Source organism: Balaenoptera musculus, chromosome 15 (genome assembly GCF_009873245.2).
Source record: "Balaenoptera musculus isolate JJ_BM4_2016_0621 chromosome 15, mBalMus1.pri.v3, whole genome shotgun sequence".
NCBI classification, from domain to species: domain Eukaryota; kingdom Metazoa; phylum Chordata; class Mammalia; order Artiodactyla; family Balaenopteridae; genus Balaenoptera; species Balaenoptera musculus.
Genome location: NC_045799.1, coordinates 29,530,482 through 29,592,650, shown reverse-complemented (window position 1 = coordinate 29,592,650; position 62,169 = coordinate 29,530,482). Strand labels below are relative to the sequence as shown.

Below are 62,169 nucleotides of genomic sequence, written 5' to 3'. Positions count from 1 at the left end.
AGGGAGATCAGCTCAGTGCTTTGTGATCACCTAGAGGGATGGGATGCGGGGGTGTGGGGGGAGATGCAGAGTGGGGAGATGTGGGGATGTATGTGTGTGTATGGCTGAATCACTTTGTTGTAGAGCAGAAACTGTCACACCATTGTGGAGCAATTGTACTCCAAAAAAGATGTTAAAAAAAAAAAATCTGTGCAACTCAAAAAAAAAAAAAGAAATCAATTACTGTAGCCCATTACATCAATAGGCTAAAGAAGAAAAATCACATGTCATATCAATAGATGCAGAAAAGGCATTTGACAAAATGTAACACTCATTCCAAACCTTCAGTAAACCAGGAATAGAGGGGAACTTTTCAATTTGATAAAGAATATCTACAAAAAGCCGATAGCTAGCATCACACTAGAAGGTTTCTCACTAAGAACAGGAACAAGGCAAGGATGTCTCCTCTCACCACTTCTTTTCAATATTGGATGTTCTAGCTAATGCAATAAGAAAAGGAAATGAAAGGTGTACAGATTGGGAAGGAAGAAATAAAGCTATCTTTGTTCATAAATGACATTATTATTTATGCAGAAAATCTGAAAGAATCAGCCACAACAGCAGCAAACTCCTGGGACTAAGAAGCTATTATAGCAAGGTTGCAGGATTTAAGGCTAATGTAAAAAAATCAATCATTTTCCTATATACCAACACTGAAAAGTGGAATTTGAAATTAAAAAAACCATAATATTATTTAATTTAGCACCCTCCAAAATAAAATAGATTAAATGTTAAGAAAATACATACAAGATCTATACAAGGAAAAGTACAAAACTCTAATGAAGAAATCAAAGTACTAAATATAGGACAGATATTCCATGTTTATGGATAAGAAGACTTAATATTGACAAGATGTCAGTTCTTCCTAACTTGATCTGTAGATTCAAAGCAATCCGAATTAAAATCTCATTGAGTTATTTTGTGGATATCAACAAAATGATTCTAAAGTTTATATGGAGAGGCAAAAGACCCAGAATAGCCAGCACAGCATTGAAGGAGAAGAACAACATCAAAGGACTGACACTACTCAGCTTCAAGACTTGGTATAAACCTACAGTTATCAACACAATGCGGTATTGGTGAAAGAATAGACAAATAGATCAGTGGAATGGAATAGAGAGCCCAGAAATAGAACCACATAAATATAGTCAACTGATCTTTGACAAAGGAGCAAAGACAATACAATGGAGAAAAGATAATCTTTTCAACAAAGGATTCTGAAACAACTGGACATCTACATGCAAAAAAAATGAACCTAGACACAGACTTTATACCATTCACAAAAATTAACTCAAAATGAAGTCACAGACCTAAATGTAAGATGCAAAACTCTAAAACTCCTAGAAGATAACATAAGGGAAAATCTAGATGACCCTGGGTTTGGCAATGAATTTATTTATTTTTACTTAAAAGAATTTTTTTTTGGCTGCACTGAGCGGGATGCAGGATCTTAGTTCCCCCACCAGGGATTGAACCCAGGCCCCCTGCAGTGCTGCAGTGGAAGCACGGAGTCCTAACCACTGGACTGCCAGGGAAGTCCCTGGCAATGACTTTTTATTTATTTATTTTTTTTTTTTTTTTTTTTTTTTAGAAATTTCATGTAATGCCTGAAACATTTATATTAACATATTTCCATACAAATAACCCAATGAAAGTTTAGTATTAGTTGTTTTGTTTGTTTTTTTATACTGCAGGTTCTTATTAGGCATCAGTTTCATACACATCAGTGTATACATGTCAATCCCAATTGCCCAATCCAGCACACCACCATCCCCACCTCACCGTAGTTTTCCCCCCTTGGTGTCCATATGACCATTCTCTACATTTGTGTCTCAACTTCTGCCCTGCAAACTGGCTCATCTGTACCATTTTTCTAGGTTCCGCATACATGCATTAATATACGATATTTGTTTTTCTCTTTCTGACTTACTTCACTCTGTATGACAGTCTCTAGATCCATCCATGTCTCAACAAATGACTCAATTTCGTTCCTTTTTATGGCTGAGTAATATTCCATTGTATATATGTACCACAACTTCTTTGTCCATTCGTCTGTTGATGGGCATTTAGGTTGCTTCCATGACCTGGCTATTGTAAATAGTGCTGCAATGAACATTGGGGTGCATGTGTCTTTTTTTTTTTTTTTCATGTGTCTTTTTGAATTATGGTTTCCTCTGGGTATATGCCCAGTAGTGGGATTGCTGGGTCATATGGTAATTCTATTTTTAGTTTTTTAAGGAACCTCCATACTGTTCTCCATAGTGGCTGTATCAATTTACATTCCCACCAACAGTGCAAGAGGGTTCCCTTTTCTCCACACCCTCTCCAGCATTTGTTGTTTGTAGATTTTCTGATGATGCCCATTCTAACAGGAGTGAGGTGATACCTCATTGTAGTTTTGATTTGCATTTCTCTAATAATTAGTGATGTTGAGCATCTTTTCATGTGCTTCGTGGCCATCTGTATGTCTTCTTTGGAGAAATGTCTATTTAGGTCTTCTGCCCATTTTTGGATTGGGGTGTTTGTTTCTTTGATATTGAGCTGAATGAGCTGTTTATATATTTTGGAGATTAATCCTTTGTCCGTTGATTCATTTGCAAATATTTTCTCCCATTCTGAGGGTTGTCTTTTCGTCTTGTTTATGGTTTCCTTTGCTGTGCAAAAGCTTTGAAGTTTCATTAGGTCCCATTTGTTTATTTTTGTTTTTATTTCCATTACTCTAGGAGGTGGATCAAAAAAGATCTTGCTGTGATTTATGTCAAAGAGTGTTCTTCCTATGTTTTCCTCTAAGAGTTTTATAGTGTCCAGTCTTATATTTAGGTCTCTAATCCATTTTGAGTTTATTTTTGTGTATGGTGTTAGGGAGTATTCTAATTTCATTCTTTTACATGTAGCTGTCCAGTTTTCCCAGCACCACTTATTGAAGAGACTGTCTTTTCTCCATTGTATATCTTTGCCTCCTTTGTCATAGATTAGTTGACCATAGGTGCGTGGGTTAATCTCTGGGCTTTCTATCTTGTTCCATTGATCTATGTTTCTGTTTTTGTGCCAGTACCATACTGTCTTGATTACTGTAGCTTTGTAGTATAGTCTGAAGTCTGGGAGTCTGATTCCTCCAGCTCCATTTTTTTCCCTCAAGACTGCTTTGGCTATTCGGGGTCTTTTGTGTCTCCATACAAATTTTAAGATGATTTGTTCTAGCTCCGTAAAAAATGCCATTGGTAATTTGATAGGGATTGCATTGAATCTGTAGATTGCTTTGGGTAGTATACTCATTTTCACAATGTTGATTCTTCCAATCCAAGAACATGGTATATCTCTCCATCTGTTGGTATCATCTTTAATTTCTTTCATCAGTGTCTTATAGTTTTCTGCATACAGGTCTTTCGTCTCCCTAGGTAGGTTTATTCCTAGGTATTTTATTCTTTTTGTTGCAATGGTAAATGGGAGTGTTTCCATAATTTCTCTTTCAGATTTTTCATCATTAGTGTATAGGAATGCAAGAGATTTCTGTGCATTAATTTTGTATCCTGCAACTTTACCATATTCATTAATCAGCTCTAGCAGTTTTCTGGTGGCAGTTTTAGGATTCTCTATGTATAGTATCATGTCATCCGCAAACAGTGACAGTTTTACTTCTTCTTTTCCAATTTGTATTCCTTTTATTTCTTTTTCTTCTCTGATTGCCGTGGCTAGGACTTCCAGAACTATGTTGAATAATAGTGGTGAGAGTGGACATCCTTGTCTCGTTCCTGATCTTAGAGGAAATGCTTTCAGTTTTTCACCATTGAGAATGATGTTTGCTGTGGGTTTGTCATATATGGCCTTTATTATGTTGAGGTAGGTTCCCTCTATGCCCACTTTCTGGAGAGTTTTTATCAGAAATGGGTGTTGAATTTTGTCAAAAGCTTTTTCTGCGTCTATTGAGATGATCATATGGTTTTTATTCTTCAATTTGTTAATATGGTGTATCACATTGATTGATTTGCGTATATTGAAGAATCCTTGCATCCCTGGGATAAATCCCACTTGATCGTGGTGTATGATCCTTTTAATGTGTTGCTGGATTCTGTTTGCTAGTATTTTGTTGAGGATTTTTGCATCTATATTCATCAGTGATATTGGTCTGTAATTTTCTTTTTTTGTAGTGTCTTTGTCTGGTTTTGGTATCAGGGTGATGGTGGCCTCATAGAATGAGTTTGGGAGTGTTCCTTCCTCTGCAATTTTTTGGAAGAGTTTGAGAAGGATGGGTGTTAGCTCTTCTCTAAATGTTTGATAGAATTCACCTGTGAAGCCATCTGGTCCTGGACTTTTGTTTGTTGGAAGATTTTTAATCACAGTTTCAATTTCATTACTTGTGATTGGTCTGTTCATATTTTCTGTTTCTTCCTGATTCAGTCTGGGAAGGTTATACCTTTCTAAGAATTTGTCCATTTCTTCCAGGTTGTCCATTTTATTGGCATAAAGTTGCTTGTAGTAGTCTCTTAGGATGCTTTGTATTTCTGTGGTGTCTGTTGTAACTTCTCCTTTTTCATTTCTGATTTTATTGATTTGAGTCCTCTCCCTCTTTTTCTTGATGAGTCTGGCTAATGGCTTATCAATTTTGTTTATCTTCTCAAAGAACCAACTTTTAGTTTTATTGATCTTTGCTATTGTTTTCTTTGTTTCTATTTCATTTATTTCTGCTCTGATCTTTATGATTTCTTTCCTTCTGCTAACTTTGGGTTTTGTTTGTTCTTCTTTCTCTAGTTTCTTTAGGTGTAAGGTTAGATTGTTTACTTGAGATTTTTCTTGTTTCTTTAGGTAGGCTTGTATAGCTATAAACTTCCCTCTTAGAACCGCTTTTGCTGCATCCCATAGGTTTTGGGTCGTCGTGTTTTCATTGTCATTTGTCTCTAGGTATTTTTTGATTTCCTCTTTGATTTCTTCAGTGATCTCTTGGTTATTTAGTAACGTATTGTTTAGCCTCCATGTGTTTGTCCTTTTTACGTTTTTTTCCCTGTAATTCATTTCTAATCTCATAGCGTTGTGGTCAGAAAAGATGCTTGATATGATTTCAATTTTCTTAAATTTACTGAGGCTTGATTTGTGACCCAAGATGTGATCTATCCTGGAGAATGTTCCGTGTGCACTTGAGAAGAACGTGTAATCTGCTGTTTTTGGATGGAATGTCCTATATATATCAATTAAATCTATCTGGTCTATTGTGTCATTTAAAGCTTCTGTTTCCTTATTTATTTTCATTTTGGATGATCTGTCCATTGGTGTAAGTGAGGTGTTAAAGTCCCCCACTATTATTGTGTTACTGTCGATTTCCTCTTTTATAGCTGTTAGCAGTTGCCTTATGTATTGAGGTGCTCCTATGTTGGGTGCATATATATTTATAATTGTTATATCTTCTTCTTGGATTGATCCCTGGATCATTATGTAGTGTCCTTCCTTGTCTCTTGTAACATTCTTTATTTTAAAGTCTATTTTATCTGATATGAGTATAGCTACTCCAGCTTTCTTTTGATTTCCATTTGCATGGAATATCTTTTTCCATCCCCTCACTTTCAGTCTGTATGTGTCCCTAGGTCTAAAGTGGGTCTCTTGTAGACAGCATATATATGGGTCTTGTTTTTGTATCCATTCAGCCAGTCTATGTCTTTTGGTTGGGGCATTTAATCCATTCACGTTTAAGGTAATTACCGATATGTATGTTCCTATGACCATTTTCTTAATTGTTTTGGATTTGTCTTTGTAGGTCCTTTTCTTCTCTTGTGTTTCCCACTTAGAGAAGTTCCTTTAGCATTTGTTGTAGAGCTGGTTTGGTGGTGCTGAATTCTCTTAGCTTTTGCTTGTCTGCAAAGCTTTTGATTTCTCCATCAAATCTAAATGAGATCCTTGCCGGGTAGAGTAATCTTGGTTGTAGGTTCTTCCCTTTCATCACTTTAAGTATATCATGCCACTCCCTTCTGGCTTGCAGAGTTTCTGCTGAGAAATCAGCTGTTAACCTTATGGGAGTTCCCTTGTATGTTATTTGTCGTTTTTCCCTTGCTGCTTTCAATAATTTTTCTTTGTCTTTAATTTTTGCCACTTTGATTACTATGTGTCTCGGCGTGTTTCTCCTTGGGTTTATTCTGTATGGGACTCTCTGCGCTTCCTGGACTTGGGTGGCTATTTCCTTTCCCATGTTAGGGAAGTTTTCGACTATAATCTCTTCAAATATTTTCTCTGGTCCTTTCTCTCTCTCTTCTCCTTCTGGGACCCCTATAATGCGAATGTTGTTGCGTTTAATGTTGTCCCAGAGGTCTCTTAGGCTGTCTTCATTTCTTTTCATTCTTTTTTCTTTAGTCTGTTCTGCAGCAGTGAATTCCACCATTCTGTCTTCCAGGTCACTTATCCGTTCTTCTGCCTCAGTTATTCTGCTATTGATTCCTTCTAGTGTAGTTTTCATTTCAGTTATTGTATTGGTGATCTCTGTTTGTTTGTTCTTTAATTCTTCTAGGTCTTTGTTAATCATTTCTTGCATCTTCTCAATCTTTGCCTCCATTCTTATTCCGAGGTCCTGGATCATCTTCACTATCATTATTCTGAATTCTTTTTCTGGAAGGTTGCCTATCTCCACTTCATTTAGTTGTTTTTCTGGGGTTTTTTCTTGTTCCTTCATCTGGTGCATAGCCCTCTGCCTTTTCATCTTCTCTATCTTTCTGTAACTGTGGTTTTTGGTCCACAGGCTGCAGGATCGTAGTTTTTCTTGCTTCTGTTGTCTGCCCTCTGGTGGTTGAGGCTATCTAAGAGGCTTGATGGGAGGCTCTGGTGGTGGGTAGAGCTGACTGTTGCTGTGGCGGTCAGAGCTCAGTAAAACCTTAATCCACTTGACTGTTGATGGGTGGGGCTGGGTTCCCTCCCTGTTGCTGTGGCGGTCAGAGCTCAGTAAAACCTTAATCCACTTGACTGTTGATGGGTGGGGCTGGGTTCCCTCCCTGTTGGTTGTTTTGCCTGAGGCAACCCAACACTGGAGCCTACCGGTGCTCTTTGGTGGGGTCAATGGCAGACTCTGGGAGGGCTCACGCCAAGGAGAACTTCCCAGAGCCTCTGCTGCCAGTGTCCTTATCCCCACGGTGAAACAGAGCCACCACTCGCCTCTGCAGGAGACCCCCCAACACCAGCAGGTAGGTCCGGTTCAGTCTCCCCCAGGGTCACTGCTCCTTCCCCTGGGTCCCGATGCACACATTACTTTGTGTGTGCCCTCCAAGAGTGGGGTCTCTGTTTCCCCCAGTCCTGTCAAAGTCCTGCAATCAATTCCCTCTAGGCTTCAAAGTCTGATTCTCTAGGAATTCCTCCTCCCGTTGCCGGACCCCCAGGTTGGGAAGCCTGACGTGGGGCTCAGAACCTTCACTCCAGTGGGTGGAATTCTGTGGTATAAGTGTTCGCCAGTCTGTGAGTCACCCACCCAGCAGTTATGGGATTTGATTTTACTCTGATTGCGCCCCTCCTACCATCTCACTGTGGCTTCTCCTCTGTCCTTGGACGCGGGGTATCCTCCTTGGTGAAGTCCAGGGTCTTCCTGTCAATGATTGTCCAGCAGCCAGTGGTGATTCTGGTGCTCTCGCAAGAGGGAGTGAGAGCACGTCCTTCTACTCCGCCATCTTGGTTAATCTCCTCCTGTATTCTGTTTTGTTATTCAGTTCCAGTGTCACGGTTTTTACATTCCCTCTATAAGTGATACCTTATGAGAAATGTCCTTTTCTGTGACGGCAATGACTTTTTAAATACAACACCAAAGGCATGATCCATGAAAGAATTAATAAGCTGGACTTCATCAAAATTACTAATTTCTCACCTACAAAAGACACTGTCAAGAGAATGAGAAGACAGCCACAGACTAGTAGAAAATATTTGCAAATGACATATCTAATAAAGGACTGTTATCCAAAATATACAAAGAACTCTTGAAGCCCAACAATAAGAAAACAAATAACCTGATTAAAATAAAGGCTAAAGACATTTAGCAGACACCTCACTAGAGAAGATATATAGATGACAAATATGCATATGAAAAGATACTCGACTTCATATGTCATCAGGGAAATGCAAATTAAAACAATGAGATACCATTACATATCTATCAGAATGGCCAAAATCCAGAACACTACCAATACCAAATGCTGATGTGGATGTGGAACAATAGGAACTCTCATTCATTGCTGGTGGAAATGCATAATGCTACTTTGGAAGAGAATTTGGCAGTCTCTTATAAAACTAAGTATACTGTTATTACATGATCCAGCAATTGGGCTCCTTGCTATCTGCTCAAAGGAGTTGAAAACTTATGTCCACACAAAACTCTGCCCATGGATGTTTATAGAAACTACTGATAATTGCCATAATTTGGAAGCATCCAAGATGTCCTTCAGTGGGTGAATGGATAAACAAACTGTGGCACATCTAGACAAAGGAATATTATTCAGAAATAAACTATCAAGTCATGAAAAGACATAGAGGAAACTTAAATGCATATTACTAAGTGAAAGAAGCCTGGCTGACAAAACTACTTACTGTATGATTTCAACTATGTGGCATTCTGGAAAAGGCAAAACTATGGAGACAGGAAGAGGATCAGTGGTTGCCAGGTGTTAGAGGAGAAGGAGGGTACTATAATGGTGGATACATGTTATTATAAAGTTATCCAAACCCATAGAATGTACAACACCAAGAGTGAACCCTAATGGAAAACTATGAACCTTGGGTGATAATGATGTGTCAATATAGGGTCATCAATTGTAACAAATGTACTATAGGCTCATCAATTGTAACAAGTATACTATTCTAGTAGGGATATTGATAATGGGGGAGGCTATGCGTATGTGGGGGCAGGGGATATATGAGAAATATCTGTGCCTTCTGTTCAATTTTGCCGTGAATCTAAAACTACTCTAAGGAATAAACTCCATTTAAAAAGAAAGTTAAAAGGACAAAAATAAGAATAACAATGATTATCACTCAAGAATGCTATATAGGATTCAGTAAGATAATGGACATGAAACATTGAGCACAATATCTGGCACATAGTAGGCATTCAATAAAATTTAAAAAATCCTTAGAACAGTGACTTACAGATTTTACACTCTCAATGAATGTTAGATATTATAATTTTTTAGTACTTCCAATTAGTCACTTCATTCATTCATTTGTTTGTTCAACTACAATCTCATTCACCTCTTTGGTCTTTAATGAATATCTATGGGTACTTAATCTACACCAGACACTGCTAAGTGTGGAGGGCTAAAGGAAACCTGGTTCTTGCCCATGACAAGTACATAGTCTAAGATGGGGAGAGGGATGTACAAAGGCCCAGATGACTTTAAGCCAAAGTGGTCTAAAAAGACGTGTGCACAGTGAAGGGAATTGTAGATGAAGGAGGGGTCAACTGTGTATGGGTGCAGCAAGGCGGGGAGGGATACGGAGAAGGTTTCTCAGAAGACGGGACATTTCACTGGAAAGGGCAAGGATGTATGCATGGAAATGGAGAAAACTGGTTCCTTTGCTGTATAACAAACCACAGGAAAACATAGCGACAACAACCACCCGCTCTGTGGCTTGTTAGGCTCCTGGACAGTTTCTGCTGGTCTTCACTCCAAATTCAATTTCTTTAACAGATATGGGGAATATCTACTTTTCTTGAATGAATTTTGATAGTCTGTGTCTTTGAAGGAATTCATTTTATCTAAGTTGCCTGATTTATTGGCATAACATTGTTCATAATATTCCTTTACTTCCTTTAAAATAGCTGCAGGTGCTTTCATTACTGATATTTGTAATTTGTGTATTTTTTATTTTTTTCCCAATCAGTTTGGCTAGAGATATATCAGTGTTTTTCATTTCAAACAACCCACTTTTAGATTCATTGGCCAACGGGATGTTTGCAGAAGTGAAATGCATAATTTCAACTTCTGACTTTCAGATTGGGAAGGAGGGTGCCCATCTATTCCCCTTTTCTTCCTTCCTGCTGGATGGCCTGTGGGCTTTTGCCTTGAGCTGGAAGAACCACCTGGAATTGATAGGTGGAAGCTATGTGTGGAGGACGACAGCATTGTAAGACAAGAAAACCTGCATCCCTGAGCTGCTTCCCTTGGCTCTTATATGAGAGAAATTAATGCCCATTCTGTTTAGGACCCTGGCAGTTTGGGTTTCCCTGCTATGGCTGCTGAGCATATATCCTAAACCAATAGAGCAAGGTCACCTAATTCTGGGGTTCAGCTAGCAGGCCGACTGCATCTCACACGTTGCTACAACCTCTAACTTCTGTTCTACCAGAAATAAATGGGGCGCTGTGGCCTCTGCCTGCTATTCCTTTGTTTTATTGATAAAATCCTTCAGAACCCAAGTGGGGGGGAGGGGTGTTTAGACATAGCTCTAAGACACATGTGCTTGGGGTTGGTTACAAACTCCCCATGGATTTTTAATGACACACCTTAGGAGACTCCTTTGAGGATGGAAACCCAAAGGCAGGGATCACGCTCTTGTTGGTTTTTAATCTCTCTGGACAGAGCCTGGCAGAAAGCAGGCACTCAGGAGATGCTTGCTGACAGGGCTGATGCTTGAGGGATTTAAGGTCTGGGGCAGGCCTCATGTGGATGGGAGGAAATGGAAACTTCTGGATTTCCTTTTTTCTAATAGAAACCAGAGCAGAAGTCTGCCTATTTCACCCTGCCCCTTCTCACTGGGGACTGGTACCTATCTCCAGGCCAAATCAAGGGGCATTTGAGAGAGTGGCAAGGCTCCAAGAGGAGAGACGAGCTTCCCCCTCCGCAGCTGGGGGCCTGCTGTCCTGCAGAGACTGGGAGGCCCAGCTGCGTTCAGACACCAGAACTGGGCCCTGGTGAGAGTTCCTTGACACCAGGAGAAAATATGGACACAGGTTCTGGTGCTGACTGCCCACCTGGGGCACTTGGAGGTGGGAAGCTGACGCTGGACCAGCTTGAGATGTAGAAGGGGGAGAGGAGGCGGCTGCGGCAGGGCAGTGGAGCCCATGAAAGGGAACTGGGCTCAAGCCATCACGATAGGACCACTACTTCCAGGGCGGTTAGCGGTAGGGGAGAACCTCCAGAGGCCGAGTCTGAGGGGCACGTTGACCATGTTGGAGACACTCAACGCAGAAAGCCTGCATTTACACGCCAGCCACGCGGCGGGCTTCCGTGGCCAGGCTGCATCAACACCAGTGAAGTAGAACTTTGTCATTTTTCTCCTAATTTCCTCTCTCCCTTCTCCAACTCTGATGGATCAAGCAATAAGAGGGGAAGGAGGAAGGAAGAGGGCGCATGCACAGTGCCTCCTTCTGCAAGCCCAGGTCAGGCCTGAGCTGAGCATAGGGCAGAAGCTTTGAGCTGGATGTGAGGCTGAAGCTTCTGTGTAGATTGGACTGGTTCCTTATATCCGAACAGGGAGGTGTGATTGCCAAAATGGGGTTAGTCAGCACCAGTGACGGAAAGCTCTGGGATCTGCTTGGGGTTATTTCAAGGGGCAAAGACTGAGGAACCCTGAGAGCATGTGTGAAGGCAGAGACGGTTCCGGTGGAGTTAGCAGGGCTCTGGCTGCAAGAGGAGGAGTGTGGCACAAGTTGGGGCGAGTCCAGGGTGAGCAGAGGTTGGGCCACCACCCACACCTGCTCTGTGAAAGAGTTCCAGTGAAGATTTTGAAGTCCCTTCTCACTCTGACGCCTGTAGAGACCCTGGAAGAGTTTGCCTGGCTACACAGAGAGTGCCCAAAGCCTGCCTGGGCAAGGCGCTCCCTCCAAGGTGCTCCCTGCCTGCTCCAAGGCAGCCAATCTATTTTTGGACATCATCTTAGAGAGGTTTCCTAAACTGATTTGAAACGTCTCCCTAGTTTTGCATTTGGAGCCACACGGAACAACCCCACTCCTCTTGGACACTGGAACATAGAGACCACGGCCTCCCCAAGGCCATCTGTCCTCCAGAAGGACATGGCCCCAGCCCCCCTCTCTCCTTCTCCACCACCTTAGTTGAAGCAGCAGTCCTGTAAATTCAGTGCTGTGTGATAGCGCTCTTTTTAACATTTATTTTGAGGGTGCGGTTGTGAGTGTTACAACAGATGGCTAACTGTCATCCCCCCACCTCCACAGTGGCCTAAGAGAGAAGCAGGAATGTGCCAACTGCAGGCTGGGGATCAGCAAACAGTCCAGACCATCTTCTCCCCCCATAGCCATTTGGAGAGCCGCTGGGTCAGGTGCCACTCCGTGCCCACAGCATTGAGGGTATAAGGGCTGAGCAGGGTCATGGAGCTCACAGAGTGGGCAGTGTTGAGGAGAAGCTTGAGGAACATGCAAAAGTGATCAAGTCGTGGGCCAGGGTGAAACCAGCCCAGCCTGGGAACACGGGAGGGGTGTGTGCTGGAGGCTGGAAGTCCGAGTCCAGGCTGCCTTGGGGGACGGAGTGAGTTTCCCAGGCTGGACAGTGTGTGTGGGCAGGGGACTCACTCCACAGGTGAGCCCTGCCCGCTCCGTGTTCCCAAGTTTGTATGGGGCCCCCTGGGCCCTTCACTTGTTCACTTTGACGGACAGCATGCCCTTGATCGCGGGGAACTTGTTGCAGGAGAAGTTGGCGAGGAGCTGCTTGGTGCCACTCCGGGTGGGCAGGATCTCAAAATCCACATGGGACTGCTGCCTGGGTTGCAGGGTTGGCATGCTGATGGGGAAAGGCAGGAGTCAGCATAAGGCCTCAAGTCCTGCTCTGGTCAAGGTCACTGCTCCTTCAACTCCCTCTAGCTGCCACCCTGGGTCATCAAGCCCCTTCAGCTCTGGGACCCCTCAGCAGGGGAAGGCACGGTGGGTGGATCCCATGATCTCCCAAATATGAGGACCAGTTCCAAGCTCTGGTGACCTGGACTTCCCTTGAGTTCAAGTTTGGTGAACCCCCAAGCCAAATGCAAACGTATATCCTTATGGGCAGATTCCCAAGTTCAGAGGCTAGAGGAGTTGTGTCTGCCCTGCCCCGGGCTCTGGGGAGGGCTCCTCTGCCCCCCTCCCACCATCCCACACTGGGCCCTCAGCCTGGGACTCACTCGATCTTGAGGCTGTCCAGCAGCAGGCCGCTCCCCTCCACCATCAGCTTGCAGTCCGTCACCAGCTCATCCAGCGGGTTGGAGAAGAGTACCTTCACGGTCACAGGCTTTTGCACCTGGGCCTGGTCCAGCACCTGTGGGGAGAGGGGTTGACAGAGTCAGGGCTGGGCTGTTCATTTCATCTGCCCTTGATGAGAGCCGACGGGGCTGTGCCGGAGACTTGGTGATGGGGAGGATGTTGCTGAGGACAAAGGAAGGCAGGATAACGATCCTTAGGAGGTTTAGTCCTCCTAAGTTCCAGCGACATCCATGCAGGGGGTTCCTAGGAAATTGCTGTCATCCCCAGGATACAGACAGGACACCCAGGCGTGGAGGAGAGGCAGCACATCACAGCGGCTGAGAGGGCTTAAATTCCCAGCTGGGTTCACGGGCCCTTTCTCAGTTCATCTCGGGAAGGGCAGTCCCCATTTCCGAGGACATGCCACATGTGGTCTGCACAGGGTCCTTGATCAGGGCCTGGAGAAACCTAGGTTTCTGGTCAGAGAAGCACCCTGGACTATTTGTTTGCTCCCAAAGATGAAAGCTTGTGCTCCTGCTGAAAAGCCGCCAAGCCTGGGCAGATATGTCATCTCCCTGGGCCTTGACTCCCTCCCTGATAAAGAGGGCTGATCCCTCCCCGCCTCCCTCCCTGGGCTACAAGGGGCCAAATGAGATCATGGATGCAGAAGAAAGCGCTTTGGAAACAGAAACCGGAACTGGGTGACTGGTGGATTTCTTTTCTTCTGTTGAGGATCCTTAGAGGCCGCTGCTTTTTGTTCATTTTGTTTTTTGTTTTTTTTTTCTTGCCACCAATTCTCACTGCAACCATTTTACATCTTCTTGCTAGACCCTGCAATGCCTGACAATAATTTGTGCATAATTGAAACATTTTAGAGACCATGATCTATACCATAATTTCTCCCATGGAACTCATTTAAGAGTATGACATGATTTGAAGAGTGAAGCATAACTTTATACCATTGGGACACAAGAGTACATAAACGGTGCCATATTTTTCACACTGATATTCAATTTGAGATTTTCGTGTATTTGTTTTCCTTTCTTTATTGCTGCTTACCACCCTGTCCTATTGACCTAAATCTGTGCATGCACCCAAAGAAGACGATAAGAGCCACCAGAGGACTGTGTCTGATTGTCAGTAGGTCATGGGCCAATGTGAAGGACATCACCCTTTGGAACAAAGTTCAGATTGTATGGTCTGGTTCTAAAGTCCTCAATGCCTACTCCCAATCAGCATCAAGTAAGATAATAGAATTTTACCCAAATTATTATCTTTTCATACAGATCACCCACGTACCCTGCTCTGAGTGAGCTATGCATTGAGTCATTCAATCAAGATGAGATTGTCTTGATTCTCTGAAGGCTGAAGTAAGGGGAGGTTGCGTTAAGAGCGAATTCACACAAAGATGCCCAAAAGAAGAAAGAGCAGATGTCCTTTAAAAAGATTAAATAAGAAAGTTTTTGATGGAATATTTCCAGGCTGTGTGTGTTCTGATTTCCTTTTAAAAGATGTTACACTCTCTTGAAAGACAAAGTTGATTTGATATGGAAGTCTAAAAGATGTAGAGTAAAAGTATTGAATTAAAGAGAAAGCTATAAGCAGGTTTGAGGATATTGGATAAGGGAATATAATGGGGGAAAAACTATCTTCATTTAAACACTGATAATTTTTATGCAGAATGTTTCATTTCGCAGCCTGAGGAGTGGGAAATGACACTTGCTGCCTGTCATTCTACAGGGATGGGGTGCATTTCTTGGAAACGTCCTGGGAAGCAGGAGAAGCTCAGGGGACAATCATGGATTGAGGATGAAAACTCGGTGGGCAGGAAAGAAGGCGAGCCTGGAGCCCAGAAGCTCTGTTCTAGTCCTTCCCAATGGGGGGGCTGTTTCTGTTTCACAACCACAGTGATGGGCCCACAACAGGGGTGGCACCCCCTCCCTAGCCCTGGAGGTGATGGACCACCCCCCTCCCCCCATTCTGAAGCACAGTCTAGACTAACCAGGACAATGAAAGAGCTGAATTGCAGGCTAGCTGCATGGAGCAGGTGCCTTGGGTCCCCCTGCCCTCTGTCTGACATCAGGAACCTCTGAAGCTGGGGTGTAGCTTAGGGAGGGTGGGACTAGGGCAGCCACAAGTACTCTAGATATCTGGGGCTAGGGGGGCTAGGGAGGCTAGTGGCACCGCGATGGAAAAAAAAAAGGCAATCTCTGTCTAGACCGCTGGCACAGATGGTACAGCAGACTCGGGAGGAGCCTGACCCATGAAGCTCTCTATGGGATCCCATGGGAAGATCCCATCTTCCTGACCCATTTGTCTGCCTGTCCTTCCCTGCCAGGCTCTCACCCCTCAGGTTTGTGCTGTCTGGCTCTGGCAGTCTCCACACTGGGCTGGGGTTGGCGTGGGTAGGGACAGGCTTGGAGTCAGCCAAATACTTCCAGCCCCAGTGCTAAGGAAGGAACAGAGTGGCCCCAAGTGCCTCCCGCCGACCTGCAAGCCCCCACATGCCTGGGCTCCTGAGAGGGAGCCTGGGAGCAGAGCCTGCAGCCAAAAAATGAGGTATCCTCATTCTCAACCACTGGGAAGATGCTGTTGCTGGCTCTGGATGTGCTGGATGCCCTGGAAAGGGCCTGAGGTCTAGCCCTGGCTCTGGCAGTAACTGGAAATTCCCTTCTCCTCTCTGGGCCTCAGTTTACTGATATGTGAAATGGCAGGACATGGGAGCTCGAGACTCGGTCTCTAAGAGTCCACAATTCTGTAACTCTGGGGTCTAGAGTCGGGAGATGCACGTGAGTTATGCCCATTTCTGATTTGCTCTACAAATGTGTCCGGGGGCTGAACTGTGGGTTTCCTGCAGTCAGGACCCACCCCTTGTGGCCCCCTGTGATTCCCAAGCCTGGCACAGCCCAGGACACAGCAGATGTCCAGCAGTGAGCTGAAGAGCCCCTCTGGCCACTTCTCAGCTGGCATTGCCAGTGGGTCTAGAGCTGCAACCAAAGAAGCCACAGGGCAACGTGCCTGTGGATATTGCCAGACAGGGAGCAAGGATGCTGCTTTTTTTTTGCCTCGTCACACAGCTTGCAGGATCTTAGTTCCCTGACCAGGAATTGAACCCGCGCCCCCTGCAGCAAAAGCTCTGAGTCCTAACCACTGGACCGCTAGGGAAGTCCCAAGGACGCTACTCTGAGTGGAACTCTTGGCTGATCCATTTGGCAGAGGCTGGAGCTGAGCTGGGCCCGGTCCTCGGCCTGACAGCAGGGAAGGGCCTTCTTTGTGGTCTGGGAGGGCTGGGCTGGCTGGAGAAGCACCCCTTCAGCACCCCTTTACCTCCAGGGTCAGGGTGGGGTTGTCCAGGATGATGTCCCTCTCCACCACCAGCTCAGTCTCGTCGGTGACCTGGCACATGGCTGTGGCCCGGATCACGTTGTCTGCCTTCAGGTACTTCTCATACAGAGCATATGCGATCTTTACAGGATGCTGTATTTCTGGAAGGAGAAGTCAGGCAGCAGAGTGAGAGGGAGTGGGATCGAAACCTTAAAAGCTGATGCCAAGCCAAGTCGATGTGGGCTGGCTGGGAACATCTGGAGCCCAGGCTTGCCTGAGCCCTCCCTGCCAGGCCCTGTGGGAAACATCTGTCTGCTCTGTGCAGGCTGCAGAGCAGGGGCCAGGGGGAGCCCAGGGCTCTGGCTGGATGGGCTCATAGGGGCTGAAGCCTCCTCCCTGTCCTGGAAAATATCGGAGGGCAAGTTTCCTTCTAAGGGGCAGGGGAAGAATACGAGGACTAACTCACTGCCCAATGATGAAACCAGTAATGATGACAACACAATAATAACTAACGAGGGAAGCCAGGGCTAAATAAGCGCTTGGGTCCTCCCCTGTCATCCAGTAGCCTGGGATTCTATGGCAACAGCATCTGAACCATCTCCCCACTTCTGGTCTCCCCTGCTTCCAATACATCCCCACACACCAGAAGATAGGCTTTAGAAGCACTTTCCCCCCCAAATCATGTCACTCTTCTTCCATGTCACTTCAAAAATCTTCCATGGCCCCTCGCTGCCTCAGGAATAAAGTTCAGACCCCTCAGTATGGCCCTTCGTGACTCTCTCCCTCAAAAGAACGTTCTCTCCCATGCTTCTCATTGTCCTTTTGACAAAATAGGTACCTTATCACTTCCAAGCTTTGACTCACAAGGTCCCCTCAGATGCAAAGGCCTTCCCCAGCTTTCCTCCCTTTATCTGGCTCCTCCCCAAGCTTCAAGGCCCCTCTCTGACTCGCAGGGCAGGCAGCGAGGGTCCTCCCCTTCCAATGGGTGCAGGGCACTCCCCCCTCCCTTATGCAGTCGTGTTGGGTGGTCTGGGGGGGCCCCCGCATCCACAGGGTCATACACCCCTTGAGGAAAGTCTGTGAGGGAGGTGCTGTCTCTGCTTTTAGCCCTGGAGGGATTTACCTAGCCTGCCCCAAATGTGGAGACACAGGCCCTTGCATCACCTGGTCCAGCCCTCTTGGACAGTGAACCCTGAGGCGCAGAAAAGGAGGGGGACTTTACAGCATCGCCCAGAAAGTAGGTTAGGATGTCAGGCCTCCAGGACCACTTCACTTGCCTCCTCCCTCCCCTTCCCATTTCACTCTGCTGCCTCTTGCAGAAGTACGGCTTTTTAAAAACCATTTACCTCACGTAAATTATTTTCGGTCTACAGAAATAGCTCTTCCCTTGAGCTTTGAAGGTAAGTAATAGCCAGGCAGTTGCTCTTGGTATGGGGAAGATTTCTGCTAAATTCTGCCAGAAGAGAGGTTGCTAGGGATGCTGCTTTCTGACAGGTGTAATACAGAGGTGTTACCGTTTCTCTGCAGGCAGAATTCTTTCAAGATGGGCTGTGTAATTAATCAGTTTTTATTAGTTCCTTATGTGAAGCAAATAGCCACCCCACCCTTGTTAATCTGCTTTGTATAAGTCCAGACTTTTCATAACAGCTTGAAGGATTTTGCCAATGTGGGCACACCTGCATTCTAATCCTTCCACAGCCCCAGACTCTCTCTCCTCTACTTTGGTCCCCTCCCGTCTATCCTACCCAGGAGTACAGAGTCACGGTTCCTCCCAGAGGCTCAGACCTCCGAGAAAACCTATCACTGTCGCTGGGAATCAAGAAATTCCACCCACCCATTGGCAGCTGTGGGGGAACATTGGAGAGGGTTCAAGGCCTTGTGGTATATTGCAACCCTTCTAGGGTCAAACCCAGAGAGTGATTCATTGTGGGGTGGGGAGGGGTGGGGTAGGGTGGCAGCTGGTATGGGGGAGGGGTGGCAGCAATAAAACCTAGAAAATGGGTGGTGGCACTGGATTTAGCATTAGGAAATCTAGGACCAAGACTTGGCATTGCCACCTACTAGCTATGACACAATCTCTTAAGCGAGTCACAATCTCTCCAAGCCTCAGTTTCCACCTCTGTAAAAGGGAATACTGAAATCTGTCCTTTTAGAAGGTCAAATGTGATAGTACATACGAATATATAAGGAAGTACTCTGCACACTGGACAAAGTGGTATGTACCTGTAAGGGGTATTTGCAGTGTGTCTATTAACTGCCAAAGCCTCCCTCCTTCCTCCCCCGGGGCATAAAAGGATTTTGGTTGGCACCACACTGACTTGCACTGTTCACCATAATAGCAGCCTCCAAAACTTCAAAACCCCAGGCTTAACCACAGAGGCCACGTGCTGTTCCTTCCTTAATCAGTTGACTCGGTTCCAATAGGAACTCTCCAATCCCAAGAGAATACCAGCTACCTTGGGTGCATGGTACCCCAGCAACCTACAGGATGAGTTACCTTCTTCGGGACCCAGGGTTAGGGTGACGGAGTCCTTCCACACCTCGTGTACAAGTGTGCCATTGTAGACGATGGTCCAGGCTGTCATGTTCACCATCACTGTCTTCGAATCACTCGTTAGGTTTTTGAACATCAGGGCCAGGTTGACTTCTTTGCCCACTGTCAGTGCGCCAGTGATCTTGAACTTCCCCGATATGCTGGGCTTCAGTTCCTCTGTGCTCAATTTTAGTGCAGCTGTTGCTCTAAATGCCATGTAGGGTTTAAGTTTCCCCAAAGCCTTTTCAAATGCTTGCCTTTCCTGGCTGGAACCTGTGTGGTGGGAAAAGAGAGAAGCATCTCAGGGATGCGGTGGCAACCTGGACAAAGGACAGCATCCTGCCTGGAAGGGTGGCCTGGAACTAACACTGGTTCTGCTGCTTGCACAACGATTCTGATTCAAGCAAGTGTCTGACCTCTGCAGGTCTCCATTTCATCCTCCTTAACACGAGGCTCACATCCCAGCTGTTCCAATCAGCTCTAAATTTCCATGGAGATGTAGGGAAAGGTGCATAAAATTACTATATGGCTTGATATTTTGCTTAGGCTAATTAGGTTAGATCTCTCCCTTCCTTCCTTCCTGTCTTCCTTCCTTCTTTCTTTCTTTTGATAAATGATCCTTTGTGAGACAAAGAAAAAACAGATAATTTAAAAGTAACAAAAACTGAGCTAAAAAAGTTTACAGTAAGTTCATAAGTGAAAAAAAGATTATGATTTAGAATTAACTTCATTGAAAAAATTTTCAAACCAGTTTACCATGTTATTCTGCTTTGTTTCTAAAGATGCTTTGAGAATTGAAGAGTGGAACTTTTGTCCATGTCAGTTGACAAGAACTTCCCACAGTTGTTATGGTTCCAGGTTACGACTAGTTTAAATTGTCGAGAGAGTTCAGGTTTCATAAACACAAAGGCTGAACCACAGGTTGAGTTTCTGATTCTGACTTGGGTCATGGGTGCTGCTGAATGTGATGCTATAAACAGTCCCTGGAGAATGGCCAAGATCATGGCCTAAAAATCACAGCTCTTGGGGTGCTAAGAGCTGATAACCAACTCTGAGCCTCTGAGCCAGGGTAGACCACACAGTGCACATAAGGCTCCCTGCCTGACCTGAAGATAGATCCACTATCAAGGAGAAGGTATTGACCTTCCAGGAACACGGAAAGAGATACACAAAGAATGACCATACTTACGCCCTTGCCCCCTAACTTCCCCAACCCACCTGTGAAATTTTAAGGCAACAGTTGACTTATTAGAAGCACTTTACAATTTAGTGAGGTCTTTCCCATAAGTTACATGTAACAACTGGCAGAGACCTCAGAGGCCAACCATTAGAGTTAAGACCCTAAGAGGAGGAGCGATTGGTCCAAGGGACTGGTAATCTGGGAATTAGGGGCAGAAAGAGGGCCAGTCCCCAGAAGTCTAGACCTGAGTGTAGTAGTTCCTCCCTCACACCTTACTGAAAAGAAGACAGGCAGCCAAATTACCCAAACTGATAGCTCCTGGTGGGCTGGGTTCCTTTTGGTGCGTTCCCATTCTCTAGCTGAGCTGTAAGTCCACACCCAGGTCTGAAGGCTGTGCAGGGAGCTGAGCCTCTGTGCCCAGAACCTCGAAGCAGGTGTGTTTGCACAATGAGGCTCAGAGCCCACATACCTATATAGGTCACCTGCCAGGCTTACTTAAGACCAAGCTTCCTGCTGCTGTTTTCTCCCTTGGTGTTGCTGTTGCGCAAATGCTTAGCAACCCATTTTATGAGCTTTTCCTCCCTGGGGCCATCAAACAAAGGCTGGAATCATTAGGTAAGGAAGACTGGTCAACATCAGGCGATGTGATCAGCCCTGCTGTCACACAGGGACTGGGTCATCGCCAGGGGTCCTGCAGGGATCCCCCAATCTGGCCGTGGCCCCTTCCCATTGCTCAGGGGGTTTGGCTGGGACAGCCAGAGCCCCCAAGAAGCAGAATCAAGGTGTGACAGTCAGGTAAGGAACCCCACAGAATCACACAACCGTGTAAGCAGTGCACTTCAGGAGTCCCTCTGGGAGGTCATTCCAATGAAGTTGCAGATGTTCAAGTTGATAAAAATCATAACTATTTATTAAGTCCTCATTATGGGCCAGGCACTGCCCTTGGCACTTTCTGTACACTAGCTCATTTAAATCCCACTGAAGACAGGCCTTGCTCTTCTCATTTTACAAGTGAGAAAACGAGGGATCAGAGAGGCTAAGAATCCTGCTTGAGGTTGCACAGTTATAAGGGGTAGGGTGGAGTTCACCTCCTGCCCGGGGTTATCTTTTCCTTGGTCCCTACTCTTGTTTCTACATCATGACACTGTTGAGAATTCTTGTCACACACCGGCCTGTCCCCCTGGCCTGTGAGAGAAAGGCCATCTGACCCCAGCTGGGGGAATGGCCTGCATAGGTGGACTGGGGTCCAACTGAGGGCACCAATCTCATCACCCTAGAGTCGTGCCTCAAAATGGCCACAAATACCACACCCAGAGGTTCATCCACCTCCCCTGCTCAGCTTTCCTGTTTTGTAAATGGCAGCCAACAGCAGAAGTCAGCAGGGTACGGAGCTGTGGGGTTCACTTTGGGGGCACGTGGGCACCTTCATGAGAGCACTTTTCTTGACACCTCAGAACGAGCAGTGAGGATCGGCTGAAGGAAATATTTCAAAGTATTTTAGAAAGAGTGACATGTTGACCACGTTAAGGAGTGATTGGCCTGCTAGAGCAAGCATTAATTCACCTTTGCCTGTTTCTAAAAATGAACAACACCTTCAAATGTAGAACTTTTGTCACCATTGAGACTCCTCAAAGAGATAAGTCTCTGACTCTGAAAGCAACTTCCTAAATAGTGCAACAAATGTAATTTGTGTTAAAGGTGGCCTCGTAGCAACTAGCCTTCTAGGTGACTTTAGGGAGACCAGCACTCATGTGGATGCTAAAGATTTCAGGGACTCGGGCGTTGTCCTCATGGTGTAAGCCCACCTCATCTGGCTTTTGGGGAGGCCTCTGAAGCAGACGAAGCAGTCCCCACATCTTGGGGGACTGTCCATTTCTTTTTTCAGAGAATGTTTCCTGCCTGTGTTTCTTAGAGGCTAGGGGAGTGGGCTGACTGAGAGGCCCTCGGGGGATCTCTCATGGGGGCCATGTTTCTCCCTGTGATGTTCAATCATGGTGCTGTCATCCCAGTTGTGTAATTGGCAAAGGGCCACAGCTGGAGATGAGCTGGACTGACAGCTGCCTGAGTCCTGTGGCAAATTCCCACTGGTACCGCGTCTTTTCATGACGGTTCTGTTCCCATGGGAAACAGTCTGGGGAGCTGGGCATTAGATGCCAGGGAGCAGTCCTACCATTCAGGCAGAATTGGCTGACAATTCGGAAGGAGTATGAGCAATTTTTCCTTCTCCACCTCAGAGCTGTCTTCCCACCGTTAAGCCCTGGGTGGCACAGTCCATCCACACCCCCTCCTACCTTCTGGGTACTTGTAATTTTCGGTGACATCCACGCGAGTGTTGCTGCCCACTGCCTTGGTACTGATGTATTTGCCAACGTAGTAAGGGTCTGAGGAATTCTTCTTCAGGCCACCGGTCCAGGAATTGTAGATCCATGTGATGCGGTCGGCATTAACCTCGGCAAAGATGAAGGGCATGTCGAAGTCCCAGTCCACATTACCCTCTCGGAGAGCGATGACCGAAGCAGGGCCACACTGGAACACCCCTGGGGGCCAGGGTGCAGAGGTTGGATACATGCCAAACCCAGGCCCATCTACAACAGTACACCCCATGGCCTGCTCCTCTGGGGCCCACCCATAACCACCCAACTCCCCTGCCTCTACCCCGCCAAACTCCTTCAACCCCAACAGTCTGCCCCCCTCTTTGGGCACTCAGCAAGACATTCCGGGGCTACTGTTATCTTCTGCAATAGTGCTCTGGTGAGACTCCACCTCCACAGAAAATGGCCCAATCCTGTATTCTGTGGGTGCATAATTTGTGCTGACCCACTGCCTTCAGTCTGTTTCCTAAAGGGGAAAGTCTTGCTGTCTTGTGCTCAGGGCTGCCTCTTTTCTACTCTGCAAATCATTCTTCCCAAATCACCCCCCTATTCCTGAAAGACTTTTCTGCATACCCAGCCCACAGGGATGTCATGCTTCTTTGGGGTCCCAAGCCCTGACCGTCATCCCTTCCCGAGCACTCAGCATAGGTAGCTCAGACAGATAAGTAGGTAGGTAGATGGATACATAGAGAGATGGACAGATAGATAGATTCATAGATGAATGGATGGTTGGATGGATATAGATGTAGATGTAGGTATAGATATACAGATATAGTTTCATTCATGAAGTGCCTAGCTGAAAAAAAAGCAAGGTGCAGCAGAATAGAAACAAGAGTATTATTCCATTTGTGTTTACAAAACAAATAAACAAAGACACACACACACACACACACACACACACACACACACATGCTTTTATAAGCCTGAAACAGTGACTTTCAACCTTTTTTTTTTTTTTTTACCATGACCTCTAGAAATAAGTAGATTTTACATCATGGCACATATATGACCCTGAAACAAAAATTCCACAGGACAATTCTTATTCTTAATGTCCAATGCACCCTGATATTTTCTTTTCCTTTCCTTTCCCCCACCCCTTTCCATGATATTCTATTTCATTTCTTAAAATGATGGTCACAACCCATTAACTTGATTTTATAGCTGCTAGTGGATTGTAGTGAAAAGGTTGAATAGTGGCCTAGAAAATATCTGGAAGGTTACCCTCCTCACACCCAAGTTCCCCAAATCTAACGTGCATTGCTTCTGGTAGAGACGCTGCAGTTGGGGAAGGGAGTAAGCCTTCAATTTCATTGTAAGTAAGTCCTTTTAGAACTATTTGAATTTTTTTTAAACCATGTGCCTATATGACCTTTATGATTTTTTTTTAAGTTTGAAAGAAACAACTGAAAATGAGGGTAACAGACAAGAATGCTCTGGAGGTCAGGGGAGGGAAGGGGAAAGGTTCCTGGAGAGCTTGAGACCCAAGCTCTGATGGGAGAGTGGCCACAGGTGGGAGCACAGGGATGGGGCCAGGCCAGCCTGCGTGAAGGAGAGCTCGGCCTGGCAGGGGACACATGTGAAGGTGAGAGAGGCGATGGGGGCCATGATCATGGAGGTCTGGAGCTGAGCCAGGGAATTTGGGTTAAGTCCCAAGGCGATGGGGAACTGGAAGCTTTCTGTGCTGGGAGGAATGGGCTACCAGAGGTGGTGCAGGAGAATCATGGTTGGCAGGGGGCAGCTCCTTTCCCTTGCTGCAGGGCACATGCCAGGGCCTCTGCAGCAGCCATGTGAGTGCAGGTATGGAAGTCATTTTAATAGCAGCCTGAACCAAGAAAATTAGGAGGGAAATCTACTTTCAAAATATTTTTGTTTTAATCCCTCCCTGCCCTCTGGAGGTAGAGAGGATTTGGGTGACCTTGCTGTGCCGCTGTCCACCACTATAAAGAATCGAGAGGTCATGACTTAGAGCCAAACCCAGAGAAGGGGGCCGTCAGAGAGTTGGTTACCTTGGCTCCTTTCCTGGGGGGTGGCGTCCAGAACCTGCCATCCACTGTATGATGGGCTTAGGTCAGTCCGCTCAAACCAGGCTTCATTCCAGACGTGGAAATTCCTGCAGACAGAAGCACAGACTACAGAGTTTGGCCAAGGCCACACAGCAGAGGAGTGGCAAAACACCACATCTCTGATCTGACAGTGCAGCACCCTGATACTCATCAAGTGAGCTTACTCTGTGCCAGATATTGTGCTAGACCTTGGCAAGCATTGTCGCACTTAAATTCTCACAGCACTGTTAAATGGGTACTATTTTTATGCACATCTCTTAAAAGGGGAAACTGAGGCTCAGAGAAGTTAAGCAGCTAACAATGGCAGAGTCAAAGTTTGGACCCAGGTATGCCTAACTCCAAAACCTAGGTCCTTGACCACCATGTTCTACTGCCTTTCTGAGGAGCAGAACAGATCTAGGTTAGAGCCAGAATCCAGCAAGCAAACCCACACAGCTTTCTCCTATGCATCCTGTTGGGGTACACTACTGTATTTCATGTGGGATGAAAATGAATGGGGTTGCAGCAAGAGTGACAGGTCTGGCTAAGAGCCACAAGCCCTTGGGCTGAGGTCCGGATTGAAGAATGACATATACCAGTCTTAAAATGTTCTTCATCAATGGCAGCCCCTTGTCTCCCAATCTATATGTCTCAGTCATTTGTCCCCTCCCTCAGCAGGTATAACCAGTTAGCCGAAGCTTTATGCATTCTTGATTCTGCCCTCTACTCTCCCCCTCTCCAATCCCACAGCAACTACATAAACATTGGCTTGGCAGTTTTGGATCCAACTTAGAAGAAAATGTAAGTAAGTCTGACATAAATTCAAGTTCTATCCAACTTGAAAAAAAATTTTGTTATACTCATGAGTTGGAGAAGATAGTTTTAAGCAGAGAACCAACTTCTGAATGATAAGTGTGACTAGGTAAAAATATTAAACTTGCATATACCAAATAAACAAAGAAACAAACTATAGTTCTGTTTCCAGCATGGGAATAAGCTCATAATAGACAGTCCTTACTGCAGAAAACAATAAACTGGGGAAAAAAATACAAAAGACAGCTATCTGAGAGTAAATAAAGCAGGAGGATTTTGGGAGGGTGCCAAAACTTTTAGGAAGGGGCCAGCATGGGGCAAGTTGTACTTTGGTGCCCTTGCCCCTAAGGACAGGCTGCAGTTGAGGTAAAGTGCAGGGCAGTAAAAACTCCAACAGGCAGCCTACATCTTTCTGACCTGGGGAGATAAGAAACTGAGCCTGGGTTAACCAGGGTTGCTAGAGAGTGAAGGGGAAGTCTTGGAAAGGAAAGAATCAGAAAGGGGGACCCAGATTTGTATATAAACTCTGCCTAAGCTTCTGGGTGACCTCCGAGCTAGGCATATATGAGGCAAACTACAAGTAGTCCAGCTAAAAATTTAAAAAATGAACTGAAACTTGGGCTGCTGCCCACCATAAGTGAGATAGAATTTGCAGTTTGAGTCTACCTCAGGTATACTGCTAAGATAAAATGTAGAATCAAGAAGAAGCCAATGTCCAGGATACAATCCAAAATTAGTCGACATACAAAGAACCAGAAAAATGTAGCTTGTCCTCAAGGTAAAAGACAATCAACAGGGACTAACCCTTAGATAATCCAGATGTTGGAATTATTGGATAAAGACTTTAAAGCTGTTGTGATAACTATTCTCAGTGTAATAAAGGAAAATATGATCATAACAAATGAAAAGAGGGGGTCTCTTAGCAGCAAAATAGAAAATATGAAAAAAAGAAGCAAATGGAAAATTTTAACTGGGAAAAAAACCAACATCTGAAATTAAATAATTCAATGGATGACTTACTAGCAGAATAGAGAAAACAGAGGAAAGAGTCAGTAAACTTGAAGACAGATCAGTAGAAATTATCCAATTTGAAGAAGAGAGAAAAAAAGGTTGAAAAAAAATCAATTAAGCAGGGAAAATATATGCAACATGTATACTAGACAGAGATTTACTATAATGAATATTATAAAGTACTTACAAATCAATAAGACACAAAAGACCACCTGGAGGGGTGGGATAGGGAGGGTGGGAGGGAGACGCAAGAGGGAGGAGATATGGGGATATATGTACATGTATAGTTGATTCACTTTGTTATAAAGCAGAAACTAAGACACCATTGTAAAGCAATTATACTCCAATAAAGATGTTAAAAAAAAAAAGACACAAAAAAGGAAGTGAAACATGCCAATAATTGACAATGAGCAGGCAATTTTCATAAGCGATACAAATGATCACTGAACATATGAAAATAGTTTTAACTTCACCACCATTAAAAGAAAATTAAAATGACAAAGAAATATCATTACACTTATTAGACTGACAAAGATGAAAGCATAGGATGATACACATTGTTGTGTGATACTCATCATTGTGTGGGAAAACAAGCAGTGTTATACACTGCTGGTGGGAGTTTAAATTGGTATGACATTTGTGAAGGGCAATTTGGCAATGAGTTTGAAATACCTTTAAAAATCTATATACTCACTGAGCCAGTAGTTCCACTTCTAGGAATTTCTCCTATAAAAACCCTCACATTAGTGCACATAGATGTACATGGAAAGATGTTCACTGAAGCATTATTTGTAATAGCAAAAATAATGGAGGAAAAATTTATCAATAAGGAATTGGTCAGATAAATTGTGGCACAGCCGTGCAGGAGAATATCGTGCAGTGGTCCAAAAGAATGAGGAAAATCAATCTAGCACTGACATGGAAGATGTCTAACTTGTATGACCAAGTAAGAAAAACAAATTATAAAATAGTGTGTATATGTATATGTATAAGCTTATAAAAATATATACTAATATGATGAAACTATTTTGATTTAGAAAATTATACATTAAAAAAGCAGTAAAAAAAAAAATAAAAAAGCAGTGAAAGTTAGTCCCCCATAATTCTATTATCTTAGATAACCACAGTTTAAATAATGGTTTGGTGTATATATTGTGCTCATGGACAGATTTTGGTGCATATGAACTAAGTTGTATGTTATTTATTTCTGTAATGTTTTCATATTCTATAATGAAAATTACTTATTACTTCTGTAATTCTATAATTACAAAATAGATATTTAAAAATATGTATATTATATAAACACTAATAGCTAATACAGTTGTGTCAACACAGAAAATTATTAAGTTTTTTAACTGTCTTATATATCAACTCATTTAATCTTCACAATGCTCATATAAAATAGGAATAATTATTATCTCCTTTTGACAGTTCTAGAAACTGAGGCACAGAGAAGAAGTTAAGTGACTTGTTCAAGGTCTCAAAGTGAGTAAATAGGCAGAGTGGGATTTTAACACAGGCAGAGGGCTGCAGGGTCCATGCTTTTAACTACTAAACTATACTGTCCCTCTAAATTTTAATTTATTGACAAGAAAGATATTAAAAATTATAAAATAGACTGTTAACTTGGTCCCATTTGGGTAATTAACACTCAATGCACATAAACAGAATGAAATGTCTGGAAGGATCTATCTCAAAATGTTGTTAGTGTTTTTCTTTGGGTAGCTATATTACTATTACTCTCACTAATTTATTTTTTTATTGTTTTATAATCAGGAAAAGATTGTTTTTGTTTTGCATGTTGTAAAATGAAACCTGCAAGACTTCCTATGGGGACCACACTGGGAGTTCTACACTATACAGTTGTCAGAAGGAGTTAGAAGTGTTCCCTAAGTACTTATCAGGTGCACTGTGACCCTGCTACATCCTTCAGAGAACAAGGGGAGAGCTAAAAAGTCAGCTCCAAAACAAGACAGAAGGAATAAGGTCATAAGGGGTAAACAAACAGATAATGATAAATAATACCAACCAATGATATGAGTGGGAAGAGCACATACTCTCACTACTGTAAAGAAACATAGATCATTACAAAATTTCTGGAAGGCTACAGCACTAGATGCTTTTAAAATGTCCATTCCCTTTAACCCAGGATATACCATTACTAGGAATCTTTCTTAAGGGACTAATCACAGACGTGCTCAAGATTTACATATAACAATGCTCGTTACTGTGTTATTTACAGTAGGAAAAAAAGGGGATAGGTAACATAGGGAATAGGAGATAGTTTATAGCAGGAAAAGAGATAATGGTTTAACCATTCAATGGAATATGATACTTTTAAAATCTTATTTTTTGAAGATTATTTAATGACATTGTGAAAATGTTCATAATATCATGTTTAGTCAAAAACACATGATTTAAGACTATGAAGTAGTTGGTTTCCAGGTGTGGGGAAAAGTAGGATGTGTCTATCATATGCTCCGTCTTTTACCCATGCCTTTGTAAAATGTATGATCCCAATTCTATAAAAACAACAACGAATAAAGAAAAGATTGGATAGAAAACTATCAAATATTTAAAGTATGTGAACAATAGGATTACAGATGATTTTTACTTCTTTACATATTTCTGAGATTTCCTATAATTGTGAAAAAAAAGTCATCATAAAAATTATCTCCAGGCAGCCCCACAAAATGCCTTTTTGAATAGGTCCTTAAGATCGGTTAGAATTCACCCAGGAGAAAGCAGGAGTGTGGGAAGATGACCCTAGAAGGGTGAAAGGAGAAAGAGAGGATGAGGAAACAGGGAGAACACCACGTTTCACATTCATCTCATCCCTGGCAGAGAGCTCTAGATAAGGGCGGGTTGGTTAACATAGATTGGTAAGTAGCTATGTTTGAATACTTAAATGCAAGGCAGGAATTTAAGACAAAGCAGATAACAAGTTCATCCTGGTCCCTCCATCATTTGAAAGCCAGCACTTTGCTCACAGTTACTTGGGATGTATGTGCCTTTCAAATGCACCATCAGGTTTGTTTCTGGTTGTGTGCCACGTTCTTGCCCACCTCCCAACCTTGGACTCTGCTCCTGTCTCGAGTGTTTCAGGAGTAGGAGTTTAAGAAAAGGACAGACTGAGGCATTTATTTAAAAAGATGCAGATTCCCGCCCCTCCCAGCTCCCTCCACTCAAATCAGTTCTAATGCGACCTTTGAAGTTTATAAACCACTGCCCCTAGAGACAGCAACTGAGTTATGCTTACCTCTGAATTCATGGGGTCAGGAGACCCTCTCTAGAAAGTGACCCAAATTCCTACCCATTCTGCCTATTTGTCCTTCCAAATGCAGTTCAGATACCACCTCCTTCAGAAAATCTTTTCCTAACATACTCAGAGGGTGCCAACCTTACCTCTGTGCTATCTCTGCATCTTGCATGATTCAGTTATTTGACATCTGCTCCGTAATCACCCAGCTTCTCATGCAGCTAGGAACTCCTCTAGCGAGATTCCTGTATCTCACTCCTCTTGGTGCCCTGTGCCCAGTGCAGGGTCTGGCATGCAGTACTTACATCATGCTCACTGAATTGAGTTGTTCTGGAACCTGGACACTCTTGCAGCCTTGGTTTCCTTGCTGTGGGTCTGAGCAAGCTGCTCCAGTTACGTTGGGGACTAGCTAAGTATTAGTGGAGGCTGGTGGCCATGGAGAGATGCATTAGGAGCCAGGGCTCGAGTTGGGGGTATGGGTTCTGACAGTTCTTCTCCAGAACTGACCGACTCCACCTCCCTGACCACAGGGCTGGGAAATCTCCATCTGCCTTCCACCTCGGAGCTCTACAAAAGGCTACAAATAGAGTCAAGTCTGTGACTCGAGAAACCGGGGAATCAAGTTGAATGAAATAAGAAAACGAGCCAGAAATGTCAAGATAAAGATAACCTTGGCCGAACTGTTCCAAATCATTTGGTTGCAGGTCTCAGAAACCTCCTTTACAGTGGCGTAGAAGGGAACCATATTAAAGAAGCTTCCCCCAGAGTGTCCTGACTCCGAAGAAGTGAAAACTCCAGAGCCTTGTGCCTTTTAAGTCCAACCACTGTCATGAGCAGAATGGCTTAGAAGAAAATGGACCCCACTGGATGCTGTAATGTGATTCAAAGAAAGATCTAGAAGAAATTGTTGAGGTCCCCGACCTAGCCCTTCATTTTACAGATGGGAAACTGAGGTACAGAAAAGTTAAGGAATTTATGTAAAGTTAAACACTTATTTAGAGCATCCGAATGTCTCCAGCTGTTTACCGGTGCTTCTCCCTGGGCCTCTGTTTTCTCATTTATGAAATGAGTAGGTCTCTCTCTAAGATCCCTTCCAGCTCTAATGTTCTTTGACTGGGGAGAGTCCTGTTGACAGACACCTAGGTCCACCTCCAACTTGGATGCTATTTCAGTTTGACTTTGGGCAAGTTGTTTCTCCCCACTGAGCTCCTGAGACAGCATCTAGTATCATAGAAAAGTTGCATTTGCTGCCTAAGTGTGAAACTAAGAACCCAGCTTTGCCACCTGGTTGGTGTCCAGCCACTCCTTTTCTGGAAAATCTCAAAGTAAGTGGTCAGAATCCTCAAACATCAGTCAGGAATAGTGATACCATTCTTTGGCATCTCTCTGGTGCTTCATAGTTTGGGTTCGAATCCCAGCTCCACCATTTTCTAGTTACCTGCCCTTGGGTGAATGACTCTGTGTCTCAGGTTCCTCAGCTGTAAAATGGGGTGTTCATAATAGTACCTACTTCATTGTTTCTGAAGAGTACATGCAAGCACTCAGAACATTACCTGGAACACAACAATTGCTCAGCAAATTATTAGTTGCTGCTGTTATTATTATTAAGCACTTTCAGATGCTTAACCTCACTTGATCCTTACATTCTATTACTTTAAGCAAATCTGGACAAGGTTCTAAAATCTTTTAACATTTGCAACATACAAAGATTCAGTTGGAAGGATTTCTGTTCAAACCCAAACTGTCCTTTTAATAATAGGTTAGTAATTCCACTCTATGCAGAAAATGACTCGTGGGATAGCTCCCCCACTACCCCCTGGTGGGAACCATGTTGAAGGGACGCGATAGCTCCCTTGGGAGGGGTAGCTCTTACATAAAAAGTGGGGCAAGCTGAAGCTTCAGAGAATAAAAAATTAAAGAGACTTAAGTGAACATCTAGTTTCAGGCCAACCTTTATATTTCACTGCTGGGGAAATTGGGGACCAGAAACATGAAGTGGCTTTCACAAGTTCTAGAGCCAGATGGTAGTGGGGCTGGAGCTAGGGTTCAGGACTCCCTGTCCGCACACCACCCAGTGCTGGTTCCCCACCCACAGCTGGTAGGGAGGAGGATGGGGAGGGACTCACAGCTCTCACTGCTTTCTGAGGAGGGTTCTGATGAGGGGGGATGAGTCTCCCAGGAAAAATCACAGCTTTAGGGCCCAACACCCTGCAATGAGGCCAACAGAAATGACAGTGGAGACACCCTGGAATGTCTCCACAGGCCCAGACTTGCCCCAAGGTGATTATATTTGGAATGAATTATGAAGCTAATGTGGAGTGGTAGCATGAACCAGGAACCAAGAGATCTCAGGGCTAATTACAAATTCAGCTTAAAGGCCCCACCTTCCTGTTCCCGGGAAGTCTTCCTTGATGGCTCCCTCCCTGAATTCCCACAGTGCTTACTGTCTGAATCATGCACCTGGCATACCCCACGCCATCCCACGTTGCTAAATAGCTTCTACTCATGGCCTCCCCACTCCTTATCTCCTAGCAGCACCAGATGTGCTCTCAGTGGAGGGACTGAGCCTTAAGCATTCTGGTCTCTCTGCAGTTGCTAGTGGGCAGGCTGATCACAGAAGGGTTACGCCAAAGGGGACCTCCCCTTCCCCAAATCAGTCATTTGTTGAACCAAGCATCTCCTTTTGTGAAGGAAACCAAAGTCAGGAATGGCATTGCCCCAAGGATCAGAACAGGTTACAGTGGGATTTTGGACACAGTAACAAAAGAAAAAAACAGGGAGAAGAAAAGACCTTCATTTATGAGAAGCTGGGGAAAAAAACCTCTCTGTAAGTAGCCGTGCCACTAGAGGGAAACGTTGTGTATGGGCAGATTAAGAAAGAACATCTGAAATAAGCTTTCTCTTCCCCATTAAACCCTAGAATCCATGTGACCTTGAGTGAATTCATACTCCTCCCTCCCTTCAGAGGCGAGGGGATGCTTACACTACTCAGTGCCATTATTGGTGTGGGGTGTTGTTTATTTGTTTTAAAAGCTTTTTCTGTTAATTTTAATATTCCTTTGACTTTATTAGTTACCCTGAGTACATTTCAGTAAAGTTGGATCTACTTATTCTGGGAATAATAAATAATAAAGAATTCTTTTATAGACCATTTCAGAATTGAACATCTGGAAATAAGATGGCATCTGTTATCAGGTTATCTAGACAAGTATATGCATGTGAGGGATTATGTGTGTGTATAGCCTTTGAAATGGATTCAAACAATGGATTATTGACATGCATGTAGTACTTTATATACATAGACACATAGATATCTGTGTGTATATACAGATATAGACATAATTATTTTCAGTTGCCATCTGGTAATAACTTGGCATATGGTATAATCCTAAATAGCTGTAACAATACCTATTTTATGTATATATGCAGCTATACAAAGTTATGAATATATGTCTGTAAGTTTTAGATAACTTACTTCCAGTTGGCATCTATTATATATTACATACATATGTGTGTGGATAGATACGTGTGCACATAGCATATTTATGGTTAGAAATATATATGCCCAGTTACATATAAAGCTTCTTTTTTTTCAGTTGGAATCCAGAATAAGCTAACATTTTGTTCTATCAACCAAGATACACAGAAAGTATATATGCATAAGAGAAAATGTGTCGCTTTTCTCTAAGAAAACCCAAAAGTCATATGGGTTGCCTGAAGTGACATAAATCTATATTTATTACTAGAAAATCAATAGTTTCAGTGTTTATCTTCTAAAGTAGCATAGGGTCTAGTGGGCACTACAAATTCAGGGAAGAGCCCAGGAATCATATCTTTCACTGGTATAACAGCCTTCATCTGGCGGCGAGATAAAGTAGACCATCAGAATTTTCAGAACTCTGAGAAGAGCTGTTTCGGGTCTTGCTAGATTCTTGCTAGATTCAGCATTTTCATTTTACGCTTGATCTTAGCCAAAAGGCCAAGACGTGATAGCATTTCCACTCTAAACCATATGCTGACATGGTACTTGCCTCCCACCTCCTGTTTGGAGCTGGGTCCCAGGAGCTGGGGAGAGCTGGGGAGAAGCTGCTCAGATGTGGTGCTCAGAAAGGGCCAGACACTCACCATATGCTGTCACTGCCTTTGTCCATGGGCCGCCCTCTGGGGTCATAGTACGTATCCACGCTGAGGTTTTGGTCTGTGTCATGAGCTGAGCTGAAGTTGGTGATAACTCGGGAGGGAATCCCCAAACACCGCAGCGCTGCAAGTCAAGGGCAGTCTGAGGACTCGGGGTGCAGTGGAGATGGTACCTTGGGGTACCCCACTGCTGCCCACCGAGGAAAGGCACATCACACCCAGAATACCTGTGTTGAGGGTCCCAGCGAAGACCCAGCACTGGCCGTATCGGACTGGCCTGAAGCCAGAAATTTGCCACTTCGTGAGGATCTCCACGCTGCCATTCCAGTTCCTTGGGTGCTGGCCACCTGTGTAGTTACCAGTCCAGTTCCCAGCAATCACACCATAGTCCTCATTGCTATTGATCTGGGCAGGAAAAAAACCCCAAAGAAATCAGCACAGAGAGTGACATGCAGAGTTCAGGGGACAAGATAAGGAGACAAGGAAGGAAGCCAGGGAGCCTCCTTCAAGTGGATTTTCTGTCTTTCTGGGTGATTTGGATGATAATTGTGATAATGATCCCCCTAAGGGTATCAAGCGGTATATGAATTTAAAAGTGCTTTCCTTAACAGGCCATGTTTGCCCCTAATTCACATATCATTCGCAGCTCACAGGGAAAACTGAGGCTCCGTGGCTTGTCAGTGGCGAGGGAGGGGCAGAAAATCAGCCTGCTGGCAATTTCTGGCCAGAACTCATGGGGTGCTGCTGCTTCCTGACTTGGAAGCCCATGGTTTGAAGCTCTCTTTTGGTGTCCTGGTCTTCTAAAAAGATCATTTTAGAACTTTAGCAACTAACTTCTTCTTGGAAAGAATAAAGATGGACTGTTGCTTTTCATTCATTCATTCATTCATTTATTCATTCCCTCAACTTAAGGCATGATCCTTGTATAAGTAACACAACCACGATGCAGTATGAAAAGAGCACTGGACTAGCAATCCAAAGATCTGAGTTTCTTAGTCTGAGTCTTTTATAGACTCATATTGAAATATTTAGGGATGAAATGTTATAATGTCTGGGATTTATCAAACAATCTGTGGAGGAAGGGACAGAGATGAAACAAGACTGGCCTTGAGTGGGTAATGGCTGAAGCCAGTGATGGGTACGTAAGAGTTCATTTTACTTTTTCCTCTACTTTTGTGAAAGTCTGAACTTTTCCATGATAAAAAGTTAAAGGAGAATGAAAAAAGGAGAAACCTGAGAGAGAAACAAATATCGTATATTATCGCTTATATGTGCAATCTAGAAAAATGGTACAGATGAACTTATTTGCAAAGCAGAAATAGAGACACAGATGTAGAGAACAAATGTATGGTTACCAAGGGGGGAAAGGGGGTGGTGGGATGAATTGGGAGATTGGGATTGACATATATACACTACTATGTATAAAACAGATAACTAATAAGAACCTGCTGTATAGCATAGGGAACTCCATTTTGCTGTACAGTAGAAACTAACACAACACTGTAAAACAACTATACCCCAATTAAAAAATTTTTTTTAAATAAAGTAAAATAAAATAGATAACTAATGAGAACCTACTGTGTAGCACAGGGAGCTCTACTCAATGCCTCTGTGGTGACCTAAAATGGGAAGGAAATCTAAAAAAAGAGAGGATATATGTATACGTATAACTGATTCACTTTGCTGTACAGCAGAACTAACATAACATTGTAAAGCAACCCTACTCCAGTAAAAAATTTAAAAAAAAAGAGGAAGAAGAAACCCGAGTTGCAAAGCCCCAGCCTGGCTGCTTGTCAGCTGGGTGACTGCCTTGCGGGCGAGTCGATTCACCTCTCTGGGCCTTCATTCTTCACCTTCCAACACAGGGAACGTTTAGAAACAAGTACTCCCTCAGCTGTCTTCCAGCGGCCAAGTTTTCAGAGTTTATGAAAATTTGACTAGCATTTATCCCAACCTTACAATGAGAATGGCTCCTCTCTCCTGTGGGGGGCCACAAGGGCAAGGCCTATGAGGATGAACAGTCTGGAAACGGAAGGATCCTTGCCAGGACAGGCTGACCCAGCCTTCCACCGCCCCTCCATGTGGTGGGTGAGCTCCACACCCCCTCCAGGACGGTCTGGGCTGGAATAGCAGATGGGGCCAGATGGGGCTCCTCAAGATGGAAGACTGCGTGGCCCACCCCATCTCCTGAGTCACAGGTGCACCAGCCTCCAAAGTGGTAATCAGCAGGGTCATCTCTGACTGAAAGCCGAGGTTTCAAAGCCCCACACAGGCCATAATTAGCTCGTGGCCCAGCCCAACCAGGAGGGCTGGAGAGAGAGTGGGGAGATATCGCTGAGGCACCCAGCTCTGAGAGCAAGTGGTTTGTCTGGAGGGCAGGGGTGAGTCAGCAACTACTGGAGCCAGCTGCCTCCCCTACCCTCTCCTGAGCTGAGGAGGCTCAGCTTCCTAAATTGCCTGAATCCAGCTTCCCTCGACCTTGGCATTGGCTTTAATCCACCCCCTCCTGGGCCACTTGGTTTTCGAGGTTTGGCCCAGGCCCCACTCCCTCTCTGCAACTCTTCCCGGCTGCCTTGGTTCCACCATTTCCTCAGCGCCTCCACATTGCCTGGCCTCCCCACAGCCTGTCCTGCGAAGTTTGGGTTAAGAAGTGCTGTCTGATGACCCCCGATATCTATCATGCAGTCAGAAGGTCATTCAAAATTTCTAACCGTGTGAACTAGCTTGTTTAGCTTTGGATATTCTCCCAACTCAAAATTGACTTGAATGCCTAGTCCATTAATCAAAAAAAAAAAAGTTAAGACACTTCTGAGTAAGTCATTTAGTTTCAGAGGTTAAAGTTCAAGAAACCTCTGACTTTAGCTTTTTACTTTGTAACTTTTGAGCAGGCTATCCCTTGTTTGGATTACTTTCTGATGGAGGTGCTCTCTGCACACTGACTACAGAGCAGTGCATTCCTCCAGCATCCAGCTTATGTGTGCATCTGAGTGCGCGTGGGCATGTGTCTGGGGAGGTGGGGACAGGTTTCTCACGTGGAGGGACTGGGCAAGTGTAGGAGGCCCTGTGCGGGCAGTTGGAGGCCTTGTTCTGGCCAGACTCACAGGCTGAGGCTGTGAGTGAGTCACTTCAGCGCCCTGGCATCAGTTTCCCCGTCAAGACAATGACTGTGTTGGCCTCTGCCCTCCCCGCTGGCACTCGAGCCCTCTGTGCTGAGGATGGGATGAGTCGGAGCAAAGGAGGTTAACGTTTCAGGCTCACTCAGGAGCTTACCCCCCTTTCCCAGGAGCCCCAGGGATGGAGCAAATTCTCAGCTTTGCCTCCTCCTGGTCCTGGCCAGACACCCAAAGATCAAATCCTTCGTCATTGGAGGAAGGCCTCGCAATACAGTGGGAAAGGGCTTTGGAGCCGGGCAGCCTGGGTCCAGTTCTGCCTTTGCCACTCACTCACTGTGTGTCTCAGGAATGTTCTTTAATGTAGAGGCTCCGTGTGTGCGAAATGGGGGATGGTAACAGCCACAACTATATTTTTGTGAGATGTCAACCAACCGCTATAAGTGGTTGTGCCTAACCCATAGCTGGGTTTGATATACAGGAATAACTAGTTATTATGGTTTTTCTCATCACTCACCATTGCACCTCAGCACCCCCCGGCCAACATACTGGGGTCGTCTCTGCGGGCCACATCATTAACAGGGTCACGGCGAAAATTCAGGACTATATCCAGCAGAGAGAGGCAAATGTTCAGAATGCCTTCTTCAACTGGTTCAAAATGGGACATATGTTACGATGAAAGAAATGACAAGTAGTATCGCTTATTGAAGGCATGGGGGCTACACTGGTAAGAACCATGGTCTCTGCCCAGATCCTTCCACTCTGCCAGCCTCCTGAGCTGAGAGAATCTGAGGAACAACCACCCAACTTGGGCTTTAACCCTGCAAACTCATCCAGAGCTCTGCTATACACAAGGCCTTGCACTGAGGCCCCTAAAGTTAATGGCACTCCCTCGCTGTTATGAACTTGAGAGCAATCACTTGGCCTGTCTGGGCCTCAATTTGTCCATCTTTATAACAGGGGATCAGACTGAGCTCATCTCAAAGTTTCCATCTAGATCTGACATTGATCTTGAGCATATTACTCAGACTTTGGGGGAACTGATTAAAAAGATAAAATGTCTCATTAAATTGGAATTTGAAGCCATTTTCACAAAATAAGACTTATTTTTGTCATTGCTTCTCAAATGGAGAAGGCCAAGCTCTTTCTTGCCTTAGGGTCCTTTGCATGTGCAGTTCCTTCTACCTCCAGCTCTCTTCCCAAGAGATCTATCTGGCTCCTTTGCCTCCTTCAGGTTTCTGATCAAAAGTTCTTTTCTAAGAGAGGCTCACCCAGATCTCGCCCTTCAAAATATCTTCCCTTCCACCCCCGGGTGCACCTTATGCCATTACCCACCCCCCCCCACTTTTTTTTTTGAATGAAATTTAACACAGAACCCAACATATAAAACTCAACATATAAATATATGGCAGATGTGCTCTGCTGACTACAGAATGGGGTCTGGACATGGCAAGAGATGCACCTGTCCACCCCCTGCTGGACATGCAAGGTACCATCACCCAGGCACTTCATTGTAATGTCTTCATTTGTCTACTGGAAAAAGAAAGGTGGAGGGAATCCCTGGATGTTTTTTAGGCTGAGCAAACCTGGACTCTGTGGGACTCAGATGTCATACTAATGAAGGGGACCGTTGGAAAAGGTCGAATGCACACACCAAGGAAGCTTCGCACATTCTTACCTAAAATGAATAACAGAAACTACATTATTGTCCCAAGTGGTCTCTCACTGGCCTTATCCTCATTTGTGCATCAATGGGTACCAATCACACACTTCATTGCATCAATTTAGTTATGGTGTCTTTTTTCCCACTAGATTGTGACCTCCTCAAAGACAGGAAATATTCTTATCCATCTCCTGTATCCATAGTGGTGCAGCTTGGGACCCTGGCACATAGTAGGTCATCAGTAAATGCCTTCTGAATGGATGAATGAACAAAGGCAGCTAATGGACAGATCTGGGAACTTCCGCCTATCTGTGGGGCCAGCGGCTGAGCTTCTTGGGTATGATAGGGACATTACCACCAGGCTTTATGATCTTTTTACCTGTCCATAGTTCCAGCCAATCGTGCTAATGTAACTTGCTCTTCCCATGAAGATGATGCCAGAATCTTCCTGAACATACTCCTCTCTCTCATCATGGTTGCTCATAAAGACACTATCGGCTGTTTGACACAAAAGCAGATATTAGGGGTTATAGAGACGACTATAGAGACCAGTCCTCCTCTCAGTCCTGAGTACCCTCCTGGGGGCTGGAGCAAGCCCCACCTGCAACCCTTCACCCAACCTCCACTGAGGAGTGAAACCTTGGGCTATAATGCTTCCACCTCACATTATGGGAACTATGAGCTTGAAAAAGAAGCTGGGATGACTTGAGAATCTGAAAATGAGACCCCTGGGAATGAAACACTTGCTTCTTCAGGCACAAGCTATCTCCACGCTGCAGAATTGTGCTGTGGTCATTACACCATACTATACAGTTTTCAAAAGCTCATGAGATCCCTGCAATAGCTCCAGAAATAGCAGGACGTCCATTTAATGGTGAGGAATTTGATGCTTAGAAGGGTAGATTGACTGCCAGACACACAAAGCTGGTTAAATGGCAAAGCTGGACTCAAACCCCTGGCTTCTGACTTCTAGCTTCTGTGTTGTTTCCATATTCCACAAACTTTCCCTAATCAAACCTGAGCCCATGAAAATCATTCCCCCCATCTCCTTTCCATGGGCATCGCTTAGCTGATGGCTGGGAGTGTGTGTGGCTAGGTGCCTACCTTGCAACCAGGGGTTAAAGAGCAGTATGAATGTTCCAAGTTTCAGAGTGGAGTAATTGCCCTCGGAGGAGATCTGAATGCTCAGCGTGTACCTTCCTATGGGTGCATTGGCAGGACTGAGGATGGAGATGCTCAGAACATTGTTCTTGTTGTACATAAGTTGTGCACCCCAGCCAGTGCCACTTATCTTGTCGGAGAGTGGAAACACAGCCTTTGTCTTGGTCGACTCTGAGGGGTAAGGCCCTGTAAAAGAAGGCATAGGACAATGGAAACCAAGTAGTGTTGGCCAGACTGTGGGGAGAAACCAAATTCCAATATAACTGCTGGGGCCCTTTGGGAGACATCATACAATGAAGCATTGTGTTATGGCGCTGGAAGCAGCTGGAGAGACCATGTGGGCCAAATCCCTCTTGATGTGAAGACTGTGACCCTCAGACTCAGAGACAGGCAGAAACTTGCTCAAGGTCACACCAAGTCAATGGTAGAGCTGGGCTAAAGCCCGGGGCCACCACCACCACCATCCCTTGGATGCACAGCCCCAAGGTCTACTCAGATGTGTGTTGGCTGGGGGAGCAGGGAGCAGGTACCTGTGGAAGCTGTGAATGTCACTTCTCTATGGCTGAGACTTCGGTATAAGGTCACTGACATGTAGAAGAGTTGGCCTCTCCGCACGATAAGCTCCTGGCTGAAGAACTTGTCTGTGTGATGTGCCTGCCCATTGTCGGTTGTCTGCCAGTTGACACTCCGGAGTTCTAAAGCCGCGAGACAGAAAAGAAGACTTGAGATCCTCAGAGGCAAGGGATGGTGGTGTGGGGGAAAAGGTGTAAGTTACCAAAGAGACTGCTTTTGGACAGGGCTCGCTGGGGAAGAATCTTCTAGAAAGAATCACATTAAAATGCAAGCATAGCAAGCACTTTACAACCTATTCCCATCTGCCTTTTCAGGCTGCTGAAGCTCTGCACACACTAGTCCCACTTCCCTCTCCACCTGGCCAACTGTCACTCAGCCCTCAAAGAAGTAGCTTCACCCAACCAGCCAGGAGAACTGAGTAACCAATTCTGTCCACTTTATCCTCCTTCCTTTGTGGATGGGGGCTCACGTAGAACTGGGAGGAGCCTACTTCTCTCGAATCCACCACCCTGGTTTGGCTTCCTTGCTTTTTCCTTTGTGTCTTCCCAGATACCAAGTGTCTTCTATCACTCCAACACCCAGCAAAAGTTTAGCTGTGTCATCTGTACTTTATATGTGCAACACCTCGGTGTTGGCCTGGGCATCTGATGCTGAGGAGGATAGTGTAACCCTGACAAGCATTTCGAGGCTGGAGATTGGGCAATCACTGGCCTGGAAGGTCTTTCAAATGCTCACTGGCAAGAGTGGTCTAAGGCCATGAGATCCCTGGATAAGACCCTGAGGACTAACACCTCAAAATCCACCCCCAAACTTCTCAGGTGGTTGTGCAGGTGAGGGAGCTAAGCTGAGAAGGGTTTCAGAGAAGAAAGATTCCAGGAGATATGAGGAGTTTAGCCGATTTAAACCTTTTGAGATATTTAATTCCTTTGAGTTACATTTGAGATGTTCACCAACCATTCTTCTGCAACTGAAAGTGGTCTCTGTCTTTATGATGTGGCCATGGCTATGATGGGAGTGGGGTAGCCCATCCCAGCACCAGGCACAACTCTTGTTTATAGGTGTCTGTCTGTGTTCATCAGAATGTGCCTTCTTGAACTTTATATTCTGATGCCTAGCACATTGCTCTACTGTATTAGGACAGTTAGACAAACAACTGAGGGAATAAATGAACAAACAAACATAAAACTAATGTCATGCAATGACTATCATGACTAGAGCTCTAAATTTAGTCTATAAGGAAAGGTGTATATGGGGTATTCGTTCAATAAACATATAGAGAATACATATTATTTATAGGACACCATGTAAGGCACAATGTTGGGGTGTGAAAATGTATGAAAAGTGGTTTGAATCCTCAAAGAGCTTCAGGAGTGCATAAGACAACATGTCAGAATGAATGGTGGAATGAGGTAAATCCAATCTGCCCCAGAAAAGGTGTCTAGGAGTTGTAGGTAAGAATCACTTTCAGTTATAGGTATCAGAAAAAATTCATTGAAAATGCTGGGCCTTGAAGGAAGAGAGAATTTTGTCAGGTGCATTCCAGACAACAGGCAGAGAGGCCCAGGAGATCAGGTGTCTCATTTGGCTAGAGCAGAGGCTTTGCACAGAGGAGAAAGGGGAGGCGGGGAGGGCGTGGCTCCAGGGTGGGCCTGGGGCTGGGGGCTCCCATCCAAGCAACTCCGGAGATGGGCAGAGGCTCGTAAGAGACACTCTCTTGAGTGGGATGCAGACTCTGGGGTGATGAGCCAAAGGCTGCTGCTGAAGCAGGGCTCAGGAGGTGATCTCACCTCCACTTGGAGTACTAAAGATTCATTCATTCAAATGTCCACTTGTTCATTCATTCATTGAACAAATGGTTATTGAAAGAATAAATTAACTTTTTCTTACTCAGGGAAACTAAAACATTTATGCAATCAAAAATATCTATTGAATGAAGGGCAAGGCAAAGGGAGGGAAGGTGGGACAGAAGAAGATGAATGCTCCTGTACGTAGACATTGAATGGCAACAGCTCAGATCTCAGGCACCCTCTGGCAAACATCAAGCTCTACATGACTTGCAGAGAGCTGGTTTGCTAAAAGCTAGGACTCTTTAGGGCAATGTCCCCACCTTTTAAACCCCTGCCTCTTATGAACTGTGCTCACTGCTTTCTGTGCATGGGATTCGGTAGAGCTTTACTCACTGTCTCGTTTCAGAAAAAAGAAGAGCTCTTAGAAATGTGTGGTCTGGGCTTCCCTGGTGGCGCAGTGGTTGAGAATCTGCCTGCCAATGCAGGGGACACGGGTTTGAGCCCTGGTCTGGGAAGATCCCACATGCCGCGGAGCAACTAGGCCCGTGAGCCACAATTACTGAGCCTGCGCCTCTGGAGCCTGTGCTCCGCAACAAGAGAGGCCGTGATAAGGAGAGGCCCGCGCACTGCGATGAAGAGTGGCCCCCACTTGCCGCAACTAGAGAAAGCCCTCGCACAGAAACGAAGACCCAACACAGCCATAAATAAATAAATAAACCCAAAGTTAAAAAAAAATAAATAAAAAAGATGTAGAAATGTATGGTCTGAGGTCACACAAGCCTCCCCAGAGATTCTTCTCCATTCCCAAACCCTAAAGGATATGTGCCTTCTCCCCAGGAGAAGCTTATTATTCTTGACCATGGACTCTTTGAGAGCCGCAATTATGTCCCCAGACAGCCCTCAGTCAAGCACAGGGGTTAGGAAAGAGCGGTGGCAGGGATTCCCATCTATAGCCAGCTTCTGCCTTCCCTCCAACAGGCCCACCTCCTTCTTTGCTGTGCCAAGGGTTATGCACTGTTTGCTATACTTGTGCCAATAACGGAGGCGTCTCCACAAGTAACAAGAGTTGGCAAGGACGTGGAGGAAAGGGAACCCTCCTACACTGTTGGTTTGGAATGTAAATTGTTGCAGCCACTATGGAGAACAGTATGGAGGTTCCTCAAAAACCAAAAACAGAGTTACCATATGATCCAGCAATTCCACTCTTGGGTGTATATTTAAAGAATACAAAAATACTAACTCAAAAAGATACATGAACCCCAATATTCACAGCAGCGTTATTTACAATAAAAAGATATGGAAGCAACCTAAATGTTCATCAACAGATGAATAAATAAAGAAGATGTGGTACGTATATACAATAGAATACTACTCAGCCATAAAAAAGGATGAAATTCTGCCATTTGCAACAACATGGATGGACCTGAAGGGTATTATGTTTAGTGAAATAAGTCAGATAGAAGAAGACAAATACTGTATATTATCACTTATATGTGGAATCTAAAATAAAAAATGAAATGAATGAATATAACAAAACAGAAACAGATTCACAGATAGAGGGAACAAACTATGGTTACCAGTCGGAGGTGGGGGGGACAAGAAAGAGTTAGGGGATTAAGAGGTACAAAGTACTACGTGTAAAATGAATACATTCCAAGGATAGACTGTACAGCACAGGAAATATAGCCAATATTTTATAGTAACTTTAAGTGGAGTATAATCTATAAAAATATTGAATCACTATGTTATATACATGAAACTAATATAATATTGTAAATCAACTACACTTCAACTTAAAAAAGGATTTGTATGAAAAAAAGATGAATCAACATGCAAAAGTACACACAGCCAGTTTACATAGGTTTGCTTAAGTCCTGAAAAATAAAACGATTCTAACTATCAAAAAAATAGTAGAGATGTCTCCCTTTCATGCCAGAACACAGTGGCTTGTCTGCAGGCAAAATGATGAAGAAGACTGAGCTCCAGGTTGCCTTGGCTGCAGAGACACCGAAAGGAGACGAAGGGCACTTTGCACGCACTAGGTGAGGTCCTGGGGTGACTGAGATGGTCTTCTCTGCCTCTCCCAGCATGAGCCCCGGCATGAAGGAGTCTTGCTCCTTCATGGGTGCTCGTGGGACATGCAAGGCTTCTCTGAGCTGGAGGGTGAGGAAGAGCATGACACATTTGTCATCAGTCTCCTATGTGTCAACTGCTGTTAACAGTACACAGAGCACCCCTTCAGGTGTGGGGAGGAGGGACACCTGAGCTCTTACTGCCAGAAGGGCATCGTGTGTAAACCTCTGTGGCAAGCGAGGACACGCCCTTTGCCCAGTGTCCCAAAGCAGTGCACAATTCCGTGGCAGCTCAGCTAACTGGCGTGGCCGGGCACTGAAACACCCGCCTGCCTGCCAGGGTAAACACAGAGCCAGCTTACCCCTCTTAAGTGCCAAACCTTTTTTTTTAAATCATTTTTATCGTTTTTGAAGGAGATCAGTGTTTGTTGAATTGAGAACATTGTTGGCCCTGGATTCTGTCAAGGTGTCTATCTTTTGAAGCTCATCCCGTCCCCTTTTAATTTGCTGCTTCTAATCTCTGTGGTCTGAGAATTTGTGAAACCAGTGTTGTTAGAAGTGTATGTAACCTGAGTCAATAGGCTCTGAATGGTAGCCAAGGGCCTCTCTTATGGCATTAAAATGCATGGACTTTGTGACAGTGCTTTCAGTGGCTCAGAAGCCATTCTTCACAGAATCATGGAATCGAATCTGGAATTTTCCTGCTGGTTTTCCAACAGATGAAACAGGACCAGAGAGGTTAAATGACTGGGTCAAAATCACATAGCTGTCTGGTGCCAGAGCTAGCCTAGAGTAGAGTTCCCTGACCCCAAGCCCGGTGCTCATTCCACTACCTCTCACACCTCACAACATTTTCCTCAACACTTGAGGGCCCAGAAAGTCTGCTCTTTCCAGAATAATGAGCCCAGAGGAATGCTAAGAAATCATCTGGGGAAGGAAGCAGAAGATTTGGCAGGAGCTTCAGAATACTTGGGAGATACGGAAGGGACAAAGGAACATAATCCAGGGTGTACTCATTGCCCCCTGGGGTACCATATCTGGATTAAAGTGGCCCTGCTCCTTTGTGGCCTTCCCCTTCCCCGTTCATTGCCACCAGTGAGAAATAGAGGTGCTCCTGAGTAAAGAAAGGTTTACATTTGCATCTTAGCCTCAATAGCTAGCGTCCCCAGAGAAGCAGCTGACTGGAGCTCATCTGCAACCTCCGGACTCTCAGGAGAAAAACGGAATTCCAAGGGAGCGGTTAACTCTAAAATGTACTTGCAAAATAAGCCAAGCTAGAGGGCATTGGGTCTAAGTGTTATCAGGTTAAAGTAGAAAAGACAGTACACTGCTTTTCTTTTAGTTTTTGTCTTTCCTTTATGTTTTGCTATTTCCTTGTGGCTTAGAATGTAAAATCGATTGTTTAAAGTTTTGTTCTGAATAAATATTTACCTTTTATATTGCTAAAAAAAAAACCCAAAAACAGTACACAGAGCACCTTACACCTGTCATCGATGAAATCTTACAGAAACTGGAAACTGAGGGCGGGATTAGCAGATACACACTACTATATATAAAATAGATAAACAACAAGGTCCTACTGTATAGCACAGGGAACTATATTCAATATCTTGTAATAACCTATAATGGAAAAGAATATATAAATATATATATATATATATATATATATATATATATATATATATATATATATATATATATGTATGTATAACCGAATCACTTTGCTGTATACCTGAAACTAACACAACATTGTAGATCAAGCATACTTCAACTAAAAAGAAAAAGAAAGAAACTGATACCTTATTCGAGGTCATATACCTAATGATTGGCAGAGCCAGGATTCTGAACCCAGGTCTTACTGACCTTCCCTGTTGCCATGGTCCCCGGTTCTCCACCTGGGAAGGGGACCCTGGCAGGACCTTCAGTTGAGAAGGCACCCAGGTGGTGAGGAGCCCTCACTGTGCATTGTCCTCCCTTCTGGCATTTGCATCCTGACACGGAGGAGAGAGTGAGCCCCTGGAAGGGGAAATGTGTTCCAAAGGGCATTCTACATGGGAGGTGAGTAGAAGAGGAGCATCCCTGCATCCCGAGGGGGACGGCATGTTGAGTGCACGCTCACAAAGCCCCCAGGTGGTTCCTGCCCCCCTCGGTCACCGCCCCACTTGTGAGCCCTAGGATCGTTTCTGCCAGCCCCAAATCAAGGATCTGATGATCCTGTCTGTGGATTATCCAGGGCCTTTGTTCTCCCACCCACCACCCTTTGGCGTAGCACTAATCACAGCCAGAGTGTTCTAGAAAGGATAGGGCAGGGGGTAGGGGAGGTGCACAACCATCCAAGTTTCTTCTTGAGTTTACAACTTCATGGTGTTTATGAGCCTCAGAGCTGTTTTTTACACCTGCCTGGATGAAGGGCAGGGATGAAAGGAGTGTGGCTTCGTCCTTACAATTGACTCATCAACACAGACTCTCAAAAACATCAGAGGGAGAAACCTTGGAGACCGAGCATCTCCCCACACCCTTATTCTGGCTGTGAGGACGTGGAGGCCCAGGAGGTGGTTTGCCCACAGTGGGATGTTTCTGAACTCTCATCCAGGGCCCGTCTCACAATCCCACACCACCTCCTTGAGTCACTGCTTAACTCTACCGTCAGGCCGGGGGCAATTTCCCCAATTTCTTTATCCTGAGAATATCAGTGCCACCAGCACCACTAATGTGGTAGCAACTGACAAATGTCTATCCCAGTATTCACTTGCTCCTTCTTTCTTGGTAATAAAATCCCCCATGTTAATGGCCAGGCTCCCCTGCAGCTGGGGGTCATGTGAATGAGTTCTGGGCAATGACTTGTAGGTATAGTGATGTGTATTAACTTCTAGGAAACCTCTTTTTTTTTTAAAAATTGAGGTGAAATTCACCATTTTAACCATTTAAAGCATACAGTTTGGTGGCATTTAGTACATTCACAATGTTGTGCAACCATCACCACTGTCTAGTTTCAGGACTTTTTCATCAACCCCAAATATATTCCCCACTCATCTGCAGTCGCTCCCCATCCCCCCCTAACTGCAGTCCCTGGCAACCATTAATCTACTTTCTGTTCCCCTGGATTTGCCCATTTTGGTCATTTCATATCAATCGAGTCACACATGTATGTAGTCTTTGAGTCTGGTTTTTCACTTAGCATAATGTTTTCAAGGTTCATCCATGTGGTAGCATTTATCGTAGCTCATTCCTTCCTTATGGCTGAATAATATTACACTATGTTTATATACTGTATTTTGTTCATCCATTCATCAGTTGAGGGACATTTGGGTTGTTTCTACCTTTGGGCTCTTGTAAATAGTGCTGCTATGAACATTCATTTGCAAGTATTTGTTTGAATACCTGTTTTCAATCCTTCTGAGGAAACCTCTTTTTCAAAACAGTTGGCAAATGCCCTTAGCCTGCTTACTTCCATCTTCTTCCACCTGCTGCCCAGGGTGTGGGTGTGATGTAGACTCAACTCTAGACCACACATGCCCTCAGGACATCAGAGTGGGGACCTGCACAGAGCCCAGGCCCCTGGGGATTGTGCAGCTGCCCTCTCCACCAGAACGGCCTACCTCCAGACCTATTGTGTAAGGAAGAAGTAAACTTCTGTCTTGTTTATTTCTCTAAGCCATTGTTATTTGGGGTTCACTGTCATTCACAGCTAAACCTAATTACATATACCTGATAATGTAACCTCCCCTTGTTCTGTGGTCCACCTTTGGCAGGGGTAACATGAGAAGCACAGAACAGATTCCAGATTGTGAAAGCGGGCTCACTAGGCAACTGTCTCCATCCTTATCAGCTGGGCTCTGTAATCGAGTCACCTGCAGCAGGTGGGGAGGATGACTTGGTTGCAGGTGTGGGACTAGGGTTTTCACCTGCTGTTCCCGGGAGGACCACAGAGAGCTGCTGGCAGGTGCCCATCACATAATGATACTCCAGGGGCTGCATCTTCCCCGCCTGCCCAGACCCTATTCCTTAGTTCTCTTCTCTAGACTAAGATTATTTTTAATCTTACAGATTTCTAGAGTTAATTAGGGCTGAGAGATATATTAAAAATCATCTAGCCAAGTGTCTTCAAGCTTTTTGTTAGAGACTTCATTGATACAGAAATACATTTTGTACATTGTTTACACACATGGGTCTATAATTGACGTAAAGTTTCACAAAACAATACTAACCCTTACTATGTACAATGCACTGATATTTTGTTTTTTTAAATTTGCTGATCACAATCCACTAAACTGATTTCACAACTTGCTAATGGGTGACAACTGGCAGCTTGAAAAACAGTGATGTGATCCAATATTCCCATATGACAGCTAAGAAAGCTGAGGCATTGGAAGGGGAAGCCATCTGCTGAGGTCACAGGGTAGTTTAGAGGCAGAGCTTGGCTCAGAAACCAGGTCTTAGATCTTGGTCACTGGTGGGCTGTGAGTCATTCCCAACACCCGCCTCAGCCCCAGGCACCCGGATGTTTCCAGCTCCTGGCAGGGTCCCCACTCGCTCCAGCCCTCTCTTCTTTCTCTCTCTCTAGCCTGTGCTGCTTCCCTTCATCTTTCCCCCACATTCAGACATTTTCAATCCCTGTGCAGCATGGGTGGTACAATTTCTTGGCACCCAGGTCGTGGGGAAATGGGGGTTCCCTGGGTGGCTGATTGAGGGGCTGGTGAGGATCCCGGGATGAATGAGCCCTGAACTGGTGGTCCGAGCAGCCTTGAGCAAGGTCTCAGCATCTCTGTAGAAGGGGACAGTGAAACCAAACATCCTTCCTTGTAGGGTTTTTGTTGGGATCCCATGTGTGCCCATCACTAGGACCTGGGCCTCTGGCAGGGGGATACAAATGCCTTAGGATCCCACACATAATGGCACCAGCAACACAGGATAGAGGAGGGTTTGAGCTTTCTCATGGGCTGCCATTGAGGGCCTCAGATGTGCAGACACTGCTAAGCATGTGTGAGCATGTGTCCGCATGTGTCCTTTCATAGTTACAAACCCTTCTATGTTGTCATTCTCATTTCACAGATGAGCGATTTGAAAGTCCAGTCAGGTGATGTCACTTGCCAAATATCACTTGCTCAGGCAGAGCCTGGCCCGAGCCCAGACTGGGAGCCGGTGCGGCCTGACCACACGCAATTTCCACGTTGCCACCCTGCAGCCAGCTGAGGTCGTGGTGGTGGCATGACCTGGGCACGGTTCCAGGAAGCTGCCAGAGAGAAAGGGCCACCCACAGCCTCCTCCCCGCCTTGACATTACATGGTCAGCGTGAGAGGAGAGGAAGGAAGAAGGATTCTGGACCCCCTTCACTTCCAGAGAGAGTTTAGAATCTCTTAGACCCTCACTGAGTACGAGGATCACTTGGAGAATTCATATTGGCCTAAGCCCCACCACTGACCCATGAAATCAGGATCTCTGCATTAGGGACAGCGTTGATTTTTTTCCCTTAAACTCTCCTGGTGATTCTAATACAGAGCCAGAGCCGGGACTGAGAATCACTGCCTTAGGCCTACATAGCGTTTACACTAATCAAACCTAGAGGGGTGGGATAGGGAGGGTGGGAGGGAGGGAGACGCAAGAGGGAAGAGATATGGGAACATATGTATATGTATAACTGATTCACTTTGTTATAAAGCAGAAACTAACACACCACTGTAAAGCAATTATACTCCAATAAAGATGTTTAAAAAAAAAAAAAAAAAAAAAAGCTCCTTTCCGTGAATTCTCTCCCCTGAGCCACACAGCTGCTCTGGGAGGGAGGCAGTGGGGACAGTCACCATCTCCTGTTTACAAAGGAGGAAAACAGGCTGAGAGAGGGGAGTGCAGACTCCTTCGGAATCCCCCCTCAGCCCCTACCAGAGACCTGAGGCCCCATTCCTCACTTCAGCAATAGGGGAAAGCATTTCCTCACTTCAGCTCACACCCCTCACCTCACACGTGGGCCCTGGGGAAGAGAACGATTGCTCCATCTGCGGAGCGCAGCCCAGCAGGGTGGAGGTTGAGCCGAGAAGTTATCTGAGGTGAACAGAACAGCACGGACACGAGCGCGGAGGCTTGGAAATGGGGAAAGAGCCGCTGGCATCCCAGCTCCCAGGAAAGGGTTTCTGTACAGACCCACAGCCCAGAACGGCACGGGTCCTCTGCAGATTGGGGCTTGAGGCCAGAGAGGGTAAGTCCTGAAGCCAGTGCTCTGCCCGGCAAAGCGGCCGGTGGGAAAGCTCACCATCCCAGTGGGACAGGGTGTCAGTCCCCAACACAGAGGTTCTGGCCTCCTGCAGGCAGAGGTCTGCATCCAGGTTTGAATCCTGGGGACTCTGCCTCTGACCCAGGGCCTCCGAGTGGCTTTGAGGATGGGGGACAATGCTTCCCCTCCACACTGGGCCCAGTGTCTGTGTCCACAGCCTGCATTCCTGTCCGGCGTGTGGCTCTGGCCTCCGTGCTCGGCAGACAGACGGTGCCCGACCACTTTGTGCAGAAGGCTGCCAGGCCTTCCTCCACCACATCAACCCCTACCCCGGGAAGCAGAATAACCGCACATCCCGGATTCCAACACGAACCTTAACTTGGGAGCAAGACGCAGCCCTCTCAGACCAGCACACTGCGACCCTGATAGTCCCCTGGGTCACACGTGCCCAACCACCCACGTTTCTTTTCCTGTTCCCTCTGCCCAGAACACTCCTCACCCTACAAAACTACTTTTTTAAAAAAAATTAATTAATTTATTTTTTTGGCTGCGTTGGGTCTTCATTGCTGCGCGCGGGTTTTCTCTAGTTGCTGCGAGCGGGGGCTACTCTTCATTGTGGTGCGCGGGCTTCTCATTGTGGTGGCTTCTCTTGTTGCAGAGCACGGGCTCTAGGCGCGTGGGCTTCAGTAGTTGTGGCGCACGGGCTTAGTTGCTCCGCGGCATGTGGGATCTTCCCGGACCAGGGCTTGAACCCGTGTCCCCTGCATTGGCAGGCGGATTCTTAACCACTGTGCCACCAGGGAAGTCCCCACAAAACTACTTCTGACTGAGTCCAACTCATCGTCCATACCAAGTGCCACCTGGGTCCCAGGGTCTTTCCTACACCAAACCATGGCCAAGATTAATCCCCTCCTCCTCTTGGCCCCCTGGCTCTTTCTTGGATTTGTAATACAGCCTAATGACAATCCTCTTCGAGCCCCACGAGGGCAGAGACCGCACCTCATGATCTCTGTGCTCCACCGCACCTCGTGGCTCTTTCCCTGGGTGTCCAGTAAGTGAACCCGTTCATTCAGGAACCATTTACTGAAACCTGCTCGGCTGAGTGACTGGGACGGGCCAGGAACTCAGGTGTGAGAGCTTCAAAGGAGTGAAGGTGTTTCCCTGTCTCTCTTTTTAAAAATTTGATTTTCTCTGAACTGACCATCGTCCACATTCCACTGTGACCTTAGAACATCTGGTGGATCCAGAAGTTGAGCCTTAAGAGCTCAACTCCATGAGTCACAGGAACTGACACACTGGGCCCCTCAGGATGTCATGCAGGTCTCCCGGTGGGCAGGCTGCTGTGGGTGCACATGCCCCTGGAGGGTGAGCCTCTGCTGGGGCCCATCGCTCTCTGTCCCCAGGTGCCCTTTCATGGCGAGAGAGCTGTCAGTTCTGGAAGGAGCCTGGAAGTCTATCCGTCTCAAGCCCTTTGTCTTTAATCGGGAGCCCGAGGCTCAGCGGCAGCAGAGCCTCAGGCTCTAATGAGGAACCAGGTTCAGTACTGCTTTCCTGTGTCGCAGATGTCACCCGCACTCATGGATAAGCTCGGCTCTGATAGTAGGACACAGTGGAAAGGGTGCTGCTAGAACCGAGTCTGGGCCCTGCTATCAACTTTCTGTGGTAGCCCAGTACGTGTCTGTACCTTCCTGGGCCACCATCTCCTCCAGAGGGAGGGAGATGGCCTGGCTGACAGCTGGCATCCCCTCCTGCTAAAATCTACAGGATCCAAAGCTCCCCTTCTTAGCAACCCAGCACTGCTGCGTGTTCACAGGAGGAAGCTGGGGATAAGGGAATGGTCCTTTTTGCTGCCACCCTGTCCTGGTCTTTGTGACTTCTGAAGTAACCAGCATTGATTGCCCTTTTGCATCGTGCTCAGCGATGTCTTGGGCAAACTTTCCTGCAGCCCTAACCACCATTCACAGTATTTTACCGGTTTGACTCTTGCCTTGTTTGGATTTGGTGTAGCTGCCAAACCACTAGGCAGAGCACCCATGACAGGCAATAATTAGCCTGCTGCTTAGCAGGGGCGCCGCCAAAGCAGAGCCCAGTCCTCAAAGTGACTGCAGAGCCAGAGAACCTGAGCTCCCCAGCAGTGATTTTTCACCCCCTTCCCAGGTGCCGCGGGTGGGAACTGTCCTCGGCACACCTGCTCCTCTGCCTCTGGCGCTTTCAGGTCACCAAGTAGCTTTCAAAGAGCTTGCTGGTGCTTCTGGACGTGTAGTTTACTTAGGAGCATTCCGGCGCTGCTGATGGCTTCTTTTAAATCAACTTACATGCTGTCACTCCCTCCCTCCCTTGTAGCCCTGAGATGCACTTTTCTTTGCCAGAGTGACTGACAGCTGGTAAAACTGCACTGAGAAACCCAGAAAGCAGGTACCAGCTGGCTTGAAAAGGCAAAGCTTGTCCGTCTGTCTAAGGGGACGTGACCTCCAGCTGCGTTGAAGACCCTGCCCATTATTCAGGACTCCATCCCAAATATGCTCTATCCCTGGGACCATGCTAGAAGGACTAGGCAGCCACTGAGAAAGAGAACCCTAAAATACCAAGGCCTAGCCTTCAGAGTTCCCAAGGCAGCTGTCCCGAGCTGGACACTCTTGCCTCTCAGTCGGCCCAGAAGCACGGGCGTCCAGCGAGGACTGGCAGAGAAGATTCCATGTACTCACCAGGCATGTTTCAGCTTCCTCTGTCTCCTCTTTGGGCTCGTCTGGGAATGGCACAGATGGTGTGGGGACATCGGCTGCTGGGCTCACCTTACCATTTATAGAAGCCTCTCCTACACACCCCAGTTAGAATTCTAATGAGGTGGGTGTGGCACCAGGTCATTCCTGTAGTACCTGTAAACGTTTCACTAACGACATACTTGTCACCCAATGGAAGGTCATGCTGCTTGTGCAAGACCAGCTTGGGGAGAAGAGGGGAGATAAGAAAAACAACGCAGAGTTTGATTTTATGATTTTTTTCCCCAAGATGAACAACTTCCTGGATCGTAGGGTTTAGGAAATGAGGTCATGCTTTTCTTGAAGTAGATTGTCCAGAGCCGATGCTGAGAAGTCCCCTGGGGAGGTCAAAGAAATGTCTCCCCAGAACCCAGAGCAGAAAGTTGCCTCGTCCTTTCTCACCATCTGCACATGCTGATGGTCTCCACTTGCATGAGGGGCGTGAGGTGCTCATCACGGTTCACTGTTCAGGTTGCAGTGTGCCAGAAAGTGCATTTGATTTGGGGTTAGAAGAACTCAGTTCCGATGCTGGCTGGGTCCTGGGCTATCACTAAACCTTGAAACCTTGGAAGCCTCGTCTGACTAGGGTGGAGGCATTGCCCACCTTTCTCAACTCGATAAGTGGGGGAATAATCAAATAGGTGATGTGAGTGGAAAGTGCGTGGATGTGCACCATAATGGATTAAATCCAGTTGTCACCTGGAGTCAAACGTCAGTTTGATTCCAGATGTGGGGAGGGGCGGGGGGGGGATTGTTCTTTTTAATGGGGCAGTGGGGACAGCCCCTGAACCTGTAGCTGTGACATGGTTTCATTCTGGCTCTGCCATGTGCTCTCTGTAACACTGGAGGGTAAGTCACGGACCATCTCTGAGCCTAGCTTCTATACTGGTTAAATAAAGGAGGGGGAGACTCTCATTCTACGTATTTTATTTGCTTGTTTGTTGTTTTAAGGGGATATATTTTTCAAAAGATCCTATTGTGGCTATTTACAAGTTCCAAGGTTTCCTGTGATAGACAAGGGACTTTTAAAAAATGGTAATGCTCCAAGGGTTCATGACAGAGTGGAGACTTCTCAAGGCTTCCCCCAGACTTGGAGTGGGAGGGAAGCACCATGACATGGTTAGGTCGTTAGGGAGAAGGTGGGAATGCTGGATCTTGAGAAAAGTGAGACTGAATAGACAGGCAGATGGGAAAAGAGGCATCCGCCTTGTCTCTCTGTCCTCTGGGCTCCCACAGCACTTGGTACATTTTAGGACCTCTCTTACCAAATGCATCTCCCTGCACTGGGGCAATCTGGTTAGGTCTGTCCCCATCACTCACTCTCTGAAGGTCCAGGCTGTGTGTTCGCCACATCTTCTCAGAACCGAGCATAGGCTTGTCACACGGCAGGAACACACATATCTTTGAATGAGTGGATCAATCAATCAATGTAAAGATGGAAATAATTACCATCAATGTAGAGCCCACCCTGGGCAGGCACTGTCTAAACACTTCACATGTATTACCTTTTCTTGTCTTCAGATCAGTCTTATGGCATAGGTACCATTACTTTTGCTATCTTACGGGGGTCGGGAGAAATGGGTTAACACAAGTCTGTGTGACCAGGAAATTCACACCCGTATGTGAGTGACTCCAGAGCCCGTCTGCTTAATCTGGAGGTTGGCTGCCTAAGTGAGGTGGGACCTCAGCCTTTTCCAGGCCTCTGGCGGCTCTGCACCCATGGCCCCGTGGACTGTGGCCACTGTTGGCTCTGGCAGATGACTCGGAAGAGAGCAGAGTGTAGAGAGGTAATGGCAGGGAGAGCTAGCCCCATCAGCAACTGGGTGTGTGGCATGCATCCTGGCCCCTGCCGTGGCACTGGCTGTGACTCTGTGCAAGGCCCTCACTATGCTGAGTCAGTCCTGCCAGAAACCCCGAGAGCTGTGTGATTCCAAGGGGATGAGCGGATGTGAAGGGCTGAGCATGCCCTCAAGTGAGGGATGAAGAAATGGGGAGAGGGGAGCTTATTATTCCTACTGTTGCTGTTGGCCTGGCAGCCAAGAATTGGACCCTGGGCATCCCTTTCAGTGACCCGGCAGGGAAACCTGACAAGGGGACAGGGAGGCAGTGCTGCCCTTGAAGAATCCTGAAGTCACACAGACCTGGGTCCAAACTCTGGCTGTGCCATCACCTCAACTCTTGGAGCCTCCATTCCCTCATCAGTAAAGCTGAGATACAAGCCCCATGAGGATCGAAGGAGAGCATGAATATAAGTGCTCGGCATCGCGTCTGGCACCACTCAGCATAACATGTTAGCACTGATGCTATTGGTATTCTCATTGCCCGTAAAGCACCCCGCAGTCCCGAGTGTCATAGATTTCACGATGGGACCCACAGTGTGGACAGTGGTGCCTGCCCACCGAACCCTTGGTTTCCCCTTGGAAAGATCTGTAGCTGATCAGTCTTGACCCCAGGGTGGTGTGGTAGAAAGATGCCCAAGTTGGACTCAGAGGAACCCAACTAAACACCGGGCTCTGGGGCTTGCCCGCTGTGTAACTTTGGCAGAATCCTTTTCCTTCTCTGAGCCTCAGTTTCCTCATCAGCCTACGCACACACCTCCCAGCGCTGTTGTGAGGCTCAGAACCCTGAAATCGTAGATATGACACTCTCCTATAGAAGGGTGGTGCTGGCGTCCCTCCGCCCTGGCTGCCGCTCTGGCCCGGCTCCCTGCAGCCTGCTAACTGCCCAGCAGTGGGGCCTTGCCTCCTTGCCCTGAGCTGACTTCACGTTAGCTGCTGGAGGATTGTACCATGGCCACAGATGCAGCCACAGCCCCAGCCTGCAGGCGGGGGTAATGCTGTAATTTGCATGCTGTGTCACAATTTCAACTAATGATTTTCAATTCACAGGTGGAGTCACCCAGCTACACGCGGGATGAAATTCCTGCTTGGCCACCCTTTCTGCACCTCAGATCCCAGTTAGGATGGAATATGCAAATATGGGCTTAAAAAAAAAGGAGATGCTAATTGATCATTTGCCTTTTTTTCCTCCCTCTAATTAAGGGATTTAGAGTTGCTGAAGATTTCACCACACGTGTAAAGGTACAAAACCTTATGAGAAGTCATCTACTCAGCCTTTTTCCCAGTGTAAGAATCCCCTTTCCTGACACATTTCTCTTGAAAACTCCAGTGACAGGGAACTCCCAGTCTCAGAGCAGCTCATACACGAACCAGACAGCTCTGGCTGTAACATCCATTTCTGGGATGATTCTGTTTAAGGCATATCTTCCCCCATTTTATAGGAGTTCTGTGAAGGCAGGAGCTTTTTTCCAGATCCATCACTGCGCCATCCCCAGTGCATCACTGTGCCCAGGGCATACGGTGGGCTCTCAGTAACTGGGGTTTAAAGTGCATTGAAAGGGCCAGAAAGTTCTTCCTCCTTTGAACTGAGAATCTGTCTCTTTAGATCTTCTGCCCATTGATCCTTGCTGCTTCTCCCCCACCCCTCACTGATCCCACATGAGTCCCCCATCCGCCTCTTCACCCTACATCCATCGTGTTCTCCCCCAAGTCTGGCAAACTCCCCCTTCCCTCCCAATAAGTCTATTCTTCTCTAGGTTAGACATCCGTTTCTCCAACCATTCCTGGTGAGTCATGATTTGGAGGCCTCTCATCTTGATGAGATCATGTACTCCCCTCTTCTGAAAGCTTCGATGGCTCCTGATGGCTCCCCATGGCCTATCACAGCTCAAGTTCCTTAGTCTGGCATTCACTCCAGCGAATGTCCAACTTAATTCTGTTTTTTTCTACCACTCTTACATGAACTCTCCTATTCAGCAAAGCATGTCTAATCATTTTTCCTGGAACCCCACATGATTGTCCCTGACTCTATACCTGTTTATAAAATGCCCCTGTCTGGAACACCTTCCCTATTCCTTCTGTATCAAGGTCTCATCACTTCCAAGGCCCAAAGCAAGTGTCTCCTCTCCTCCTGGTCATTCTAGTATGATGTGGAAAGAGGGTTTGTGATGAAACAAGCAAACCTAGGTTTAAGCCTCAGACACACATTTCATGAGCACATATCTTTATAATCACATAGACCTTGGGCAGATCACTTAACCTCGCTGAGCCTAAGGTTTCTCCTCTGAAAAATGGGTATGATGATGCCAGCACCACTCATCCTCCAGAGCGTTCTGAGGAATCGTGTGATGGCACACGTAAAAGCTCTTTGTAAATGACAAGGTGCATTGACTTGTCTCCGTGTGAGCCTCTGGAACTTGTCCAGTGTCATGCATCAGGCACCTAACGATACACGATCTGACTCTGTTAGTGACGTTTCTTCAGGAGGGGAGTGTGTGAGTCTGCATGGCTGGCCACCGTTTCCTGACACCAGGCCTTGTGCCAAGAGTTTCACATCAGTTGACTTTTAAACCTCGCAACAATCCTCCCAGGGAGATATTACAATTCCATTTTATAAATAAGAAACCAGAGGCTTAGAGAAGCTAAGGAACTTGACGAGGGTACACAGCTAACAAGTAGCAAAGCAGGATCTGAACCCAGGTCTGCTGGACAGCAGAGGCCTATCTATGTTGCCCTGTCTCTGATGAATCCTCCAGTTCAGTGACACCTGGGTGTCTCTGGGTCTTGCCTTCAGGAGATTGTTGTTACTGATACTGGTGACAATGATATTAACTCAGGGCTGAAGAGAAGGAAGGGCCCCTTCGGAACCAATATCAAAACCTTGACTTTAATGTGTTTATGTCCAAATTTTCCACTCCCACCCAAACAAATAAATAAAGCAAAACCTTGGAGGAAGAGTAGACTTGTAAAAGTCCCTCACGGTTCATGTCAGTGCTCATCTCACGCAATGTCTGTCTGAGGGGTGGGAACTGGTCAGGACTGGAGACTCCCAGCCCTCAGGAAGACAGGGAGCAGCTTAGGGAGAAGCTGAACTTTTTTTAAAAGCAGAAACTCGTAAGAGCTGGAAAGAGCTGCAGAACAAGTGATGGCCACCGATTGCGGAGATAAAAAAGAGTTACTTATTGAGGGGGAGGCAGGAAAAGACCAGAGAGAGTCCTTCCAGGCAGAGGAGAGCAGGCAGCCTTCTCAGGAAAAGACTGCACGTGAGTTTATGGGAAGCACCAGCGCGAGGACAGTGGGAGAGGGTGGGGGAGGCCAGCTGTGCCCTGAAACAGGATGAGGACCCGATCCTGGGGCATGAGGAAGGGACATCAGAAGGCAGCCCTGCTCAGTACATCCGTGACGCCTCTTGACGGAAGGGTTGGTTCACTCTGTCAAGCTGTCACTCATCCAGCTGTGAGTGTGTGGCTGGGAAACCAAACGAGGAAGAGAGGAAGCCACTGCCAGAAGGCTGGCGGTGTGCACAAGAGCACAGGCATCAAGAGCATGCCAGGGAACAAGAGCACAGAGGGCAGGACCCTGGGCTTGCCCACCAGGAAACAAGAAGGACAGAGGGCAGGTCCTGGGGTTTGCCCGCCAGGAAACAAGAAGGACAGAGGGTAGGTCCCCGGGGTTGCTCACCAGGAAACAAGAAAGACAGAGGGCAGGTCCCTGGGGAGTTGCGTAAATCCTCAGAAAGGAAGTGGCCCAGAGAGGTCATTCAGCCCAACTCTGCCTTTTACATATGGGAAAACTGAGGCCTTTGGAGAAATGATTTGCCTAAGGTCACAGAATAAACTGGCCTGGGCTCAGAACTGGAAGAGCATTGAAGGTCATTTGTCCAACTTCTTCCTTCCACCAAAGAGAGCAATGAGGCCCCAACACCTGGAACTAGAATGCGGGCTTCCCTGCTTGCCACACTCTGCTCTTTCTGCTGCCATTTTGGTCCCTTCCTTTTTTTCAGTTAAGAAACCAATCTTAGAAAGGCCTCAAGAGATGGGTATGCAAGATTAGGGATATATTTTTCAATCTTATCAATAGCAGCAAACATTGTTAAATATTTGTACAATTATCACAACATTTGCTTTTATATTCACCATCTCCCCTGATCCTTACCTGGCTACTAGGAGCAGATTTTAGTACAACTGCCATGTTATAGGGAAGAGAATGGAGGCCCAGATAGATTGTGTGTCTTAGCAGAAGCCAGACTCAAATCTAAACCTTTGACTACAAATTTCATCCTCCTTCTTCTCCACCTCTTGTCAAGTGCTAATATGGACAAATTCTTAGAAAGGCACAACCTTCTGAGACTGAACCAGGAAGAAATAGAAAATATAAACAGACCAATCACAAGCACTGAAATTGAAACTGATTAAAAATCTTCCAACAAACAAAAGCCCAGGACCAGATGGATTCACAGACGAATTCTATCAAACATTTAGAGAAGAGCTAACACCTGTCCTTCTCAAACTCTTCTAAAATATAGCAGAGGAAGGAACACTCCCAAACTCATTCTACAAGGCCACCATCACCCTGATACCAAAACCAGACAGAGATGTCATAAAAAAAGAAAACAACAGGCCAATATCACTGGTGAATATAGATGCAAAAATCCTCAACAAAATACTAGCAAACAGAATCCAGCAGCACATTAAAAGGATCATACACCATGATCAAGTGGGGATTATCCCAGGAATGCAAGGATTCTTCAATATATGCAAATCAATCAATGTGATACACCACATTAACAAATTGAAAGATAAAAGCCATACGATAATCTCAATAGATGCAGAAAAAGCTTTTGACAAAATCCAACACCCATTTATGATAAAAACTCTCCAGAAAGTAGGCATAGAGGGAACTTACCTCAACATAATAAAGGCCTTATATGACAAACCCACAGCCAACATTGTTCTCAATGTTGAAAAACTGAAACCATTTCCACTAAGATCAGGAACAAGACAAGGTTGTCCACTCTCACCATTATTATTCAACATAGTTTTGGAAGTCCTAGCCATGGCAACCAGAGAAGAAAAAGAAATAAAAGGAATACAAATCGAAAAAGAAGAAGTAAAGCTGTCACTGTTTGCAGATGACATGATACTATACATAGAGAAACCTAAAGATGCTACCAGAAAACTATGAGAGCTAACCAATGAATTTGGTAAAGTAGCAGGATACAAAATTAATGCACAGAAATCTCTTGCATTCCTATACACTAATGATGAAAAATCTGAAAGAGAAATTGAGGAAACACTCCCATTTACCACTGCAACAAAAAGAATAAAATACCTAGGAATAAACCTACCTAAGGAGACAAAAGACCTGTATGCAGAAAACTATAAGACACTGATGAAAGAAATTAAAGATGATACCAACAGATGGAGAGATATACTATGTTCCTGGATTGGAAGAATCAACATTGTGAAAATGACTATACTACCCAAAGCAATCTACAGATTCAATACAATCCCTATCAAACTACCAATGGCATTTTTCACAGAACTAGAACAAAAAATGTCACAATTTGTATGGAAACACAAAAGACCCCAAATAGCCAAAGCAATCTTGGGAAAGAAAAACAGAGCTGCAGGAACTAGACTCCCTGACTTCAGACTATACTACAAAGCTACAGTAATCAAGACAGTATGGTACTGGCACAAAAAAAAGAAATATAGATCAATGGAACAGCATAGAAAGCCCAGAGATAAACCCATGCACATATGGTCACCTTATCTTTGATAAAGGAGGCAAGAATATACAATGGAGAAAAGACAACCTCTTCAATAACTGGTGCTGGGAAAACTGGACAGCTACATGTAAAAGAATGAAATTAGAACACTTCCTAACACCATACACAAAAATAAACTCAAAATGGATTAAACACCTAAATGTAAGGCCAGACACTATAAAACTCTTAGAGGAAAACATAGGCAGAACACTCTATGACATAAATCACAGCAAGATCCTTTTGGACCCACCTCCTACAGAAATGGAAATAAAAACAAAAATAAACAAATGGGACATAGTGAAACTTAAAAGCTTTTGCACAGCAAAGGAAACCATAAACAAGATGAAAAGACAACCCTCAGAATGGGAGAAAATATTTGCAAATGAAGCAACTGACAAAGGACTAATCTCCAAAATTTACAAGCAGCTCATGCAACTCAATATCGAAAAACCAAAGAACCCAATCCAAAAATGGGCAGAAGACCTAAATAGACATTTCTCCAAAGAAGATATACAGACTGCCAACAAACACATGAAAGGATGCTTAACATCACTAATCATTATAGAAATGCAAATCGAAACTACAATGAGGTATCACATCACACCAGTCAGAATGGCCATCATCAAAAAATCTACAAACAATAAATGCTGAAGAGGGTGTGGAGAAAAGGGAACCCTCTTGCACTGTTGGTGGGAATGTAAATTGATACAGCCACTATGGAGAACAGTATGGAGGTTTCTTAAAAAACTAAAAATAGAACTACCATATGACCCAGCAATCCTACTACTGGGCATATACCCTGAAAAAACCATAATTCAAAAAGAGTCATGTGTTCACTGCAGCACTATTTACAATAGCTAGGACATGGAAGTGACCTAAGTGTCCATCGACAGATGAATGGACAAAGAAGATGTGGCACATATATACAATGGAATATTACTCAGCCATAAAAAGAGATGAAATTGAGTTATTTGTAGTGAGGTGGATGGACCTAGAGTCTGTCATACAGAGTGAAGTAAGTCAGAAAGAGAAAAACAAATGCTGTATGCCAACACATATATATGGAATCTAAAAAAAAAGGTTCTTAAGAACCTAGGGGCAGGACAGGAATAAAGACACAGACGTAGAGAATGGATTTGAGGACACAGGGAGGGGGAAGGGTAAGCTGGGACAAAGTGAGAGAGTGGCATTGACATATATACACTACCAAATATAGAATAGATAGCTAGTGGGAAGCAGCCGCATAGCACAGGGAGATCAGCTTGGTGCTTTGTGACCACCTAGAGGGGTGGGATAAGGAGGGTGGGAGGGAGGCACAAGAGGGAGGAGATATGGGGATATATGTATACGTATAGCTGATTCACTTTGTTATACAGCAGCAACTAACACAACAAT

General features: G+C 45.5%; 1 protein-coding gene across 1 annotated transcript; it reads right to left on the bottom strand.

Annotated features, from left to right (window-relative positions):
- Positions 1 to 12,082: 12,082 nt before the first annotated feature.
- On the bottom strand, positions 12,083 to 53,223 carry LOC118880960 (protein-glutamine gamma-glutamyltransferase E-like). The gene is given in 14 exon segments (XM_036825207.1): positions 12,083 to 12,728; positions 13,105 to 13,238; positions 16,490 to 16,647; positions 18,984 to 19,292; positions 22,491 to 22,736; positions 24,578 to 24,681; positions 33,822 to 33,957; positions 34,061 to 34,238; positions 37,461 to 37,591; position 38,712; positions 38,986 to 39,104; positions 39,711 to 39,953; positions 40,298 to 40,462; positions 53,113 to 53,223. Coding segments are annotated over 14 exon segments (2,079 nt in total). The 5' UTR covers positions 53,120 to 53,223; the 3' UTR covers positions 12,083 to 12,580.
- Between the last annotated feature and the right edge of the window lie 8,946 nt (positions 53,224 to 62,169).